The 69091-nt window shown below is 50.9% G+C and overlaps 3 protein-coding genes and 1 non-coding gene across 6 annotated transcripts; 2 read left to right on the top strand and 2 right to left on the bottom strand.

The window, feature by feature from the left end:
• Positions 1-24944: 24944 nt before the first annotated feature.
• On the bottom strand, positions 24945-31753 carry RPL3 (ribosomal protein L3). Its single transcript, XM_015628759.3, has 10 exons — positions 31651-31753; positions 30431-30623; positions 30027-30195; positions 29052-29187; positions 27772-27958; positions 27233-27393; positions 26840-26941; positions 26271-26366; positions 25674-25793; positions 24945-25054 (listed from the first exon to the last, which is right to left on the bottom strand). The coding sequence occupies exons 1-10, from the start codon at positions 31651-31653 to the stop codon at positions 25010-25012; spliced, it is 1212 nt and encodes a 403-aa protein (XP_015484245.1). The 5' UTR covers positions 31654-31753; the 3' UTR covers positions 24945-25009.
• LOC117244505 lies at positions 27562-27654 on the bottom strand. The gene has a single exon (XR_004497716.1). It is a non-coding gene; the product is annotated as a small nucleolar RNA U83B (small nucleolar RNA).
• Positions 31754-34141: 2388 nt separating the features above from the next.
• On the top strand, positions 34142-52960 carry SYNGR1 (synaptogyrin 1). Of its 2 annotated transcripts, none has more exons than XM_015628337.2 (4): positions 34142-34320; positions 44909-45146; positions 45970-46115; positions 48608-52960. In XM_015628337.2, exons 1-4 carry the CDS (start codon positions 34222-34224, stop codon positions 48824-48826), a joined length of 702 nt encoding a protein of 233 aa, XP_015483823.1. In that variant the 5' UTR covers positions 34142-34221; the 3' UTR covers positions 48827-52960. The 2 variants fall into 2 exon arrangements, with proteins under 2 accessions (XP_015483823.1, XP_015483824.1); XM_015628338.2 differs by having other exon boundaries at positions 47358-52960.
• A 5085-nt stretch (positions 52961-58045) lies between these two features.
• On the top strand, positions 58046-66975 carry TAB1 (TGF-beta activated kinase 1 (MAP3K7) binding protein 1). 2 transcript variants are annotated; one of them, XM_015628335.3, is made up of 11 exons: positions 58046-58365; positions 59085-59221; positions 59413-59566; positions 60161-60247; positions 60794-60932; positions 61412-61525; positions 63890-64001; positions 64103-64247; positions 64631-64853; positions 65135-65291; positions 66292-66975. In XM_015628335.3, the coding sequence occupies exons 1-11, from the start codon at positions 58114-58116 to the stop codon at positions 66497-66499; spliced, it is 1728 nt and encodes a 575-aa protein (XP_015483821.1). In that variant the 5' UTR covers positions 58046-58113; the 3' UTR covers positions 66500-66975. The 2 variants fall into 2 exon arrangements, with proteins under 2 accessions (XP_015483821.1, XP_015483822.1); XM_015628336.2 differs by having other exon boundaries at positions 58238-58321.
• The last annotated feature ends 2116 nt before the right edge of the window (positions 66976-69091 follow it).

The following is a 69091-nucleotide window of genomic DNA, read 5'->3' as shown; positions in this document are numbered from 1 at the left end:
TGTTCTCACACCTCATGGAGGTCTGGGCTCCGTGGACGGCTCCTTGTAAAATGCCTTGGCTGCTGTCCATTGGATAACACACAGCAGGGTCATGGAACAGGGTGAGGATGGTGGCACAGGACCAGTTTAAGGTCACAGTGTGGGGACAGGGAACTTGGAGCCGGGTTGGGATCATAACTTGGAAGCAGTGTGGGCACATGAATGTACTTCAGAGACACAGAGATTAAAAAAGACTCCCAGAGGCAGACAGGCATGGGGAGGGGTGCCAAGCCCCACTGTGGAGAGCCAGGGAGTGGGAGGGGGCCTGGGGAAGCCAGTGTTGAGAAGCCACAGGGAGAGAAAAAGGGATGCAGTAATACCCTAAGGTTACTAGAGAAGCAGTGGGGTGCAAAGTCCACAGCCTTCACTGAAGAAGGAGGCGTGGGTCTGGGTCACACACAGCCCAGGACCAGGTTCCACACAGCTCGGGACTCAGGAGAGCTCAGCTCAGGCCAAGCACACCCCCAGCATGGTCCCACAGGTGGTCACCAAGGTGACAACAGGGACAAATTCCAGTCCCAGCCTTGGACTGTCAGCAGCAGCAGGAGACAGGGCTGAAGACAAGGCTGCCCCACGGGTCCAAGGTGCATCCTGGTGACCAAGCTACCACCAGCTGGAGACTGGAGTCCACTTGGAACAACGAGTGAGGAAACCAGGACAGCTGGGGACGAGGCTGGGCACAGATACAATGACAACAGAGCTCAGGCCAGGAGCGGGTACCTGGACCTGAGCTTAAATGGAGCTTACATGGGGTGAGGGAGCCAGGTGAGCCTGCCTGGGGCCATTTAGCCCCTCCAGTGTGCTCATGGCACTGCCAAGCCATCCCCATGGCAGGATATTTCCAGCCTCTTTAGGGTGTGGGACCTGTAAATCTGTCCCTGGTGAGGCTCACCATCTGGGCAGGATGTTGATTACCTAAGCCAGCCAGAGAGAAAAGAGGCTCAAAAGCCAAGATATACCTGAGTAACATGCAGTCAAGCTGAACCTTCCTTGCCTGGCCTCATCCTTCTCTCCCTCACTCTCCCTTACTCTCAGGAATGACAACACAAGATACTGCCCCCATCTCAGAAACCTATGCCAAGAAACTTTTATTTTTAAATTCACAAACAATGACCAAGCAGCTGGTCCAAGGCTTTTTTTTTTTTTTCCCCTTGCTAACAGAGTGGAAATTATATATATATTTAATTAGCTCATCGGAGCTAAATTTCCCTTCCCACCATTCTTCATTAAAGGCAGATGTAAAATGACCCCCGACTCCAATCTCTATTGAAGGGGGTGTGACCCCTCTCCATCTAACAGAAGTTTCCAGAAAGCCAGTTTCTCCCATCCTGCCTCTTTGCTTTGTCCAATTGTTGGTAGAGGGAGCCAAGAGTTTAAAATGCCATTTTGGCTGCCCCTCCATTATCTTGGGCAGACGGAGGGTTGAGATACCTCAGAGAATGGAAAAATCCCGATAAAGGGCTGTGGTACAGATATACCCTCACGTCTCACCAGCTCTTGGACCCAGCTGGGATTCAAAGATGCTTTCTTGCTGTTAAAAAAAACCCCAAACTTATTTTTGTTTTTAAATACCAGCCATCTCAAGCTCTTGGCTGGACTTGAAGTAAAGCCCAGCCTGCAGGTCTTCAGATTCTGCACCCAAATATAAGTCCTTCTCTATGCACTGGCTGTGTGCCATTCCAGGGCAACTCTCCTGACCTCAGAAGAGGGGGCTGCCTGCCACCTTCATGGACACCACGCTGCCACCAGTGCCACCAGTGCCAGGAGAGGACCATGGTCACTGCACGGGGACTAACACAGGTGTGTGCATTCAACCACCTGAGGCACATCAAGGGGACACAGTATTCTCTTCACACCTCTGAAAACTGTGTTGAAACCTGTAAAACCCTGTGTTTTCTTCATGTTCCCCTGAAGGTATTCTCTGAAGGCATTGGTTTTTTTCTCCAGGCCCCTTTTTTGTGGAAAGGTACTGGACTGGCTGACTGTCCTGGTTCCTGAAGTCCGGAAGTGGCAAAAGGAGCACGCGTTCCCTTTTTGCTGCCCTTGCCAACCTGCCCAGATATTTGTGTGAGCAACAGGAGACAGAATTCATGGCACACACATCCTGTACAACCACTGCTCCTCACCTTGAGAAGGGCCTTGTGCTCCAAGGTCCAACACAACCTCCTCCTCCTTTCCACCGAAGTGGCCAACCAGAGATACCTGAAACATGGATTTTGGTACCTTTGCTGTATCTCAGTCTTTCTGCCATCTTTCTTCTCGTTCCTTCCCCTGCAATTATTTATGACCTGGATCTGGACTTGTCTTAACTAAGCAGAAGATAATAGCATGATGGATGCTTCTAGCATGTTTGGGTGCCACAGTGACCTGGACTTGACTTGGAGCCATTGCTGGTGGTTGGCTCTTGCTTGGAGGGGCACCCTCCAGGACTTTGAGGTGATGCATATGCTGTGAGTTAGACCCCTCCAGATGCCCCAGACTCCCCAGTCAATCTGCTTGGCATAGGTTCAGGGCAGGACATGCCAGATGGACTGTTTTGGACCTGGCAGCAAGTCTGGGCTTCTGTGCATGGCTTTGGACCCATACTGGAAATGCCTCAAAGTTTGGGAGTTGTTTGATCATTGTCTTAATCTCCTTCAATGTTTGAGCCACAATAGAAGGTCAAGACAGACGTAAAGGCCGGCTCCTGCTGCTGCTCCGGAGTGACTGCAAATAGGTCAGACTTATCTCAAGAAAACACAGCTTTAGGAATGGCATGGACCCTCTTGTCCACCTGTCTGGCCTCTCCTTCTCCCTCTCCCTCACTCACTCCCTGCAGGACTCTCTGCAGGACTCAGGACCACAGGAATCTCAGCAATGCCGGTCACACAAAGCCCTCTCCACTGACAATAGCTCCTTCCTTCCTTCCTTCCCCCATTCCTACTTCCTTACCCTATTCCTTCTTGCCCCTCTGGAGCTCTCACACATTCCCAAAGCTGCTCCCAGGGGTTTCCAGAAGCTCCTGAGCAAAACACCCTTCCCACCCCCCTCCCCCAGCCATGCATGGCAGCCAAGTGGGTGCTTCTGGGGAGGAGGGGTGTCCCCACGATGCAGCTCCGCTTGGGAACAGACATATTTACATCTCTGTCTGTGACCGAGGGTGTGGTTTCAAAAACTGGCCCAAGTCACTTGGAAAAAAGCTTCTGGAGAAAGCAGCTCTCTTGCCTTCTCCCCACTCCTTCCAGCTGTGCATTCTCTTTTTTTTTCTTTTTCTTTTTTTTTTTTATATATATATATATATATATATATATATATATATATATTTTCTCCCTGGTTCATCCATTTTGCAGGGATTGTTCTCAGCCTGATCAGCTCCAGCTTGCCACCCTGCCACCTGCTCGCTCATGCTGACAGAGGAAGCTGGAGAAGGCATGGCCAGGCTGGAGGAACCAGCCCCTTTGCTGTCAGCAGAAGCTGAGACCAGCAGAAACCAATCCTAAAACCACTCACTGCCAATCCCTCTCTCTTCATACTGGGAAGTATCCGCACAGTTCTGTGGGATATACCTACCGGTGGCTCTGAGCAAAAGATGCTCCACACATCTCCAGAAGGGCACATAAGTGTGTGCAGGAAGATTTTTGCCATATAACTTCTTACATGGGAATGGATGCCATGCCAGTGGCCTGAAGGTTCTCTGTGGACTCGCATGTGCCCCTATATGGGACACTTGCCCTCTGGGATTTTCTGTGTTTCTTATGGGAGCAGCCATACGCAACTTTGCCTTTTCCTTGTCCCCGTGGAGTTTGATGGGCCTGGAGGTGGGAATCAAACCCACACAAGCTGTTTTGTTCTTCTGGGACTCGGCTGAGGGAAGTGAGTCTGGAAGAAGCAGCAGGGTTGCTAGAAGCCTCTCTCTTCTCCCCCTCCTTCTCAGCCTGTTTCCTGACACAGTTCCTATATAGGACAAATTTCTGTTGCAATCAGCTCTTAGGTTAATGAAACCCTGAATTAACCCCCCTTTTCTCCCACCTCTTCAGGGAAACTGCCCAGCAGGCAAAACAAATCCTGGGTATCTCTTCTCTGCTCTGAGAGAGGTACATTCCCAAGGACATGTGTGGGAACTCAGGCTGGAGTGGCCTGCAGGTTGAGGACCAGTTGATAAGGACCTTTAAACCTTTGAACCTCACTGCACATAAGAGCACAGGGACATTTACCACTCTCAAAGAGAATGGTAGGAAGAGGAGGGAGAGGCAGGCTTGTGTAATTGGGATTCCTTCATCAACAGACAGTAACCCCCAGGGCAGCAGCAGATAAGGGGCAGTGAGATCTTTCAGACATTGCCAGGAAGATGTTGGATGACCACAGACACCCTGCTTCACTGGTGGTCTGAAGGGCAACCTGGCTGACTGGCTTGGCATAAAACACTGGGTTTGGAGAGAGGATACACCCTTCCTCCCTGAGCTTTTCTGTCAGGTGCAGGGGGACTCCAGCTCCTGGCTTAGCCAGGGGTGGTGAGCACATTTGGAACTTGCCTAAGCTGGACAGATCAGTCCATTTTTCCAACATGGAGTGTTTCCTCATTTAAAGTTTGCACTGAGGTTCCTGCCTGATTCTACATGTTTCCAGAGCTATTTTTTTTTACCTTTAGCACTGGTGGAAATCACCAATCTAAAGACTTCAGTACATTAATACTATGTATTTCTGCCTCTTCTTCTGGACTGGGAGGTTGCAGTTCAGCTTGTGGTGGGGCTAGCAAAGTCCCTCTGCCTGTGATGTTCATGCAGGACACTGAGGAGCCGGCCTCCCTCTCATTTGCACCTTTACTGCATCCTAGATCTGAGTGATGCTGACCTCCTTCTGCTGAGGGACTGGGCTTGTCAGGAGCGAGGCGTTCTCTGCTCCTGTTTTAGCTCCATGCAGGGATATAGCAATGGGCTCTGAATCATAAAGACCTGTGATTTTTTTGCCGAGAGGTGGTGCTGGGTATAAATGTCAGACTTGGACTGATGTTTCTGTAAAAATGCAGGGAAGCTGGAAGGGGCCTGGGGGAGGGACCATGAGTTATACAGAACAGATCCTTTGGTCCTGCCTGGCACTAGCACTTTTAGCAACAATGGTAATATTCATCATCATCATAGCATTCAGATAGCAATTTCCATCTTGCAATTGCTGTGTGTGCACTGACTCATTTACTTTCCCTGGTGATACAGGGAGGAATTGTTAGCCCATGGCTAAAGATGTGGGGAAACAGACATCCCAAGCCCTGCAGAGAGGGTCAGCAGTGGGGTTTAGTTGATAAAATGGTCTCTGCCTCCTAGCTCCACATCCAAAAACTCTGTGTGAAAAGCACCTACTAAACGCAGCTACACCGTGTAGCCACAAAGAACTCGGTGAATCAAAGCCTTCATCTCTCCCAAGCTACGTGAGACTTTTTTTTCCCCTAACAGAGCTGTTGCGGTGCGTGGGCACATGGGAAGGATTTTGCCACCACTGTAAGCTCCTAAACTCCCGTTACGGGCTTTAACTCCTAGCGCTGGGGCTCTGGCACCTTGCAGTGGGACTAAAGGGGCTAAGAAGCGTATCTAACCGCGGAGCCACCCGAGTGACGCACAGGCCACCGAGCGCCATGGAAGGCGGGCTGGTGGCTGAAGCCTTTTTCCCAGGCCGGCCTCCCCCGCTCCCAGCTGTGCCGGGCAGGACCCTCCTTGCCACCATGGGACCGCTGCGTCTGTGGCTGTGTCATCGCTGGCCAGGCCTGCACGGAGTCAATAGCAGCCATTGTCCCGGGAAAGGTCAGCCGAGCCAGGCACGCAGGCTGCAGCGAGCGTGGAGGCTGTGCTGGAACAACTGAGCACGGGGAAGGGAAACGGGGGCAGAGGGCAGAGGGGGATGAGGGGCTAGAAGGGACAAGGACGTCGGAGAAGGTCTGGGTTGCCTCCTGCTTGGGGGAGGTTTTGTGTCTGCATTCAGCGTGGAACTGGCCGATTTCCACAGGGTTAAGCTTGCATTTATTTGTGTGGGCAGCACCTGGACCCTTGTTGGGAAACATCTGACACCATAAAGCTCAGGGCTTTCCTTGGCAATCTGCTTTTCCCATAGCTGGCTGTGCTTTTCTCTTCTTCCCATCCTGAAGGCAGCGCTTGCAGGGCTTTAATGACTTTAGCACCACACCTACAGCCGGCATCACCTAATCTCCTCTTACACGTCTCCGTCCCCAGACAAGTGCCGTGATTTACTCTGTCTGACCTCCTGCTGTGCCACACAGCGAAGGAATGTCCTCTGCACTGGATCCCATCACCTTTATCACCTTTATCATCCCAATGAAGTGCTACGTGCATAGTGCCAAGGATTTTTTTATGCCTGTTGAGCAAGACCTTCTCTCCCTGGCCTGTTAACATTGGGTCATTTGTGCTTCTTTCTGAAGCTCCACAAAGAAAGCGGGGCTGGAGCCTTTCTGGCAGTCATTTCCTTTCCCCTCATCCCAGCTCTCTGGAAAACACACTGGAATTTCAGTAACAACTATTCCTCCAATTTCACGTTCAGATGTCTGGGTCGTGAGTCCCACCCTGGTTTCTGAAACACAGGGCTCACCAGTCCAGAATGGGTGTCTGCCTCAACAATTCCTGTGAGGATATCCATGAAACCACTCACAAAGTCAAAGCAATTGCCAGCATTTTTTCCTAATCTATTCATAGTTCTGTAGGGTTTTACTCAATGCTCTGGAAGCATATGCCATTGGGTGATCATCTTGCATTTGAACAGCTGCTAATCTCTGCAAATTTGCATTCACCGGGTTTTTTTAGTCTCCTCAGTTAATCTCAAGGCATTTGGTTTTGGGGTTTCTGTAACAAGTATTTTTTAATTTTCGAAAGCAGTTCTCATTATCAGAGGGATCACCCTGGGACAACCATTCTCCAGGGAGAATAGAACGGAGATAAATTAGAGATGCATTTAATTTTAATTCATTTAACATGCCCAGGATGAGCTGGAGGGTGGGCAGGGCAGCAGGCAGGGAGAAAGAAAAGTGAGAGCAGTTTGCCCCTGGGTACCTCTTGAGAGAGCCTGGCTCATTAGGTTATGAGACATCCTCATTTAGGAAAGATCACAGACCTGGGTTTTGCCTCAGACCCTGTGGAACCTCGCTGTGCCCCTGGACATGCCTGCAAATCTCCATGAGGCTCCTCTGCTTTGGGATCCTTCTTCACAAACTTCCCAACACTCTGCATATCCTTCTTCTGCAAGCCAGGGGAATAAAGAATAAGGGGGGGAAGCAGAGCTACTCTTCCAAACTCTGTCTGCAGAAGGAGGTCCACCAAAGCGTGCTGCCAGCAGGAGACCCTGGGAGTGCAGAGTTCTCTGCTTGCACGGAGCTGGTAAAGCCTCCAAAGCCCGACTGCCCCTGGCTGAGCCTGCTTGAACCTGCTCCTGTGCTCTGCCAGGCTTCTCTACATTGGCACCGTCTCCTGCCCAACAAAAAAACAAGGGGACTTTCCCAGACATTCTCCTGTAACGGTACCAAAATGAGGCAGTTCTGAGAGCAGACTGTTCTCAGCTACGAGTTTCCCTCGTGTTTCCCCATTGTCTCCTGCCTTCCCCAGGCCTGGCTCTGCAAGGAGCCCCGGTGGCTGCAGTTGTTGGGGTCAGAGTCGCTCTCTTTGGCTGATACCTTCTTCAGGCTCCAGTTACGATTTCTGATCAATTTGATTCCAAATCAGCATATCAGCCATGGGTGTTTCTAAACTCTCAAGTCCTTCAGACACGTGTTTCTTTGAGACACCTCAGTTACCAAGGAAAGGGCCGATTGCAACATCCAACATGGGAAAACAGTGGAAATATTTGCACTTTCTTTGACTTTGGCTCTATGATGGCTCTATGATTTTCTCCCCCAACCCTGTGCTGAACAGATTCTTTTATTTTGATTGATTTATGACCACTTCATTGGAGGTTTGCCTACCTAAAATCCCCAAGGCGCTGTCAGAAAAGGACAAAAATGAAGCAAAATTAAATATTTTCTTCAGTGTATTCATAATCCTGGGATCCTGTTTCCAAAATGAAGTGGTTTAGAGTCATTTGAGATGTCTTAGAGAATCTGAGACACATGAAGGGGGCTGGCAGATCTGCCATGGAAGTTACTGGAGCCCAAGACCGTCTGGAGTAGCAGCTGGAGGCCAGGCAGGATACACTACCGCATCTAAAACGAAACTGGAAACCAATATTTGGGCAACTGCATCAAACCACAGCTGAGTGAGTTGTGAGTGTATCCCCAGCTCGAGAGAAACAACCTCAGGATGAAGACGAATCTGAGAACTGAATAAATGTGGCACTACCAAGCCTTGCAAGCACCCTGTCTTCTCTGCCAAATCAAATCCGGTTCTTGCACTAACACTGAATCGAGCTGCTTGTCAGATCTGCTACAAAATAATTTCATCCCCGCTCAGGCTGGCCATCTGTTCACTCTTCGGATTCACATGATTTTATGCCACCGCTCTGTAACCTGATGATCAATAGCTTCGCCATTTCTGGCAGCTGGTGTGCTGCGTAAAATCTTTCCCAAGTGCTCTGCTTACAGGGATGGGTGGAAGGGGCCTTGAGATTTCACGATGATGTCAAACAGCACTTTCTCCTGCCTCTGCCAGAATGGAGCGTGGGTCTCCTTCTTGTCTGCCTCTCCCCCGTGAGGTGTCAGGGACTATTTCAGCTCTTCTGCCTGTCCTGAGGACCTCACTGCCACAGAGGCATCCAAGCAAGCCTGCTCCTTCAGCCAGCGAGCCCTGCCAGCTCTGCCTCTGCAGAGGGCTGATTGCTTTGGGTCATGGTGTGGGCACCCTGTGACTCGCTGCAGGGCTGCTAAGAGCCTCAGTGACCTGCTGCTGATCAAGGCTGAGCTGTGTCACAGTCATGCGGCAGGCACTGTCTGCTCTGGCACCTGGGCGAGTGCTGGGAGCACAAGGAAGGCTCAGGCATGGCAGGGAATGTGTGCCTGAGGGTGTCCGGCGAGCCGGGAGCCCCCATCACATCCCCATGGGATGGGAGTAGGGAAGGAGAGGCCCCCTGAGGAACAACGGAGCATTGAGCTGCTGCCCTATCTCTCCAGGGTAAGGGAAGCGGAAAGGTGATAAGAGCCCTCTCAGATGAGGAGTTCCTTCTCACTTTCCCCTTTTTGTTTGCCTTTCATCAGAGATAATGTGGGTCCTGGGCAGCTTACCTGGATGCTGAGCTGCAGCAGAAGGGGCAGCCACAGCCACCCCCGGACCTGCCCCCCGGGCACCCCTGGAGCCACGGCTGACACTTTCTCTGGTGGGTTGCCACAGGAGCAGTCCAGCCATGGCTCCTCTCCTTCCCCAGCGTCTGACCTGTGTCCTTGAGTCCGCTTGCATGACATCCCACCGATTTACATCAGTGGCTGCAACCTGAGGAGCAATTCGGAAAAAGGGAGCAAGATTATGGGCAGTAAAGCCGAGGCTGATAAAGGTGGCAGAATTATTTGGGTAGCATTTCACAGCACAGGCACTAACCTCCTGAGAGGGAGCAGGAAGCATTGGAATACCTGCTCATGCTGTCCCCAGCCTGGGCTGGGCAGGCTTTGTATGGCCAGGCCATGACCTTAATTCTCAGAGGCCCTGAGTCTGTCTGCTGCCCCCACAGATGTGATGGGCTTGAACTGAGCAGAGCTCTGGGAAGAGAGGCACAGGGAAGCAGCACAAGTCCCTTCTGTAACTGTATGAACAATCTCCAGAAGGAGAGGCTGATTCCCAGCTGCCTTTTCTCAACCAAACCACTCTGACTGCTTAATCCAATCCCCTTGTCCTCTGCATGACACAGCCCAGAAAATCTTGCCTGCCAAGCCTTTTCCCCAGCCCATGTTTTTGTGGCTGTGGTGCCTCCAGTGACCAATCCTTGCCATGTGGCACAGTGAGGTACAAGTGTGTTACAGGATCCCTGGGAAGTGGGAGGAAAATGGGAGACTTGCAGGCAGTCAGACCCAGTGTGGCTTGGGCCATTCCCAGTTTTCTGAAGACAGGCTCAGCTGCACAGTGCTTGGGAACCCCAGAGCTAGGTTTGCCTCCTCAGCAGATGTGACTGACAAAGTTTGTCTGGAGATTTGGGCTGTGGTTGTGTCCCAGCTCCACACCTTCCTGCCTGCCCCCCTTGACAAGAGCTGGGACATTGGTCATTGAGTCTGGCAGCTTGAGGTGGGCACAGACATCAAGGCCAGGGTCTACCCATTGGTGTGAAGAAGTAAATGAGAGGGAGAAAAAACAAAGAGAAGAGCCTGGGTGATGGAGAAAGAAGACCAAAGCTTGAATCTGGTGTTTTAACCTTGGCCTGGGCTCAAACATTTCGATCCTTACTCTGTCCAGAGGAAGCTCTGGGAATGTCCCATTGGTGCTGCAAAAGATCACAATTTGAATTTTAGGAAGGGATTTCCTAAGCACAGCTTCCAGTGAGATGGCTTGGAGATTCCTCTGTCCCCTGGATCACCAGTCCTTGTCACTCCGTGATGGGCAAAGTCCCTTGTGGTGCTGTAGCTGGGACACATAGGCTGGGATGCCCAGGGATGGCATTCTGATCCCTCAGCTACCCTGGCCTCTGATTCATTCCTGCTGTTTGTTGCCAGTCCTTGCCAAAGGGAAGGCTGAGGAGAACATGGGAAGAGAGGGTGACTCATCCTTAAAGCCCAGGTGGCCGTCCTAGCTGAGGGACACCTGAGGGCTTCCAGCATCACAGGAAAGCGGTAGGAAGGGCAGTCATTCCCAGAGAATGCAAAATAACGGCAGGAGAACAGGGTTTCCCTGCTGCATTGTGTGCCTGTGCATCTGGGAATCTCATCAAGCCCACGCGGCAGAGTGAGCTCATAGCCAGGGTGGGAAGGCAAAGCCAGAGCCTTTGTCTGCCCTCGAGTCCCGTCCAGCCATTGCTTTGGCTCCCTGTTGTGCTGCCAGTGCTGGTAACTGCTGAGTGGCATCACCCCGACCCACTGGTGCTGGGATGGGGAGGTAGGATGGTCCCCAGGGAGTGCATTCCTGAAAATGCAGGCATTCCCTCACCAGGATCTGTCACCTCCCTGCCACAGCCACGCCTGTGCCAGCACCTGCAGAGACCAAAAGCTCAGGGGAAGAGGGGAGGACACATGACTTGGGAGAGCAGAAAAAAGGGAGGAGGGACAAGGAGGTATGGATGAGGGCAGTGGAGATGGTGGTGCAGCCAAAGGAAGCTGGAGGCAGCCAGGGATAGCTTGGGGCTGGGCTTTGGAGAAGTAGATGAGATGGAGGTGGAACCACTGCTAAGGAATACTGTATTCGACCCGGCAATTGAGATAGATGGTACACAAGATTAGAGGTCATGGAAAGTGTATTACAAGCTCTGAGTTGCTTGTATTCACTGGAGACTGTTGGAAAAACAAGCAGGAAGGCAGCACAATGGGTCCCCCAGCTACCTCAGCACACATTTGAAAGACAATGGAGAAAACTATTAACTCCAAGAGTCCTCTATCCTGTCTCCAGTAAGATGCATTCCTTGTTTGGCCTGGATAGGAACTAGGGATCAAACAGACAAAGACAATTAAAAAAAAAAAAAAATCATAGAAATTTCTTCAGGGGGAAAGAGGGGGTTGGGTAGAGGGGAAGAATGACACAAGCTGCCAGGATTAAGCACAGCCTGAGTAAGGGCCTTCAGCAGATGCTGGCTGGCAAAGGAAGGCAGGTTTGCACATCGCCTGGCGCTGTGGGATCTCTCTATCCTAGATATGGAATACTTTGTTTTGGTCTGGCTGCTGGCTCCCAGCACTCCCAGCCAGGCCTGTAGAGTGATCCCATCCAGCCCCACAGGGGTTCAGGCACTGGGGAGCAGCAAGGAGGGTCCTGGGGACCCACAGCTTCTCTTCTCACTCTGGCACTTGGCCTTGACTGGAAGAACAAGGTCAGAAGCATCCTTGCTTGAGGTCTCCTCAAAGGTGTCTCCAGGGGGGAAATTTGCTTCCTGTCACCTGCCTTAATTAGAGAGATTATCTAATGAAATTGTTCTTCCATCATTATTCCTCTTTCTGATAACAGATGGTGGCTTCCTTTCTCAGGAACCAGGAAAGCTGTGCATCTCTCAAGTTCTGCCACACTCTTAATCATGACCACAGCCCCCTCTCTTTGGATAACCATCTTTTCATTTCACAGGTCTCCACTGTGGATTTTAAGGTTCAAATAGTCCCATTTGTCCAGGGGGTGACCAAAGGGACACTAAGGGGCTGCACCACCTTCCCTGCCTGAGGTGACCTCGGTCCTTCAGCTATAACTTCTCTGCTAGACAGAGGCAGGCCCAGAGGAATGGGCACAGCCCCTCAGGACTTCTGATTGCTGTGCTGGCAGGGCTTCTCCCACTTCCCTGGGAAAGCACTGCTGGGGTCCACAGTTACCTGAGCAAACTCTTGCTCAGATGGGCAGTGGAGCTGGACAGGCTATTGTGCTTGAAGGGCTCAGCATGTTGTTCAGGCTGGCTCCTGCTTCCTCTGCTGCTGTAGCACAAGCCTGTTTGCTCTTCCAAACCCCTAAAACCCATCACATTGTCTCTCTGGCCTCTTGCAGGTCAGCAATCTCATGACCCTGCCATTACACCACCCCCCCGCTTGGGCTTAGAAGGTTTCATTTGCTGCTTCTCATGTTGAAATGGAAAAAAAAGGGGCAGGGGGAAACCAGCACTGTAGTCAGAGGAAGGCCAGGAAAAGTGATGGAGCTGGGAAGGGGTTTGGGGCAACCTCTCCTGCGGCAAGCGACCCTCTCACCCCTGCTCCTCATGGAGCCCTGGGGAGGTACTGTCACATCTTGGCTCTGGAGGAGAGGGGATATCCTTAATATCATTTCTTAAGGTATTTTGGCCAAGCATCCTGTCCCCTCTTCCTCTCCCTGAGTTCCTGTCATCTGCAATGACCAGTGACCTCAGCTTGCACAACAGGTTGTTGAATTCAGAGGTATGAGACCATGAGACCTCCCCACGATTCCTTCTGGGCCTGTGGGCTACTTGGTTCACTTCCTAAGTCTAGAAATAACCTGTTATTTACAAAGATTCATTCCAGCCTTGAAATTAGCATCCTCAAGAGTGCTGTTTTTGTTGTTTTGACTCATATCCCCCCCCTTCCTCCCTCAGCCTAGAAGGTCTCAGACCCTAATTTAACCATGGGTTGATGGGGTGCTGTGAGGTTGCAAAGAACTGGAGAGCCTGCAGTTGAACAGATCGTCCCTGGAGAAAAACAAAGGTTTTGCCATTCCCTGCCTTCCCAGCTTTCCCTCACGTAGCTCAGCAATTGCCCTCTATCCCTCAAGCTTGCTTTTGGGGATACCTCTGTCCTGGGAGGTACTCTGAGCACCTACTCAATAGCCAGCATGGTTGCTGAAAGAGAAGTCTTCCCTGATCCAAAAAGACCCCTGCTCTAACCTCCATTCAGCACGTGCACTTGCTGATCTCCCCTTCCTCTGCACGCCCTTCCATGGGTCCTTTCCCAGCCCTGCTCCTCATGACAGTGCCAGGTTTGTTCTGCAGTAGAATGTGTCTCCATCCCTGCTCTCCAAGACACCCCAGCCCCTGATGACATCCTCCTCTCTGGGAGCACCTTAACTTGATGATTCCCAACCCCCTGAACTCGGCAGACTCACCCCTCCTCCACCATTTGCCCCAGGAAACACTGTTCAATATGAAGAGCAGCAGTGCTGGATCCTGCTTCCAGATCAGCATTTATCTCATGCTGGGCTCCATCCCTCAGAATCCAACACACATCCTTAAACCTTTTGTCTTCTGCATAAACATCTTTGCCCAGGCATTCTAAGGGGCCAGGCAAGAGAGGAAGCAGTAGTCTCCAAAGAGCATGAAGCCTTTGCGTCATGGTCTTACCCCCTCATCCTTCACGGATGCGTAGAAGTCCGGCTGTGCAACACTGCATGAGGCACGGGGAGCAACACGAGGTATGTAGGATTGGAATGCGTGTGAAAGGCCAAGATGTGCCGGTGAGAGATGCAGAGCATCGGTTTCCTACATCCTGAGTCCCCAGTTTCCCACCTGGGTCCCACAGAGCATCCCACTGGACACCCCACACCTGCAGCATCCTCCCTGTAACTGGAAGCTCATGAGCCACCCACTCACCATGGCTTTCCCTGCCTCCCCAGGTGGCCAAGCCCTGCCTGCGGGGCAGAGCTGGGCTTCTGCATTCACATCTGCAGAGTGAATGTGGCCCATCCAGGAGAAAGAGCAGGTGTGGATAAATCTGGAGCATAAGGAGGCGGAAGAGTCCTTGCAGCCTGGAGGAAACCAGCTGCCAGTGCTGGGGTAGCTCAGGGGAGGCAGCAGCAGCAGAGCGCAGGGCAGGATTGCAGGAGCTGGGGGAGACTCAAATGAGGAAGTTAGTGAAAAGCATCTGGAGATTTGAGGTCAGGTAATTCCTCATATAGCAGTTCCTGCACCGCTCTGGGAACGGACAAACAAGGCCTTCCTTCCTCCCAGCTTCCTCCTCCTCAGCAGCTCTCCTTTTCAGGAGAGGCAGGCAGCCAGCCCTCTCCTCCCCCATCGCTGGCTGCATCCCTAGGGGTGACCCACCTGGGCGGTGCTCCAGGGCTCCGCACACCTCCCTGCCCTGCGTGGGACGTGTGAGCTGCGTGGGCACAGGGACGTGTCTGTGGCTCACACAGGGCAGCAAACGGTGCTGTCCCGCCGTGGCACAGGGTGGCCAGCCAGCAGCTGGCACTGCTTTGGGCAAAAGTTGGAAAGCACCTGCTGGCCTGCCAGTGCAGTGAGGTGTGGCTGCTATTTTAGGCTGGGAAAGCACAGGAGAATGGATCTGAAATCTCCCTGCAAAGCTGCGGTGGGCACTCAACCAGGTGTCAGCTCCAGCACTGGCGAGCCCAAGTGGTGGTGCTATTTTAGGAATGTATTCTTTTTCTCTGCTAGGCTATTTTTGGAGGCTGAGTAGGTACCAAAAGGACCCAGAGACGTTGCAGATAAGGGTCTGATGACATTTTGACGCTTATGTTCCAGCCACACACACTGCTCACGGAGGCAGACCCCTGGGGATTGCAGGCACTCCTGGCAATAGCAGCAGCATCCTGGCTGTGCTGCCCTTTCTGCAGGCAGCAGGGTAGGGGTGCTGTAAGCTGTTCCCCAGCAGTGCTGCCCCAAATGGTCCCCAGTGTCCCACAGCATCACTCAGCTTCATGTATCACTGATGGGGGAAATCCTCCTCCCTGGCTCTGGAGCAGGCACATGCCATGGGAATGGGGTTATGGAAGGGAGGGGGGTCTACATCTGATGGAGCTGGAATGAGCTGAAGCCACAGAAGGATCTGAGATGTAAACGCTGCCCCTTGTAACAGAAAATGTGTCTTCATTACTTACAGCTTTGGTACGCATCCTCTTCTTGGAATTCAGGATATGGGAGCTGGATGGGGGGAATTAACCTTAGAATTACAAGTGTGTTGAGGAGAAGGGTGTGTCCACTGTCATCACACTCCACTGCCACATGCAAGGCCAGGACCTAGGGAGCTCCCCAGCCCAGCCTGGCTGAGGCACTTGCAGCCAAATCAGGCCAGCAGCTAGGAGACCCAAGAGCTTTGCTCTCTTCTGGGAGAGTGGATTTCCTGCCCCAGAGCCACATGAAAGATCCCTTGGCTCTTGGGATGCAGCACTCCTGACCTGCACCTTTGAGAGAGAGGAAGCACATGGGGGCTTCCTTAGGACCTGAGAGGTGCCATGGATGGGGATGAGGACAGGGACAGCTTGTGACCCTGCCAAGCAGGGGCTTGCATGCTCCTCCTGGCCCTGGGTGAGATGGATGCCAGGCCCTCTGACCTTTTTACTCAGAGTTTCCTTTTGTGCCTGCAGGACAGAGGGCCTGTTGTGCATGCAAGGCGCAGGGACAGCCCCCTTGGCATTCGGGGGTGCTGGAGGGGAGAGCTTTGAGGCAGCAGTGAGGCTGGCGCCCACGCTGCCATCGAGTGTCGTGCTGTTCCCATGGCCACCCTCACCAGCCAAAGCTTTTGCAGCAGCTGGGGATAGAATAGAGGACATCCCCCAGGTCACCCCTTCCAGGGCTCCTCCATGGCAAGAACATCAGTGTTAGTTGGCAGCTGCCTCCTCTCCTCACTTGGGGACACCCCCGTGGTCTCTCTGCACCCCAGAACTCAGTGCAGGAGGTTGGGCTGGGGGAGATGGAGGAGCAGTGTGCCGGAGGGATGTGACGTGTGCTGTGTGCTGGGACTAAGACTACTTGTCTGGGCTATCTCCAGCACAAGCCCATGTCTAACTCCTTCTGAATGTCTTTGTTCCCCTCAGTGGCGTCAGCAGCTCTTCGCTCCCTCCAGGAGATGATTCTGCTTCCGTCTCTAGAGTTTCCTGTGTTTCTCCCCCCTCACTCCTGTAGAGCCAGGCAACACCAGCACAAAAACAGGATTTGAGTGGCTGGAGAATTATCCTGATAACAATACCAAGGAGACAGTCCTCTGGACGGGACCCTCCCTAGAGTCAGACCTCCAAACAGCTCACACCAGCCTTTGGCACCCCCTTCCTCCCTGCCCCTGCAGCTACTTGTGCACAGGGGAGATTTCAGGCAGGGGAATGAGCTCCCAGAAAGGGGAACTGCTCCATGCCAGCAGGTCCTTCCATCCCCACACCTTGGCCATGGTGGCCAGGCAAAGCAGCTCTGACATGTCCCCAGCTGCTGTCCCCATCACCAGAGCAACAAGGTACCATGCCGTGCTCTCCCTTGCCAGCCCAGCTCCATTTCCCAGGGAACAGAGCATTTTTGGGGAGCAGGCAAGGGTAATTGCAATCTGCCTTCATCCATGAACAGAGCTGAAGGCGGCTCTGCCTTACAGGCAGGACCAAGGAAGCTAATGCCTGCAGACAAGCTCCCATGCAGCAGCAGTACTGTGTGTCCACCTCTCCACCCCAGGCATGCCCAAAGGAGAGCTGGGATTGCTTAGCATCCTACATGGAGATCTGAAATTTAGGGAACTCTCACTCACGGCCCAAAATATTTTCCTGGATCTTCTGAAGGAGGTCCCACCCCCAGCTGCTGGCCACCACTTCCTGACGAGGAGCTGCCGCCCTCCCAGCACGCTCCTGGAGCCACGGGAGAAGCTTTGCCCACTTCATCCAAAGCTGGCCAGCACAGCCGGGCCAAGGGAAGAGGGGCCCGAGCGAGCCTGGCTGATGGTGTCTGGAGCGAGCGAGGAAGCACATGCACAGACTGATCTGCTGGCAGGTCTGGAGGCAGCAACGAGCACTGGGAAGGAGCTGCAGAGCAGTAGCGCAGCTGGAGCCTGGAGAAGGTGCATCTGCAGCCACGCTCCAGCTTGTTGAACAAGCCAGGTCTGTGTCTGCACCACCCTCCCCCTCCCAGGTGCTGAGCTCATCCCTGACCGAGTGCTCCCTTTGCCTTGCAGGGCAGGGACCTGCAGAGTGGGGGACAGCAGACACTGACTGTGTGTGCCTGAGTGACACCCCCCTGCCTTTATGGCCCGGGAACCTTTCCACTGTGCCCTGTTCTGACACAGCACCCGCTTCCCACAGGGGCTCTGGGTAGCTCGGGGGTGGTGCAACCCGAGAGAGGTCCTAGAAATTGAAGAAGTTCTGCCTGCTGCAGCATCCAGCGAACACCAGAGCTGATGGAGGGTGCGAGATGCTGCCTCCAGCCATACTGATTCTTCCAGCCCTACTGAACCTTCCAGCCTCAGCCCTGATCTTGCTGTTCCAAGGGGAGATCGCCACTGCCCTACCTTGTAGATGCCCAGCAGATGTGCTGGGCCTTGGAGCAACTGGTGGGACCGAGGCCAGCTGTAGACAGGAGCTTGTCTAATCAGGGCCAGGGGATTGTGATTCCCTCGTTACCATCAGTGCTGCTGATCCAGAAATTCCTGGCAAGGGAGGAAATCTGATTTTTGGCCAACACAGGAGGTCTCTGACCAACAGAGGCAGGAAATAACTACGGTGAGCGAACAAATAAATGGTGCAACTGTAGCTCTGCCTTACATGGTCTTCACGGGGAGTTTTCCTTTGTTTTTCAGATTGCCTATTTATACCGCAGAGTGTGAAAATGATGTCAGCAAAGCCTCTGCTCCTCGCCACAAAGAAAACCAGCCTTGAGAATTTTTGCTGGGCTGAGAGACCTCCTTGATCAGAAAGGTTCAGAGGCTGTTCACAAGGCTGGTGGACCTGGTAGGAAAACCTAGCTGCTGTGCAGTTCCTGAGGAGTCCCTTCTACTTCCACATGTCCAGCTCAGGGGGGCAGTTGTCCCAAACCCACCTAGAACATGGCTCTGCCCTGTAAACGTCCATCTTGCCTAAAATGTACTCACAACTCCTTCCCGGAACACCTCTAACCCCTCCACAGCCTCCCATTCCTCACTGTCTTTTTGCTCCTTTTTTTTTTCTATCCCACTCTCCATGGCAGCCTTTAAGGGTTTTGGCTCCTGCCTGCTCATCCTGGCAGTGTTGGTCCAAGTCTGCCCTCAAGGACAAGAGAAGAAGGAATAGGGAGTTTTCCTTGTGGGACTCAGCTGCTCCCCTGGGAAATCCCAGGAGATATTTTGGAGAGCCAGACTCCAAGATGGGTCATCCCCATGCTCACAGGAAGCAGGAAAGAACAGACTCAGCCCAGAGGAGGAAAGTCCACCAAGTTCAAGCTGAGCTTGTTCAGCTATGGATGGTGGGCAGCAGTGGCCATGCTTTGGGAAAGGAAAGGAGGAATAAAACTTTCCTTCCCACCATGTCTGTCCCCTGCAATTAGGAGTGGATACAACAAGCCCACACGAGTCGGAGTCGCTCGGTTGCCAGCAAAGCCTCGGTGCTCATGGGCAGGGGCGGCCGGCGGGGTGGGAAGGGAAAAGCCAACATGAGTTCAAGGATTGCCGGTGTACTTGAGACAAGAAAAACTCTTTCTGGTGACACATGCATCAGGTGTTTCCAGACGATAACAAAACCTGCCTGAGGTCATCGATATTTAATTAGCAATGAGCTCGGTTAAACATTATCCCGGGGGCAGGAGGGAGGGGTAGAGGTGCTGAATTGGAGAGAGATTTAACTCTTTGCAGAGAAAGAGAAGGAGGAGGGAAGCTTGCCTGCAGGGAGAAAGGGTCTCCATGGTTGGACCCCATCAGATTCTGACAGGAGGCTGGACCCGGGGGTGGAAAATCCTTGGGGCACGTGTGTCTCTTGGGTCTCCAGGGGAAAGAGGTGCTTTTTACCATGGAAATGAAAAGCTCTAAATTTGGAAGCTCGGTGCTCCTGCACCCCAGTAGCCCTGGGGCAGCCATGCACGGCTGCTGGAGCAAAAGGCTGGTGAGCAGTGAGGCCAGTGGCGTTTCCCCACCGGAGCCCTCCCGGCCTCGGCCGTGCCAGCAGCTGGGGCAGCGCGGCGCTTTCTCTGGGATGGCTGAGTCACAGCCCCGCTACCTGTGCGGGTTCACACCTGGGCCCCTGCCCCGCCGCCGTCTCCACTGTTTCCTGTGGCACACATCCCACGTTCCACACCGCAGAGACCCAGCTCAGCGCCCTGGGGGCAAGAAGGAGGAGCAGGAAGGAATGAGGGGACAGTGCTGAGGGTTTCCTTTCGGGATGAAGGCTTGGGTTGAAGAAGAAGGGATGCCGAAGGCTCAAAGTGGGGGTGACATGCATTTTGGCCCTCCAAGCACAGCCTGAAACCCGGCATGCTCCAGGAGGAGATGCTGTAAAGGTTCCAAAATCTGCCTATGAACAACCACCCTGCTCTATCCTTCCCCAGCCACTCACACATGCTGCTCCCTGCTACCTCCCCCCTCCAAAATCCCCTCTTGGCTGCCCCAAACCTGACACCCATAATTTACCCCTAGATCACAGGGACCTGCTGAAAGATTGAGCATGAGCTATGCTGTGAGGGGGGACATGAAAAGCAGCTGTGTCTCCTGCCCACAGCCAGGCTCCTCTGCCACGCCAGCAGCCCTCAATACTGGGGTCACCTGGGAAGGCTCCTGCTTGGAGATGGGAATGGAAACCTCCCTGGGAGATGGACAGGACAGCACAGCATGGCTTGGGGTATGGTCAGCCACAGCTTCCATCAGCTGGCTGATATCCCTGGGGCCTGCTCCTGCCCAGCAGGAAAACCCCTCTTGGAGGGAGGGCAGGTGAATCTGGGCTGGTATTTGCCAGTGGCTGGGTGCCAGGGGATGATTCCACTCTGCCTCAAACAGAGCCTGGGGGACAGTCAGCCTCTGCCAGTGTTCAGTGTCACCTCCCTAGGGATGCTGCATGCTGTCCCTCCTGCATCTCTGGCCGCAGTGGAGGCAGTGCTGGTGGTCTCCCATTGCTGAGTGCCTGGGAGGGATCCCCAGAACAAAATGGCCTTTGGTGGAAGGGTCTGATGAGATCCCCAACACAGCTGCATGGTGAGAGCCTTGGGCTGGGATGAGGCCAGCAGCAAGAGGTTCCAGCACCAAGGATGTACACCCTGCATCCTCATCATCTGCAATGCAGACAACCTGCCCAGCACAGGTGAACTGTCTTCCTAGAACCTCGTCCTTATCCCCTGCTTGTCACCAGGGCCAGGCATCAAAGAAGAGGATGGATGTGTGGGACAGATACAAACTTCTGCCAGGCACCTTGCCCTTGCCATGGGCAAGCATACTCCTGCTTTCCTACCCTGGCTGCTGTGACATCCATGGGCAAAGCCCACACGTGACCCATCAAACACAGCTGAGGTCCTTCAGAAGTGGGAGAGGGAATGAAGCTGAGGTGGGGAAGGTGCCACAGTCCTAGTCTTGTACCACTCGCCCATAAGCTCTGAAAATGGTGGGGAATGAGGTGGGGGAAATGAGCAAATCCCCATTTTAGGGGCCGAATAAACATCAGCAGCAACCCTCCAGGTCTTCGAGCGAAAGAGGAGGCTGCAGCCCCAGGCAGGGTGGAGCAGGTCGGCAGATGCAAGAATTTCATCTGCAAGGAGCAAGGAAATGTCCCGGAGCTGTTTGATCTTATTGTATGGAGGGAAGCGGGAGTGGGCGTCCAGCCTTGCTGGAACCAAACAAAGATTATAAATACCTCCACCATCAACAGCTCCTCGCCGACCTGGCCTGCCAGAGCCCCGGCTGCTGGCTGATTCCCAAGGGGAATAATGAGCTTTGGTTTCCATCCACCCCTTGAACACAGTGGCAGAGAGGAGCAAGAGTGCACAGCAGACAGCTCCAGCCACAAAGCTGAGGGGGGAATTATCCTGTGGAATGATACATGTGGGGGTAGCTTCTCTCACTGACTGCCTGCACGGCCGTGCCCAGCAGCAACGGCCCCTGTTGGCTTCAATTCAGTCTCTACTGCCACTGGTGTCAATAAAGAAGTTTAAAAACACATTAAAAGCCCTGTGATGTGGCATTTAGGTGTGAAATGATGTCTGAGCCTGGTGGACAGTCTCAGAGAGGTGTCCTTTAGATCTCCAAGCCAGATCTAGGTATATGTCTTTCCCTGATTCAATCCTTGGGTTTGAATTTGATGCCACACACGCTACTAAGAATGCTGCCTGACATCAGAGTGCTTTGGGGCTTGTAGGGAGCTGGGTGGCACCTGGGCATCCAGGGGACCCTGGCACAGGAGCTGTCCCTACCAGGAAGGGAGGACAGTCCCATGCAGTTCTGGGGAAGTTGGGAGCCTGTAGAAGATAAGTTTAGTCTTCCCCCATGCACCCATCGGTGGCCACAGAAACATGTGATTCCCCAGCACCATCCTGGGGGAAGGAATGAAAAGACTTCCCAAAACTCACATATGCTCTCATAAGTCCCGTGCCCAGCCAGGGAGCAGTGCTGCATGTCCATAGCAAGAAGGCCCTGGTGGCCCTGGGAATGCAGAAACTTCAGTTTTGGCTCTGCTTTGGCACAGGGAGCTGCAGTCCTGGAGCAAGGCTGCCTGCCACCCCCTTGCCCCACGCTGGGAGTGCCTCTGTGGGGAACCACTCCCCACCACATCCATGCCCCCAGGTCCCACAGGCACTTCTAAGGGTTGGTGAGAAGCCAGCAAGTTGTCAGGTACAAAAGAAGTCCCACACTGGGGGGGCTGCAAATCAAACGCACGCCGCCCTCGGGACAGCCCGCTGGAGCTGCTCTGGCAGAAAAGCTGCCGCCGTGCATGAACCCGGCTGCGCCTCCCCCGGGGCATCTTCGGCAGCCCTTCTCCCCCATCGAGCATAGCTGAAGCTCCCTGCTTGTCACTGGGATCAAAGGCAGGGGCCGGGGTGGGAAGGCAGGGTGTCAGCTGGGCCACTTGTGAAGCTCACTGCTGGAGCCAAGACCTCCAACTTGAACCCATTTTTTTCACCCCCCCCCAGGCATCCTTACACACTTCTAAGGTCTGCGCTCCAGCATCACAGCTGCATCTCGTTTCATCTTTGGCAAGGAAAAGAGGCAGCAGCGCTGGCTGGGGCCAGATGCTGCTGGAAAAGCCCCCCCAGCCGGGAGAGCGGGGTCCCAGCCCTGCACTGCTGCCAGCTGGGGAGAACTGGGTGCTGGGGGTGAAACCCAGTCCCGCTTCCCAGCCACAGCCCTCCCACCACCAGCTGGGACAGGGCACGTTCCCACGGCTTTCTGTGTTATTTCAGCAGGGTCAGGGCTGTCCCTGTCCTCCTTTGGCTCTCGGGTTGGCCTGAGCATCACCAGGGTGTGGGATCTTTTCTGACTGGACTGGGATGTTGTTGGACATTTTGGAGCAGGGAAGATGCAAGCAGCACCACCACAGCATTCATGGAGCTGTGGGCTATGAGATGACAGGACCAAAAAGAAAAACACAAAGTAATTAAAAATAAATGTAAGTTACCCAAAAAACGTTTGCTCTCAGGAGCTGCTGGACCAATGTGTGATCTGCAACAATTGCTGCCTGTTGCACTGGGGACTGTCCCCATGCTTTGCAGGAGCAGGAAGGCTGGGAGATGAGAGTTGCAGGGTGGACGCAGGTTTTAGGAGTGGGAGGCTTTGTCAAAGGCAGCTTGGCATCCCTTGGCTTCACTCCCCACCCACACAGCTTGGCAGGGACCTTCCAAACCAGGTTCCCAGGAGCTCCCCAGCAAAGCAGCCTAGGCTGCGGCGTTATCCTGGGGCTCCGGGGAGCGCTCAGAGGGGCTGAGAGATCCACAGAGCCCTGTGCCCCCCTAAGCAGGGCTTTTCTCCAGGCCAGTCCCACCAGCCAGCCCTCGGCGACAAGTGTCTAAGAGGAAGGAGCGCCACCTCCTGACGTTGGATGTCCCCAGGATTCCAGGAAACAGCTTTTGTGGGGCTTTTTCCCCCACCATCCGCTGTTTTATCAGTCAGTAACAATCGCTTCAAAAATAAACAAACCCAAGTCTGGCACTGGGTTCCAAGACAAAGTAACTCCTCCTGCCAGACACACGCCGAGCATCTTCAACAATGACATTCTTCCAGGACTGCTTCCACCTACTTAGGTGCCAATTGGACTAAAAATTCCCTCTGCTATCATTGTCACTTCAAAATCAGCAGCATACCAGAGCTCCCACCACAAGCCACGGTAAAATTAAGTGCTTTTAGAGATTTTCATCATGATAGTCCATAGTTTGTCATGGATGCTCACTCCCAGCACATCAATTTATCCTCATAATCGCAGTTCCCTTGGATGCATCTGACTGGTGAGATGGAGGCAGCAGCAGGCAGGGTTGGCTCAGAGCCATGCCTTCCCTAGTCAGCTAGTACATACCAGCCTTAAAAAAGGAAAAGCCCACCTAAGGCTAACAGGTGGGGGAAAAAGCCTCATTGCTCAGAGCTGCCCATAAAACTGCAGGCTCAGGATGGACAGAAGTTGGGAATTCCACTTTTCTACATCAGAGGAATACTAATTTAAGTATTAAATTAAGATGGATCTTCTCCACCTACCTGCCAATTTGAGACTTGTGACAAGGGGAAAAAAAATTAGCAGGTGAGACCTCTCTTATTTCACTTGGCTGAAATCAGCCAGCAGGTTCATGTGTTAAATGAGGCTGACAGTGAGCCAGGCAGCTCTTTCACTCACCCGGTCTGGTTTCTAGGGAAACAAGGTAAATGTTTTTCCTCCTTCTTGCCACCTTTTAACTCTTACAGGGCTCTCATGCACCACCACAGGAAAAAACTCAACATTCCCACCTTTCCGCACTTCAGATAAGAGCAAATAGGGCCAAGCCAGGTCTGTTTCAGGGCCATGCTGCACTTTGGTGTGAAGGTCTGGAGTTATAGGCCCAACTGCGGCCGTGTCTCCAATTATGGTCAGTGAAGGACACACCAAACACCTCCCCGGGAGCCAGCAGGGTATTTTAGGTCGGGCAGTAACACAACACCAGCGGCACTCACAGATCTTCTGCCTCCTCAGAGGGTGGGATACAGATCATCCCCCTCCCCACCCAGGCAGGCCTGCTTCCGGTCACCTTCCAGCAGGGAAACTGCTTGCATTCAGAAAAATCCAGCTGTTCTGAGCCTGGGACATTTCACACCACCTGCTGCTTTTCTGCTGCTCTCAGGGACAGCAACAAACTGCATTTACAAAGTGTGCAGGCGGCAGCCCCTACCACAGACACTGGAAGGTTTCCATGGCAACAACCAGCTACCTATAATTTAGTGCTTTGAAGTGTCTGGTTTATTTCAAAACCCGTTTGACTCAAAGCTCTTTGTCCACCCAGCTGAGGACTGACAGATGGACTGATACCTCAGCAACTGCAATCACATTTAGGGCCCCTGCTGCTTTACTATTTCACACAATCAGAGATGCCTTGCTCTGACCCACAGTCCTTGCTCTGCAAAACCAGCACTATTATAGCAGCTTCATTTTCTCTAGAGCAACACTGCTATAAGGTTAGCTCATGAGCTAAAACTTTATGTGCTTCTTTGGTTTGAGCCACATGTAGAACCTAGAGTCAGAGTACCAGGCCTGACACACTGATGTATACACAAAGAGGCAAAATTAATTTCTTTAAAATATTTATTTTTTGGTCTGAGAGCACACAGGGCACAGGACCATTCCACCTGTTAGGCTGCCTCCTCCTTTGCAATGCGATCCTTCTTGAGTGGTCCCTGAAAAAAAACCACAAAAAACAAGCTATGTAAACACCAATCGGCACAGAAGACACAACATCTCATAAAGAAATATGAAGACTTAAGAGATAAAGAAATCAAGGCAAAAAAAGCTCTCCATGTTGCAACCCACTGGAAACCCCATGTCCCATTCCCAGAGGTTTTGGGGAAAGCTGAAAGTGGCACAGCCACACTGGCAGACTCTGGCTATGTCTGAGCAGCAATGCTGGTGCCACCTGGTGGGGAAGCTGCTGCTCGGCCCCAAGCTCCTGCCAGGGCCTCCCTCACAGCACTCCCAGCTGCCTTCTCCAGCAAGTGACAAACTGGGAATGCCACCACTGTGAGCACCCTCCTCGTGAGCTGCTCTTAGAGGAAATGGAGCAGTGCTTATTTCTGTGCTTCAACAACTTGTGCCCAAACACAGCAAACCCTCCGACACCAAGAGCTGTCCCAGGGGAAGTGGGACCCCAGGCCCTCTGCAGTTATAACCAAGCTGGCAGGAGGAGGCCTCCCAACTGAAGTTTCTGTTTCACAGGAACCTGGGCCACATGACAGCCCAAAAGCCATCAGCTGCCATGAGCTCAAAGAACACAATAAATGTGCCAGGAAGAGCCCTTACCATGAAAGCCTTCTTCTCCTCAGCTGTCTGGAAGCGGCCATGACCAAATTTGGAGGTTGTGTCAATGAACTTCAAGTCAATCTTCTCCAGGGCCCGGCGCTTGGTCTGCACAAGCAGGGACTGAAAAGAGAGATGCCAGGTGAGTATGCAGCAGCAGCAGCCTTTTAGCCTCCAGTACACTGGCTACTTCTTGTCACCTCTGTGGCTAATGCCTCCTTGATCCCTCTGATCTCAGAACTCAGCTGCTACCATGTGCAATCAACACGTGACCATAAGCCATCTATGCTGCACCTCTGTCCTCCCCAGGCTGGAGATTGGTCAGCTCCCTGCAGCACGAGCCCCTCACTGCCAGTGTCCTTCTGGTCACAAGAATTCTCAAGCCTAAACCATCACTACAAAAAGCCTGGACAGAGCTACCTGCAGAAATGACTTTGTGCCAGTCCCAAAGGCATTACTATGAGGGGGGTTTGTGTAGAAGGCTTGATCTTTCTAGCAAGCCACTTGATTCCCCAGAACAGCACACACCATCTGCACCAGAGGCAGCACAGCTCCCTTTGAACTGCTCCAGCCCACGTGACAGCAGGTAGCACTACTCACCTTGCGCAGGGTCAGGACCCTCTTCTTGGTCCCCACAACACAGCCCTTCACCATGATGAAGTCATTGGTCACCTCACCGTAGTGGACAAAGCCTCCCTGAGGCAAGGAGAGAACAGTCAGTGCTCTGTACCCAGCAGGACCACATCTGCCTACAGATCCACACCACTTCTGGGCCTTGGCCATTCCCACATCCACTGAAATCCTGTTTCCAGTATTGCCTTTCACTGGTCAAGTTTCTTGCTGCAGCCATTTAGTTTTTGCTATAGGGCTTTTATTAAGAACAGCAGAAGAGGCTGACAAAAAAGCAAAAGTTCCTCTTGCTAAGTTGTGCTTTGTACAAGTACCATTCAAGGTTTGCAACATCTCTGTCCTACTGCCACGTAACAAATGCAATTTCCATGTTATACAAATCAATACTGAGGATGACTAAACACCACCACCGCCTCCAACAGCAGCTGACTTATTTCAAGAGCTCTTCATTCAATCATTTTGTGACTTAAACCAAGCCCATTTGCCTCTTTAAGATTGCAGGTCACAAGCAGACACTTGGCACAGCTGCAGCAACTCACCAGAGGGTTAATGCTCTTGTCAGACAAGTCATAATCAGTTGATGCATTGTTTTTGATCAGCTTTCCATCCTTGATTTGGTAACCCTGGCCAATCTTGTAAATCTAAAAACAAAGGAAGTCTACTTAGCAAAAGGCAGAAGAGCCTGTCATCAGATAAAATGTACAGAATTTTACATAACCTCAGAGGAAAGAGTCTACTACACTTAGAAAACACATGGCCATGCAAGAATTTTAGTTATCCAACATAAGCAACCATAACCATGACCACTGTCCCTAAGACAACATTCTAACAGACCGGAACAGCCCAAGCAGAGCACCCCACTCTGTTCACTGTCACAGAGCAAGTGACATCAGGCAGCTCTCGTCCTTCCCCAGCAGCTGAGAGACACCAACCTTCTTGTTGATCTCAGTGCGGTGGTGGTAGCCCTTCTGGCCCGCCCGGGCCACGGAGAAGGCCACGCGGGCAGGATGCCAGGCACCAATGCAGGCCACCTTGCGCAGGCCCCGGTGAGTCTTGCGCGGCAGCTTCTTGGTGTGCCAGCGGCTGGTGACACCTGCAAGGGACCAAAGCAGCCTGCTGTCAAGCTGAGATGTCACCAGGGTCTTCAACCAGTTTAAGCTTCTGTGTCTTTTAAGCTGCAGTCCCCTCAGGCAACAAAGGGAAGCACAGGCCCAGGAATTAACATTTCCTGGTGAAGCTTCCTCCCTGGCTGTCCCTGGGCTGTGTTCTCAGAAGGAAGGCAGCATGGAATGACTCCTCATGGATGTCAGGCGCTGTGCCCAGCGCTCATTCCATGGTCTCATCATTGAACTGTGACAGCAGTATGGATTTACCTACCCAGCTCTTGGCACATGCATTTGAGAAAACTCAAGGCCAGGATCTCATTATAAACTGTATCCTATCACAAAGAGAAGGACTTCCATGTGTTTACCTTTATATCCCTTGCCCTTGGTGACTCCAATGACATCTATCATCTCATCCTGGCCAAAGACTGTTGACACAGGCACTTGCTGTTCCAGCTTCTCCCGGGCCCAATCCACTTTCTCAGCAACAGTGCCACCATTGACCTGGATCTCCATCAGGTGAGACTTCTTCTGTCTCAGGGGGAGCAAGCGCATCTAGAACACAGAAAGCATGACATTCAGCTCCTGCTCTTCTCAAATGGACCCTGCATCCTTTTAGCCCTGGCCTAATCTATTTTTCTAGTATCCTTTTCCAAAATGTAAAACTTAAAGAAGTTATAAACCACACACAGGAACACAGAGTTCTGTAAACCCACAGCCATCAGCCAAATTCCACTGAAGAAGAACAAGAGACAAGAGGCGATAGTTTTAAACTCTAAGAGGGTGGATTTAAATCGAATCTAAGGAGGATTATTTTTATTATGAGGGTCGTGAGTCACTGGCACAGGCTGCCCAGAAAAGCTCTGGATGCCCCACCCCTACAAGTGTTCAGTCAGGTTGGACAGGGACCTGGTCTAGGGAAAAGTGTCCCTGCCCATAGCATGGGGGTTGGAACTGGAGGATTCTTAAGGCCCCTTCCAACCCAAACGGTTCTGATCCTTTGATAAAGCCTGCCACACTTAAGGCCACTTTGGGTTGGATCTCATTTACAGATACTTCTGCTTTATTTAGTAGAGGGAAGCAGTAAGAGTATCAATAGAAGCTGCAACACTACCTTTACTGTAGGAAACTAATTCTAGTAAAGTTAGCCATCTTATTGCACTTAGAGCCAACTGAAAATTTAATGCATCTCCCAAGTTAGACAGAACACTGACAGCTGGGGAGACACCACATCACTCAGCAGAACTCCCCCTGCAGCTGAGCAAGAGAAGCCACTGAAGTCTGAGTGCTTGCAATCCCAACAAAATGCAGCCTGAAATGATGCTGAGCACACAAACCCCTGAGTTCAATGTGCAGTCTGGTTTTATTTGTAGCTGAAATAAGAGTCCAAATCTACACAGAATTAGCAAATGACTGAGCCCAGAAAGTTCCTACTACAGCTCAGTCTCTTTCAGACACTCCTTCAAAATGAGCCAGAGGTTGCCAAGGCTCCTCAAATATCCTGTGAGCACAGCTCTGCAGAAAATGAATCTGTAATGTGCTGAATGAACAGCATCAAGCTGCAGGGGACGGCAGAAATCTCTCTACAGAGATGGAGAAGCCTGCTCTCTCAGAGGTTTCCAGAATAAATGAACTCATAGACACTTACCTGAGTGTGAGCCATGACTCTAATAACCTGGCAGTACTTCTTCATGCTATTGAAATCTTTTTCCAGCTGCTTTTTGCCCTCCTCATCTTGCCACTTCTTGCAGTATTTGGTGAAGGCCTTCTTCTTGGACTTGTGCCTTCAGGAGCAGAGCAGAGACAAGGTTTGGCTAAGCCCTTCATCAATCCCCAAGGAAGTGGGGTGAGCGGAAGGAGTTGCCACCTCAGTTGGCTTTGGCTCATTGCCAGCTTCTAATGACTCTTTTCCACTGGCAAGCGGAGCCTGGAGCTCATCAGACAGTGGCAAAATTGCCAAAGCTGAGCGGAGCTGCCATGAATTCCAAAGCACATTAACATTCACACTACAGAAAACAAAAGACTGTAAGAAGATGTCAAACAATAACAGAATAAAAACAGATTTTCAAAGCAATTGTGAGGTGACTGTGATCTGCTTGAAAATAACCTAACTTCCCCCCCTTGTCTGGCCAACAGCAAGGTCGTTACTAAAACACCCTTGAGAACTTTATTGCTCCACTCTGACGTCTTTTCAGCCTGCCAAGTTCATAAACAGGCTGGAAGCTCCAGACACGCTGGAGCCACACTCGGGCAAACGCACCCTTTCAATCACAACAACAGTGCCTGGAACAGCAATCTCAAGTGACACTTGTCTTCCCCTTTCCTGAGAAAACAGGGCTACAGTCAGGACTCGACACTCAACAACAAGCGCCAGAGGCGATTTCCTTATGTCCGCCCGTCGAAGTATCATCACGTGTAGCCTGTTAAGGAGCTCCCAGGCCAAACCCAAAGCCACCACACCCACACCAAGAAGGGCACTACCTAAAGTTACGCTGCCACCCTCACGGAGCCATTTCATCAAACCTAAACACTAACTGCTAAAAAGCTGTGCTAGGATCATTGCAACCCAGCAGTAAAAAATATGAACCACGACCTGAGACCAGTCAAGGCCCTGCTCTCTCACCAGTTCTTGTAGAAGCGGCGCTTGCACTCATCGCTGATGTGCTCAGCAAAGACGGTCTTGAAGCTACGGAGACCACGAGGAGTCTGCACGTATCCCACAATACCCACGATGACCATGGGAGGAGTCTCTATAATAGTGACTGCCTCCACCACCTCCTTCTTGTTCACCTCTGGATGGAAACAGAAATGCAGCACAATTAATTCCAGCAGGAACTCTTCTAACACCACCTGTTTTTTCTCACTCCCAAGTCCTCCATGTGAAAGGTTAAATGACTCAAGTTCTTTTCACAGAGATGATGCAGGGTAAAGCAACCAACTCTGAAGTCATAATTTAATGCCATGCAAAACTTGCCACCATTCCTGACCAAACCCACCTCCTGTTTCAAGGGCAACATTGATACGTACTAGATCCAGGTCTGTCCACCTCCCGGACAATGTGGGTCATGCCAGCTTTGTACCCCAGGAAGGCGGTGAGATGGACAGGCTTGCTGGGGTCATCTTTGGGAAAGCTCTTGACCTTGCCCCTGTGCCTGCTGCTGCGCTTGCGGGGCAGGAAGCCCAGGGAGCCGTGCCTCGGGGCCGAGAACTTGCGGTGAGACTGCGGAGAGAAAACCGACACTTAGGGCTTGCTACAGACTTGCTTAGGCCCACTTGAGGGCCAAAGCCAACTCTGTCCTTGCCTGAGATCATGAATATTACATGTATCCAAGACATTTCATGTTCTAAAAATTCCCATTATCAGTCACGGGGCTTCTGAATTCCATCAGGTTACAGGAATGTAATCCCCATGCAATAACTATGTACTTCTGACTTCTGTAATGCCCCTTCCGAGCTTATTCTAAGATGGCACCAAGTCCCACCCTAGCCAGGGAACCTCAGCTGTGATTTGGCAACAGCGTGCCACCAGAATTTCAGCCCATGAAAAATGGAAATGAAAATGCAGCACAGACAACTTCACATTCTTCAATGAATTGGTACCAAAACAAGCATTACAGAAACAATTTCAGTTTGCAAAACTGCAGTAAAGCAGCACCTCAACATCCACCTCTGAGTCAATCATTCAGTATTTCTTCCGAAGACATTTTGGTATTTTTTCCACTATCTTTTCCAGTTATTTGTTCTCCTCGAGGACCACCCTTGCAACCTTCCCTCTGCAACCATGTAAAGACAGGGTTCCATCCGGAGAACTCTCAGCCCAAAGAAAGATTTACCCATCCAATCTCACACGCAAATTAAAGAAAAATACCGTGCAGCTATACACGGAACTAAAAGGATATGTGGTTTTATTTAAAACAAAAATACTTGTCACGAGCTACCCTAAGCGAAGTTTAAAGCCCTAAAAAGGCCATAACCACAGGAGCTCTCCAGACACAAAAGCTGCCCCCCTTCCCACAAAAACGATCCCCAAATGCCCCCACAACCGCCCGCTCCACCCGAACCCCGCCCGGCACCGCACGAACCCGCCCGGCCTCCCCGCGCAGCGCCTCGCCCGCGCCCCGAAATGAGCCCCGCACGGCGTCCCGCAGGTGCCGGGGGCGGCGGGCGCGGGGCCGCGCGGCGGCCGAGGCCGGGATGGCGGCGATGCCCGCGGGATGCGCGGCAAGGCCCGAGACCTCCGTACCCACCATCTTGTCCACGCGCCGGGCCGGAAGGGCCGCCCGCGCCGCGCGCAGCCTTTATAAGGGCTCCGCACCCCGGTCTCGCGAGAGGGCGGGCGGTGCGGCGGCGCGCGCGGCGCTACGGGAAGCGAGCGCGGCCATAAAGGTGCGCGGGGAGCGATGCGCGGAAAAACAAGTCCATACAAACCATCTGTCAGGGCTTGTGGGGAACTTCAGTGCGCATCGTGACCCGTCATATAAGATAATACTTATTTCACTTCATTCCACTCCATTTCATTCAATGAGATTTCATTAAATGAGAGAAATTTTGACATTTCATTTCTTGTCATGGAATTTTGACATTGTTTAATTGTTTATTATTGAATTGTTAACGTTTAATTTCATCAAGATTTCATCGTTTCATTTTATTTCATTCAATTAAATTTTATTTCACTATGCTAGTTTCATTTCATGAAATTTCAAAATTTCACTCAGTTTCATGAAAGTTTGAAATTTCATTACATTAATTTTCATTTCATTTCCTTTCTTGAAATGGAGTTTCAAAATTTCATTTAATTTCGTGAAATTTCATCTTGTTGTTATAATGAACACGGGCTTTATCCACCATTGCTTGTGGTATGGAAGGGGATGCAAACCCAAGGCAATGGTGTCAGTGGAACCCAGAGCCGGTGCTCTGGAGCCTCCTGCACATGGGGCACCCAGAGTTTTCCCTCAGGATCTCCGAGGGCTCATGGATAAGGATGTGTTTGACACAACATCACGGGGACATTCCTGCACCCAGAATGAACTGAAGAGCTAAGGATCCAGCTGTGCTGGCACTGCAGCTCATCTTCCTAAAACAGGGATGCTCCACTCCTGGAAAGATCCAAGGTCAGGCTGGACAGGGCTCTGAGCAGGCTGATCTAGTTGAAGATGTCCCTGCTCATTGCAGGGAGGTTTGGACAAGATAACCCTTAAGGTCTCTTCCAGCCCAAAACATCCTAGGATTGTGTGGCTGGCTGTGATGGAGGAATGACCATCTTCTCCTCAAAAGGAGCCCCACAGAAGGTGAGGAATGGCTGCTCACTTTTTGGAACTCCCTATGGGAGCCCATGGGTTGGCTTTAAATGCTCTTCCATCTCCTTCATACATTCACCTTTAGCTCTTGTACATTTTTGGCTTCCACTGCTGAGCTTAGGGAACTGTGTCACAACCCAAGGGCTTGCTTTCCATTTCAGTCCTGATAAAACAGATTATCAGGGACTCTGCAAAAGCCAGCAGATCACTGGGATGCAGCTGCTCTGAGCAACAGGCACGGGCCAAGGAGCTGGAATTGTCCCTAAAGCTGGAAGGCTTCTCCTCACACATCCCTTCCTGGCTGTGCCAGGTGGTGGCCATGGTGGTAATGCGGGCAATGGAGAAGCCCAAGTTACTGTCAAGGCTGCAGCCTCTGGAGTGCAAGGTGTGCATCTTGCAGTCTCTGCCTCCTAAAGTCACGGGATCTCTCCAAAATCTGGACTCCCCATTTTCACAGAGGACCTTTTCCCACTCCTCCCAGGGACACAGTGCGGGTAGTGTGGCAGATGCTGGAAATGAGAGTCCCAGGCTTTGCTGTAGAGTGATTTTAAAGTTCACCGAGCATCTTTGTCCAGGGCAGGCACCTGGTGAAGGATAATAGGTTGTGCCCAAGAGCCCAGCTTTAGTCCTCTATGGGGGCTTCTGTGGGGTAGCATCCCAGAATGACAGAATTGCTGGGGTTGGAAGTGAGCTCTGGAGATCACCTAGTCCTTTGGCAGGGACACCTAGCACAGGTGACATGGGAAGGTACCCAGGTGTCTCGGGAGACTCCATGATACCCCTGTTCCAGGAACTGTTCCAGTTCCTCTGCCACCTTGAACGTAAAGAAGTTCTTCCTCACGTTCAAGTGAAATTTCTCTTGTTTTAGTTTATTGCTCTGCCGGGCACCACTGAGAAGCGTCTGGCACCATCCACCCACCTTTGAGATATTTATATGCATTAATGAGATCCCCTCTCAGTCTTCTGTTCTCCAGACTAAACAGGCCCAGCTCCCTCAGTCTCTCCTCCTAAGAGATGCTCCGGACCCCAAACCATCTTTGTGGCCTCTGCGGGACCCTCTCGGGTAGCTCTCGCTCTCGTACTTGGGAGCCCGGGACCGGACACGGCCCCACACGCGGCCTCACTCACTAGCGCCGAGCAGGGGGCCGGCCCCGCCGGGCCCCACAGAAACCAGGAGCAGCATCGCCCCCATCCCTTCCCCGGGGGTCTGCAGTGGCCCGCCTTAGTGCCGGGAGGCGTTCCCACCCCCACAGCGCCCGCACTCGGGGCACCGCACGGCCCCGGCCCGCCTGGCCCCACGTTTGTCCCCGCCATGTGCCGCGGGCGGCGGCGCGGGGGGAAGGGGTGGGTGCGCGCTCCCGGCGCGGCGCGTCCCCGTGGGCGGGCGCGCGCGGCTCGTCGCCGCCGGGCTGCCAGGCACGGCTCGGCTCGGCGCGGCTCGGCGCAGCCCGGCTCGGCTCGGCGCAGCCCGGCACCGCCCGCCGAGCCCCCCGCCTGCCTCCCGCCCACCCCCGCGCCGCCATGGACGGGGGCGCCTTCGGAGCGGGGAAAGCCGGCGGCGCCTTCGACCCGCAGGCCTTCATCCGGCAGCCGCAGACCATCCTGCGGTTCGTCTCCTGGGTAAGGCCCCGCCGCCCCCGCGGGCGGCACCGACACCGACACCGACACCGGCACCGGGGCGGGGGGCGACCCGCCGGGCTGCGGGGGGCGCGGGGTTCCCTCCGGAGCGCACACCTGACCTTCCTGCACACCTGCATACCCACACACACACACACACACACACACACACACACGTATAAAACCATTGCGCTGTATGTTATATCCCATTACATGTTATTATATGTAATCATCGTATGCTGTTATGTATTACATATTTATTATTATATGCTTTATATATGCATGTGTATGCGTATGTATCCACGTATATAATATGCATGTATCCATCAGTAGGTCTCTGCACAGCCTAGATCTGTACACAGAGATATGTACGTATATGCTTCCATAGCATTTATGGCTGTGTCTCTTATATGTATCTGCAGGTATGTTTGGATATAGGGATCTGTCTCTGGGTTTATATGTCTCTGTATGTATAAATCTCCAGGTATACATGCACACAGACGTACAGCTGTATGTACGTCTGTGTGTGGATGTAGGCCCATATAGGGTGAGAACAGGCTGGTGTGGGGTTTGTTCTGCGGGGAGGGAAAGGGTGAGTCAGGCTGGACCGTGACCACTGGTGGTTTCCAGGGTGGGATGTCTTCTCACTCTTCCATCTCTGTGTTTATGGTGGATGCAGGGAGACAGCAGGATGTGGGGTGACAGGGGGAACCCGGGAGGGGGGGATGCTGCAGTCCTGGAATTGCTTTCCTAGGGGTCAGAGAGTGCTGGGGTGAGTTGAGGGGGGCTGTGAGGGCTGGATGTTGCTCTGTGTTTTACCCTTAGCCTCTCAGCCCCCCAACCTGCTTTCCCTGTAATGTTTTCCTCTTTGTAATTCGTGGGGAAGGGGGCAGGGGGAAAGAGGAGCCTGACTGGGGTGTCTTGGGAAGGTTTCTCCCTCTTCTCGTGACGCTGATCCCATGGCTGCCCATGGGGCTGGCGCGTTTGTTCAAGAAGGTCATTGGGATTAAGGGAGCGAGAGCTGCAGCAGCGAGCTGGCGGGGGAGAGATTGAGGTCTCAGCCGGGAGCGGAGAAGGGAGGGCAGGCAGGGAGAGAACGCAGGGGAGACACATGCGCAGGGGAGCTGGGAGGCAAAGCAGCAGGCTGGCTTTGGGGAAATAAAATAAAAGCAGTGCCAGGTGGAAACAAGGAGGAGAAGGGAAGGTGGCCTGGCTTGCTGGTGGTGGTGGGGAAGCAGCCCTTGTCCTCCCAGCCGGGTGGGTGCGTGATATCCCCTCCGGGTGACTCGGAGGGGTGGCTGTAGAGCCCCAGGACAGCTGAGGACTTGATTAATGCGGGCATTCTGTCTGTCTGTCCATCTGCCTGAGCTTGTTTACAGTACAGCACATGACGCTGGGAGCGGGTTGGCTGCGTCGGGGCTGCTGCTGGGCGCCGGGAGAGAGGGTACGCATGCCCCCCGCCCCTGGGAGGCTGGAGTGGAGCCAGCCTGTGTGCCCAGGGATGATGGACGTGATATGACCTACAAAGGCTCTCCCGTTGCTAATCTCTGTGGCAGAATTTTATCTTTATCTGCCTCTCAGTCTGGTGGGGTTTTTTTTCCCCCCTTCATCCAAGCACTGCAGGATTTTGGCTTCCCAGAGGCGCCAGGTGAGGGAGAGAGAATGAGAAATATGTTTGTTTTTTAATTAGGTACCTAATCTGCTTCAGAGTATCCCAGACATTGTTGGCTTGCTTGCTGAGCTCATTTCTGTGCCCTGCAAGGTCTCCTCTGGCAAGAAGCACTTTCTGGAGAGTGGCATTTCCTTGGGACCCCATGCTATTTCTCCCTGCCCATCTGACCTTGACAGAGGACAAGATGGGATTTACCCCAGGCACTTCGCTTGGCTCTGGAAATTAAAGTTCTTTTGCAGAGGCTGGAGGTGCTCCAGGCCAGCAGTTCAGCAAGGGAGGGTGCATCATGACTATCATGGTGCAAGGCTATGCCTTCCTTCCTCAGCTTTTCCACTGTTTTGGTCTTGTGTGTTCTCCTGAGCATCTCTCCTTTAACAAAGCAGAGGAACCAAAAGCTGACCCCGAATATAAAAATTTAGACGTAGTTTTGGTCTTCTCTTTAAACTTGAGACCAAGAGGGGTCCTTGTGGGCAGTGAAATCCTCTCTCAGGCTGTCACAAGCATCAGACCCTCTATGGCCCCTTCCATAAATTGGAGGAACTTTGCTGAGAAAAGACTAGTTTGTGGTTTTCTTCCCTTCTCACTTCCTCTGAGAGAGGGTTCCACTGTTAATCTGTTTAGTATCCATTTACTTTTGTGATCTTTTGCCCCTCAATTTAAATGGTGCTTTTCCATCCCTGGTGTTTTCCCCTGGGTATTTATAAATTGTGATTGCACCCATACTTAGACTTTCTAGTGCCAGGTTCTATGAGCCAAACTCTTCTGGTGGCCAAGGGCTCTCCCTTCTCGTGGTCTCTCTGAGAATGCTTTTGCACACACTGAAAGTATTTTGCCTGCCATCTCCTGAGATCTCATTTGCCTTTATCCTGCTCATGGCATGAATGGTCCATTGTCCCTCCAGGGCAAGCTGGAGGCTCCTTTTGGCCTGTTTCACGTGATGAGCCTTCACTGAAAGCAGAAATTCCCATGATTGCTTCCTCAGGCACTGACCTTGTGCTTGGGTCATGCTGCCTTTTAGCAGACTTCATGATGGCACAGAGGTGCATGTGGCTTTTTACCAACAGGCACCAAAAGTGGTTCCTGCCCAGGGAGTTCGCAGCCCAATTGAGGTGGCAGCAAATCTCCAGGGAGAACTGCAGGATGAGGAACAGATGGGATGACCGAAGATTATTTATGTTGCTCCTTGCTGAAGAGGAGATAGGATAAATTTGACAAGGAGAATGCTAAACTATGGAAAGAGTTTAGCAATTCTGGAACATCAGTCCACCACAACAGCGTTGTGAGGCAGCTCAGGTTTCGTGGGTGCTTTGGAGGTCAGCAGGCACAGCAGAGTGTCTCCCTACAGAAAGGTTGCCTGGTGTGTGTGCTGGTGATCAGTGGTGGCTCTGTGGGGTTGCCAGTCAGGTTTGGATGTTTAGGTGACCCAGAAGCTGTAGCTATTGTTGCTACAGCTGGAGCTCGTGGTGTTGGGTGACCCACACTGAGCTAGGGCTGCACAGCTCCAGGATTGTTCTTGAAATAAAGCAGGCGAGTGTGAGCACATCCCTACCTATTCCCATTGTGCCCTGACCCACAGGGCAGTGCAGCAGTGCTCTCCACAGCCGGTGCAGGGGAGCTGGGTGGCTCCTCTGCAACTGACAGGCATTGGATATAGCACTGGCACCATAAATAAGTAAAATGCTAATCGAAACAGGTTGTTCCAGGTGCTCCTGCCTGCTTGGAAACCTGCTGGCTGGAGAAACTGAAGTGCTGCTTGATGTAAAAGCCTAACAAGGCAAAAGTAACTCAGTTTTTGGAAGCAGGCCCAGCTTGCTTTGATGTGAACTTGAGTAAGAGTATTTCTAACCAGAGCTGCACAGACAAAGCAGCCCATTAAAATTTGTCACACAGGCTGAGGTGCCAAGTCCCCCTCCAACACCAAGGTCACTGCCTCTCCAAAGGGAGGTTTGGTGAGGGGAGGCACTCAGTCTCCCTTTCCATCACTTGCTGCTATTGCCACCATGTCCTCTGGCTGATAGGAGCATCCAGGAGATTTGAAGTGGTACAGAAGGGCTGGCCCCTGTGTTTACACCCCCAGCACATCCCAAGCAGCTCCAGCTGAGCAGACACTGCAGGTGAAGGACAGAAATCACATTCCTGGCTTCCCCGTGGGAGGTTGGCACCTGAAAGCTGGAGGATGGGAACTAGCCACAGCATGGCAGAGAGCCCCATCCCCTGCCTTGCCAGCAGATCCCTGGCCTGCCACACTCATGTTTGGCTTACAACACCACTTGTCTCTTCCCAAGGACACGTAGGATGGGTTTGCAGTGGTGGTTAAACAGAGCCTTAGAGCCTGGAGGCCTTGTTAGTCTAAAAGCAGCTGCAACTGGGCTCCCACCTTCTTTCTCTCCCCAGTTAATTTAGCATTGCCCATGTTCCTGACCCATAGCTCCTGCTTTTCTGCCTCTGCTCCTCCACCCCATTTTTGCTGCAGCCACCACACTCGCTGGCTGTGTGCTTGTGAGGTAAATTGGTGCAGATGAAAGGAACACAGTGGTTCAAAGCACGTGCTTTCAGTCAAGCCCTAGGGACAGTTCTTCATGGGATGCCCTTGCCTAGGTCAGCTTCAAAAGGATTTTTGGAGCTTTGCTGTCACTGAGATTGGGTGAAAGGCTGTGTCAGAAGATGAACAACAGATATGCACAGTTGCACACCGATTCAGGGTGGATACAGCAGGTTGTGTTGTTTCCAGCATAGCATTTCCAGGAAGGATCTGGAGCAGAAAAAAATCTCTCTTTTATGATATTTCCAGATAAAAGTCTGAGAAGTAGCAATAGGGACCAAAGACAGTCAGAAACATGAGCAAAAAATAAGACAAGCGTATGTAATCTGCTGTTTCAAAACATGAGAGGCATACAGGGGAGAGAAGCAGAGGAACTGCGTGGTGATGGGACATGGTTGAGGGAAATCTTTGTGTCAGAACAAGGCAGCAGAGTGGACCTGCATGGCTGCAAGAGGAGCAGGCACTGCAGGTGGCACGGGGTGCAGTTCTCTGCCTATGCTGGCACAGCCAAGCCAAGGAGGGCGAGATGTGTTGCTAGAAAGAAAACTGAACTTTTCATCTAGGAGAAAGATGCAACTTTTGGGTGGTCACTTCGCTGACCAGTGGCACAGCAATGTAGGGACCATCTAGAAAGCACAGAGGAACCTGGATACCACCATGGACATGTAATTGTGGAAGGTTGTCACCAGCAGTGGTGGGACAGAAGATGCTGTTCAACCATGGGAAGTGCATGAGACCTGAGCACAGGTCTGGTGGGAGGTAGAAGGGTTAATGGCCAGGCAGTCAGCTGCCAAACCATGTGTGAAAAAAAAGCTGGCTGGCCAGGAAAGTGTGTCCCAGATCCCATGGCAGGAATTAGGGATGCGGAGCCTTTCTCCCTTCAGTCACCTGCTCCGGCTCAGCCTTGGCCAGGGAGCTGGTGCCACGTGGCTGATGGCCAGGGAGGGTGAGCTGGGAGGGAGGTGCAGGTATACCTGTGCTTTTCCCCCTGTCCCACGTTCAGGGAAAGGGGGTCCAGGGAGACTGGCCTCCTCCAGCACCTGCACAAGGCTCAGACTGTCGAGACTGTGGGCTGGAGACTGCCTGCATGGTGCTGGCTGGGAGGAATAAATAGAGGCCGCCTGTTTCCAAGCTGCCAGTCCCATGCATCTCAAAACCTGCATGTGTTTTCTTCAAAATGAACTAAATACAAGTAGATTTAATGAAAATAACAATATCAACAACAACAACAATAATAATAACAACAACAATAATAACAGTAATAATAATAATAATATTCCATGTCTGTGCAGGGCACTCCAAAGCTTTCTAGAGACTCCATTTGCAAGTGGCTGAATGAAAATGAAAGCCAGATCATCTCTGCCAGTTTATCATTTGCACCATCTCCTGCTCTTGCTTTCTTTTTAAACAGATTTATTCCTGGTCATTACCAGATCAAACTCGGAAGAGGTTATGGCTTCGTTCTGCCTGAGGGGGATTTGATTTGAAGTCCCACGAGGAATATTATGTCATCAAACTATTTCCTCTCTATAACAGAATAAAAAGCGGGGTGTGTGAGAGGAAGAGGCAGCACGCAGTGCGACAGAGGCTGTGACTGGAGGGCATCGCAGCGAGCCCAAGTAGGCAGCTCAGCAGAAACCCTCTTCAGTCTCATCCCCACCACAGCCATCAGGGGGATCTTGGGGATGAAGTCATGAAGGCAGCATGACAAAGTCCTGGGATGAGGTGCAGGAAAAACCTAGTGCACTGCCAGAGGCTGGCTGTGCTTTGCATCTGTCACATGATGCTCAGGAGCATCTGATGCACAGCTGGGGATGGGCAGCATGGTGGAAAGCGCTTCACATGATGCTCAGGAGATTTTGCCTGGCTTTCTGCAGGGCTGAGCCTGCAATGGGGAGGGACTGGAGAGCCTCTCTTCCCATCTCTCACTTTAGCTTTTGGCAAAATCATATCACCTAGTTTACCAAAGGGGGGGTTAAAAAGGGTATTTTATGTCAAGATGCAGAATTTTGCCTAGTTTGCACTTTTCTCACTGTAATGAGCTTTTATGTGCCTGTAATGGTCAGCATGAGTCTCTTGAGAAACGAGGAGAGGAGAACTCTCATCTTCTCTGTCTCCTCCCCGCAGTGCTAAGCATTAAGTTCATTTTGCTGCATCTTTTGGCACTTTGCTCTGCCTGTCAGCTTTGCAATGCACCTGGCTCTGGGCTGCACTTGGTTTCTTCGAAGCTCTTAGATGAAAACAAGAATTGAAGAAAATGATTGCAACAACCTATGTTGATGTGGTGTTTAAGGAGCAGTGAAGTGGAGCAAAGCCAGGTCCCAGCAGCAGGGCTGAGTTGGTCAGATCTTTTCCAAGTGCTCTTTTCTGTCCTTTTTTGAGTGTAGTCAAATATATTACTGCTTATTAAATGTGTACCTCCAGACAGGCTGCACACCTGCCCAATTGATTTTGCTCTTGGAGGCTTAAAGAAACCCTCTCAACCTAAAAATCTAGTTAGTTCAAGTCTGTTAACTGACTGAAGCAGCCTTGCTGAAGAAATGAGGCAGCTTAAGTGCACAAAGCTGGGGATGGCTGGCTGGTTTTTGTTAACAGGCATAAGAAAGTGGCCAGTGATCTCCCTCTGCTGAGTGGAAGGATGGGCTGCATTTGGGAGCCTCAGAAGGCCTCCTGTTAGTCTGCAGACAAGCCACTTGCCTGCATCTCATTGCTTAGTCAGGAGAAGACTCCTGCCATCTTCTCCTTCCCTCCTCTTTGCAGCTGGATGTGTATTTTGGGCCACTTTGTTAGTGGCCATAGGCAAGGCTTTATGCAGCAAGTGCCAAATGGCAGGAGAAGACACAAGCAGCAGTAACACAGAGCAGAGGAAGCTTGTCCCAGTGCTGGTGGTCACTGGCATTTCCTTACAAGTGCTGCAGATGTGATGGGGACAGGAACATAAACACTTAATCCTTGAAAACTTGGTGCTTTGTTTATAATCTAGGCAGTCATTCATTCTGCATCTGTTGCTTGGATCATCTTGCAGGGCATGGATTGTGAAATCAAGGAAACAAAATATATTTGCTCTTTCTAAGATGAGTTGCCACATCAGGTGGTGCTCCCTTACCAACAAGGAATAGTTGCAATGGATGAAGTGTGCAACTGTTTCTCCTAAAGACTGCAAGATCTAAGCTCTCATAACTATGATTTTTTTTTTCAGAAAATTGTTTGTCACAGCAATTTCCATGTACGGACGTCATGGGAATGAAACAGGTGATGTTGCCTGTCAGCAGCAGCAGCAATTGCTTCTTTTGCTGTCCAGCTCTGCCTGGAATCTCTGGTTTGAGCCTGCCCATTCTTGCCTAGTCAGTGTAACCCAGCCCAGCTCAAGGCTTCTGTGCACAGTGGGTCCTCACAGCGTTCTGCTGTGCCATCAGGGTGGTGACAGGCTGGCAAAGGGAGCATGCCCCCTCTTTTGTCCTCTCTGCAGTACCAGGGAGTGGAGCATGGATCAGAGCTGATACCAATGGTGAGGAAAACACAGAGAGAAGGAGACATCTCTTAAGCTACTGTGCTTTGGTCCATAGAAAACTTTCCTAAGGACAAAGAGTACTCTGGGATGGCTGTTTCAGGACAGAGAAGATAAGCATCCACAGTGTCTTACTCTGCTCACAAGTGAGAACACGCTTAGTGGAATCTCCACAGAAAACTCCATCTGAAATCAGATGCTTGCCTGTAAATAACACCTTGGGCACCTCCAGGCTGTGAAACAGGTTTCTCTTCCTAGGAGAGAAGTCTGGCATCTTGGCTGTCTGCAGATGGAGAAAGGAAGCTTAGGAATGCCACCTCTGCTTAGAAATTAGGGAGAGGGAGATGTTCCTCTAGTCTTGTGACTCTGAGCTGTGCCTTTATGATGTGCCAGCATAAAAAGGTATGAAAGAGCAAATGCAAAAAGAAATTACTCTGCCCAGCCCAGCAGCAAACCCAAAGGTAAAAGCAGAGAGAAGATGTGTATCAGGATGTATCTCCACAGATGTGTCTCTGGAGAGGGACCATTACAGAAGTTCATTCATCCCAAATGAGTAAGCAGAGACTCACAATACAGCTCATTGCAAGGGTTTGTCTGACTCAGGGAATCAACATTTTACCAGTTTTGAGTCCTAAACCAAAACTGAACACCAGACTATGCTACTTTAGAGGCTGTTCCTCATCTTCCTAAAAGAAGATAAGCTTTCTGTCTAATGCTGCAGAAAACAGGGCACCCATTTTGTGAGCTCAGTATATGGAGTTTGGTACTTCAGGTGTCAGCATCAGTGCTGGTCACAGCTTCACACTGGGATGTCACTTCAGGAGTCTGTCAGCCCTTCCTCGGCTCAGAGGAGCAGGGTGTTATTGCCAATGACCCTAAGCAGACCTGTCAGCCCAGCCTGTTGTGAAGGTGTGTGAGACATCCCACTGAAAGAGCCTGGCTGTAATTGTCAGTTGTAATTGTAATTTTGCTGCTTTCCAAACTATTCAGGCTAAAATTTTGAGGATGAAATTTTTGCTTCTAGCAGAAGACCTTCTTATTTAATCTAAACAGGCAATTTCTGCAAAATATGATCCATCTAGATTTGCAAGAAGAAGGATGAGGAGGAGGACAAATTGGTTATTTTACTTCTAAACTTAAAAAGCTCTTGTGATTTTCAGAGAACCCATACAGCTCCTACGCTTGGGAACACCAGCTTCCAGCTTTTTTTAGTTTGCTCTAGCGTGATACACCCAATTTCAACAACACAAGTGTGACCCAATTATGAGACTTGAGGTGAAAAAATAATATTGGTGTCAATGGATATTTGTTAGAGTTTGGCAGGTGAAATGTGGTTGATGTTGAGTATCTGCTCAAGGGCTGCTGGGGGACTGTGAGTAAGGCTTTTTCTCTGGTTCTTGATGTCACAGGCCAAGCATCAGAGGTCTGTGCTTTGGATCTCAGGTATCCAGCCTCACTGATGATAGGTGGTGTATTGGGTTGGCATTAATCAACCATTTTACCTGCACTCACAAAGCTCCTTCTCTGCTTTCTGGGTTGTCTTCTGGTGCTTGGTTAAGTGGAACTGGGGTCCTAAGCAGGCAAAGACTCAGACCTAGCTCCACTTCCTGTAGAAGACTTGGCCTCCTCATCTTCTTACATGCTGCTTTTCCTTGGGGATGGGTTGCTGGTTCCAAGCGTGCCAGGTCTTGTGCAGACATTTCCCAGGCTGGCAGAGTACCCTGGTGATATCCTAGTGCACTTCATATGTAATTTCATCCCATGCTTGAAGTCCCATTCCAATTTTCCTAAGGCTCTTGCAGGCAGCATCTAGTCGTCTGTTCCTAGTGAGGTTCTCCAGATGCCCTGCAAAGAAAAATCTGTACATGCTGCCTTAATATTCCCCTCTTTCTTCTGTGGGGAAGGGAAAGCTTTTTAATTTGAGATGCAAGGTGCAGGACTGGGGCTGCTGTAAATAGCTCTCTGCTTTGGTGAACCTGCTGTGTCAAAGAGGGACAGCCTTGTGGCAGGCCACAAAGGCTAAGCCCATGAGCAAAGATTAGACCAGCAACTGCGGATTAGGGCATTTCTACCTGGACTCATCCTTAATTCTGCCTGATTTAAAATAACATGCAGTGGCAGTGACAGGTAGGGAGGACTCACAATGGCCCTGAAAAGTGGACCTGGAGTAGGATCCTGGAGTAGAGTTTTGGCCTCTGTAATCTGTGGGGAAGGTTGGAGGCACCTATATGTTGGACAGAAGGATAGGTACTGTCATGAAGTGGGCTGATGGAAAACTGGTGGAAAGAGGTGTGTGGCATGGGGAGATGGGGAGAATGGAAGCCCAGCAGAATGGAGCTGCAGGGCAAGCAGGGCTGTGGATTGTGGGAAGGTGGATGGGGAAAAGAACGTAGTAGCTTGATAGATAAAATCAGTGAACAAATGCATGGTAGAAACAATTAATCTCTTGAAGGGAAAGGAATGAGTGGGAGAGTAAGTGCAGACTAAGAGGATTTCCACTACTTGAAGCCGTTGTATGCAGGCACCCGCACCAAAACCATATCCCAATTTATACTCCATGTCACCTCCCTCTGTGTGTCTGTGGGAAGCCACCCTTACTCCAGACTGCAGCTGCTCTGCATCGCTTTAGGTCAGATGGATAAGAAGGTTCAATCTAAAAATGTCCTATTTTAAGTTAATCCTCAGAAATAAAATGAGACCATGTCAAATTCCCTGTGGCTACAACCCAGGCAAGACAGCAGGGCAGGAGCTCAGCAGAGCAGAAAGGTGCTGGTGAAGGGTGTCTGTCCCCTGTAGAACTCTGCTCCTTTCTGCCAGTCCAGAGAGATGGTGCTTGCCCTGATGTGTCTCCGGCCTCCCTCCCCACCAGGTGTTCTCTATCGTGGTGTTCGGCTCCATTGTCAATGAAGGGTACGTGAACCGCATGGATGAGTTAGAAGAGCACTGCATTTTCAACCGCAATCACAATGCCTGCAACTATGGCATTACCGTGGGTGTCCTCGCCTTCCTCAGCTGCCTTCTTTACCTGGCTCTGGATGCCTACTTCCCGCAGATCAGCAGCGTCAAGGACCGCAAGAAGGCAGTGCTCTCGGACATCGGAGTCTCGGGTGAGCTTCCTCCTGGCTTATTCCAGCCATTCAGGCAAACTGCTCCATGTCAGGCTCTCCCTGGAGTATGTCAAAGGGGCCAGGAATGGAGTCAGAGCAGGATTAGGTGAAGCACCTGAATTTGCAAAGGACTTCAGGCTTGCAAGTTCTTTCACAGTTAGCCCTTTGCCTAGCAATCCTATGTACAGCTGACAAGACAAGGGGAAGGATTGTGCCCTGTTTTTCTGTTGCTTTGGGACGCCCATTTCTCTCACTGTGCTTGGCAGAGGGTCAGTACCTTCTACCTTCACCCCTTTCCTGGGGACACAACATGTTAGTGATCTTTCAGCACCTTTCCTTGATGTGAGTCCCTGAGCTCTTCTGTCCTGAGTACAGGCTGGTCTCTGTGTAACTGCAGACCAGCTGCTTCCCACTCTTTTGCAGCTCCTGTGGAAGGAGTTGCTCTTTGCTTGTCCTTGCAGGACAGGATTGTGAAGCAGTGGCTGTTTCATAGAGCCCAGGTGATCTCTCTAGTACTGGAAGCCCTTCAGGCTCCCTCCCAAGGCCAAATGCAAGTCCTGTGATCAATCCAAACAGGAGCAAATGAACTCTCCTGAGGTGCTTTCTGCAGCCACCTCTTGGTCACCTTGACAATTTGCTGTCAGGGAGCCTGCCAGCTCACTTGGGCTCAGACTGGCTGAGCAGTCAGTTTGGCTCAGTCTGCAACATTGTGGTGGGTCTCAGAGGATTCAAATTTCCAGAGAAATGTAATACCTCTATGTTATGCTCACACATATCTTGTCTTTGTCCTTCCCTTTGGTATGCCGGTGGTGGTCCATCCCAGCCTTTTGGGCATTCCTCTGGTTTGTTGGCTTCTGCTTTCTAACCAACCAGTGGCAAGCTTCAAAACCAGAGGACAACCCACTGAATGAGGGAGGAGATGCAGCCCGAGCAGCCATCACATTCTCATTCTTCTCCATCTTTACCTGGGTGAGTACAGTAGCCATGATGTTGGATCAAATGTCCTCTGTGCTGTATTATCTTGTGGGGAATGAAAGGTGACTGGCTAAGAGTGGTTCCCTCTGGGATCTCAGTTCACGTGGCTTCTGAGAAAGAAAAGCAGGAGAGGACGTGGTTGGGAACTAAATTTGGGAAACGGGGACTCAAAAACTTACGTGGAAGAAGGTTTTTTAATATGGCCTTGGACAAGCCAGCTCCCCAACCACCATTGTCATAGAATCATACAATAATTTGGGTTGGAAGGGACTTTAAAAAGGCATCTAGTCCAACCCCCCTGCAAAGAGCAACTAGATCAAGGTGTCTCAGAGCTCAGTTCAATCTGACTTTGAATGTTTCCAGGGATGGGGCATCTACCACCTCTCTGGACAACCTGTTACTGTTTTCCCTGTGTGTCAGAGGACTTCAACAGCATTTTCACCATACAGACACTAAACAGAGAAGGGACCTGCAGGCCAGGGGTTGCACCCATCTCCCTTCCACCTTTGCTCCCATCATGCAAGATGTCATCGTTGTTCTTCTGGATTCTTTGCCCACCACTGGACTGCCACCTCTCTGGGTCACCTTTTAGGAAGGTGATGGTGCTGTCTTAAGACTGCCCTTTGCCCAGCAGTTCTTTATTGCTAGTTTCCTAGAAAAACTGTTGGGTGCAATATGAATATCTCTGATGACTCCCTCCTGCCTCTGAGACCACCAAGCACAAGTGATTTTTTTTGTCAAGTGACAGGATAGTGCCAAGCAAGAAAGCATTTTAACCTTGTCTCCACGCATAAGCCCTTGGGGCTTTATCTTCTCTTCTTCCTACAGGCCCTATCTGCAGGGGCCAGATAGGAAAGGTCAGAGCTGTCAAAGAGGAAGGGGGGCTGCAAAGGGTTGTGCTGTCAGCACCCTCACCATGGTGACACCGAGCAAGATTGAGGAACAGCAGTGTGTGTTCCCTTCATGAGCTGTGTGTTGCACTCGAGTGCTGCCAAAAGCCCCTTGAAAGCTCCAGCAGAAAGTGAGACAAGGAGCAGGGTTTTTGCAAGGGATCCCTCAGGACACTTTGGGAGGTGCCATCACCTGCAGTGATCCTTTCCCATGCACAGGCTTGCAAGTGGCCAAAGAGGCATCCTCTTCCCCTGGTTCCTTGGGGTTTGTTTTTATTTTAGTCAAACACTCTGGTTTGATCTACCTTACTGATTCTCCTTCCTACACCACTCTCTCTCCTCACAGGGCTTCCTGGCATTTCTGGCTTTCCGGAGACTCAGAGACATTAATTTTCAGGAGGAATACAATACCCTGTTCCCTAACTCCCCATCCTTGCTGCCTTAGTGCCCTTTGCTGATGGGAGAATTTGGGGGAAGGGGTGGAGGGATGCAGCTGGAGGAGGTCACTGAGCAGAGCTGGTTCCAATGCCCTGACTATCAGTGTGTGGTCACTGCAGGGCATGGGATGGGAAGATATGGACCATTGAATTGGTGTGGGGCTGTCCATTGAACAGGGCATCTCCCTTTGGAAGGTTGGAACTGGCAATTTCTTCTCCTCTTCTGCTCCCTTCTCTCCCTCACCCGTACCTTAACTAATGCTACATAACACCACTGTGCCTTTATTTGATGACTGCTCGGACTTAATACTTCAGCCAGGAGATGCCCTCTGCTCCCATCGTTTTCTCTTCCATTTCTTCCCAAACCTCATTCCCCAAAAATCTCTCCCTCATCACCTGCTAGACTGCTCACCTCTCAGGGATGCTCTGGGACAATGAGCCACGCCTGCTGAACCCTGTGCCACCCTGCTCCCCCAGTCCACCAAAAGGTGCCCTGCCTGCAGTGCCTGAGGCAGGAGACAGCAGTTTACTTGCGAACTGTCCCCTGGTTTGGGAAGCAGCTGCCTTGCTTCCTGCTGCTCCTTCCTAAGGTCTGTGCTACATCTTGTGGATATTGACTGATGAAAGTGTTTCAGGGGGTGACCTCTACCTCAGTACTTGGTGTCAAATCCTGCTCTCCTTACTGGCCTTTACAAGTTAAATGGCCTGGTATGCGCAGCCCAGCAGCTGAGCCCTCTGGTGTTGCTGAGGCAGATTGCCTTCCCACAGCCAGGAGGGGCTGACTGGGATAACCACGTGCCAACTGTGCCTCCGCGACCTGTGCGATGTTGGTGAAACGCCACCGGCAGACAGGAGGTGCCCTGAACATCCCAGAGAAAGCAGGGAGCCTTGGCAGGCTGCACACAGTCAGCTGGTCTTGCAGCCATCCTTGTCCAGTCCTCCTCTCTCCCTGTGGGCTCGTGCTTTCTGTGGGAGAGTGTGGACTTCCATGCTCTTGGGGCATTTCACCGGCAATCTGCCAGATGGGCCTTGCACACTAATCCATAACCACTACTAACACCACTTTTGTTTGTTTCTCTTTTCCGGTACGTTCCTCCTCTCTTTCCTCTTTCCTCCCCTCTGTGCTTCCCATCTCCTCCCTTCACCTCCTCCCTTAAAGGTGGGCCAGGCATTCCTGGCGTATCAGCGTTTCCAGCTGGGTGCCGATTCGGCCCTCTTCTCCCAGGACTACATGGACCCAAGCCAGGACTCCGGCATGCCTTATGCTCCCTACACGAACGAGGAGGATGCTACAGATGCGGTGGGGACATACCAGCAGCCCCCTCCAGCAGATGCTTTCGACACCGAGACACAGGGGTACCAAACGCAGAACTACTGAGCCACCGATGCCCCTTTCCCTTCCCCTTTCCCTTCTGCCCCTGCTCCCACTGCCGGCAGAAAGCCGAGGCACAAACAAGACACGTGCATAGTGGTACAAGAGGTGGCTCTCAGCTATGCTCCAGCCTTCTGGGTCATCTATTTTTATTTATTGTTTTTAAAAAAGGCAAAAAAAAAAAAGGAAAAAAGGTTTCCCCATCACCTATTCCTTCTCTCCCACCAAGCTACCTGCCAGAATCAATTTTTTCCAAAATCTGCATTTTGATAGGAAGGTCCCTCCTTTCCTCCTCTCCCTCCTGTCTTGTTACAGAGGGCAGAGTCTGTCTTGTGGACAGGAGAGGATCTATGGCACTGGCAGGGCAGGGGAAAGGGTGTTGGAGGCAGAACAGAAGAAATGAGAGGGACTGGGGACCTTCCTAGAAGAGATGGTATCACTAAAGGTTGGAGTAGATGTGGGAGCATCCAAACTGGTCTGGAGCACCTGGTGGCTCAGGGAGGAGAATGGTGTTGGAGTCAGCATTGAAGAGTGTGAGGAGGGGCCTGGATCAATGTCCTCCATGTAAAGACAGGGGGGCTTTTCCCTGCCACATGCTAGTGAGGGAGGGGTGCTTTATTTTTAGAGGGTTTGGGAGAAATGGTATTGGGGATAGGGAGGAGCACAAGGAGAGAAAATGGGAAGGGAAAACAGAAGATTTGCAGGTACAATCAGAAATCACAGGCCCGTCTGTAGGTTACAGCAAGAGACTTAGCAGAGTGGAGGGGGAGTGCTGTGAGATTCACTCTTTCCTCAGCCCCCGTGGATTGAGGTGGAGGTGATTCCCCTCACCTGTACATCCTGCTAGTCACTGCTTTTCCCAGACCAGTGTTTGATGAGGCAGGAGGGGAGCCATACACAGTCTCTGGGCCCAGATACAGTGCCTGTGGGAGGCAGGATGGAGGAGGTGGGCTTCTAGAGGGCCCTGAGAGCCTTCAACCCCAGCTGGGCTGGTTCAAGGGGGAGAGGGCAGCTTTGTCATTTCACCCAGGGCTGGAGGAGGAGAAAGATAGTTTTGCTCCTCAGGTCCTGCTGAACCTTCCTCTATTCCTCTGTTCCTTTACAATAGTAAAAAGCCTCTTGCTGACACCATCTCTGTAGCACGCAGGAATGGAGCAGGACCCCACTTAGAAAGAAGTACTGCTGCTGGGATGGCCAGCAGGTGTCTGGCTCTTGCAGAGGGGTGCAGGGAAGGGTGCAAGCTGGGAAGGGTCCTACCCTGTACGGCTGCGCTTTGCCTCCCACTCAGATAGGGAGGAGGTCTTGGTGTGCAGAGAATTGTTTTGGGCCAGACTGAGTTGTCTGAAAACTGGACTTTCTGTACTTGCCATAGACCTTAGTCTATGATCTTAGTGCTCTTCTGCAACATCTCAGATCCTGGCTGACTTAAAAGCCTCGACTAGGTGGCAGCAGTGACTCTTAGATAGAGCTTCTATGCTCTACATTCCACACTGCTCATGATTTTGCTCTAAGTAAAGACACAACTGTGGAAGCCCACTCTCTGTTTCAAGTTAGAAGTTAGGTCTGTGTGTGAAGACAGATTCCCATATTTCCCCTACATGGAAATAAATCAGCAATAGCTACCTAGACAATTCTGCCAGGCACAGACATATCTCAGAGCACAAGAAGCAGGCTTTACCTTGCAGCAGTGAGGAGGTCCATCCCCCAGGCAGTCACCCTGCTTGATGCAACACTAGTCTCAGTGGCAGAGATCAGGAACAGATCCAAAATCTGCTGGTGCCCACAATGAACCTTCAGCCTATTCCTCATATTCCCCCTAGGAGTGGGGAGAATGGGACATAGGTCTGGCTTGTGGCTGTGAACATCTCATTTGGAGGACACCAAGGTTACCAGTTCTTCCCTCCTCCCAGCGCCCCACAAAGATAGGGAAGGGGTAGAAACTGTAGAGCAGCAGGCCCCCAGAGGGAAGTGGAGCAGTGTTCTCCTCTCTACACAGGCACTGTTGCTCCCTGCTCCTACCAGCACACTTGTGCTGCCAGTGGCTGTCCCCATGGCTTGTCCTCCACAGGCTTGCCCTGCCTTGGTGGTGGTGACCCACTGCTGAGGACAGGAGCAGGGGATGAGGTAGCCCTAGGGACACAGCAGGAATGACTGGGCACAGGCACACATCCTTTGCTCTGTGGCTATAAGTGAATGCAATACTGTAAATAGGAGAGGTGCTTTTTGGAAGGAAGCCCCTTGAGCTTCAGTTTCTGTGGGTTCAGCCTAATATTTAGGCTTGGGACGGGTTTACTTTATTGAGAGAGGTTTGTTGTGACTGGATGTGGGGGGACACCCTCCTGTCTGTCTCCCACCAGGGGAGAAGAATGATTGAATGACAAGGTGGAGGAGGAGAGAAATTAGTTGTACTCACCCAGACTCATCTGCGTCATGCTTTCCTTTGGGGTGTGGGGAGGGAACCAAGAGGAGGTGGAGGCTTTAAGTAGCCATCCCTCAGCACAAAAATGTGTTGTACCTTCTGGGAGATCCCTCTCTCTGAGTGACTAGGCACATAAGGAGAGGTATGGGAGTATGTGGGGGATCTGTTGTGGGGTGTGGTGCAGGAGCAGCTTGCATGCCCCTCCTCCCATCAGAGTTATGTAGGTGTCTAAACACCATTTGGGGCTGACTAATGAGCAAGCTTTTCTTTATCCTCTTGGGCTTGCTTCCCTCATGTAACCAGCTGATGGGCTCAGGTGGGCTTGAGGCAGGAATGAGCCTCCCCCTCTGAGCACCACTTCAGTGAGACATGAGCCAGGTGACTTCATCTTGGGTTACCTCCCATCTCGCTCTTCTCCTTGCTTTGTGTCATAAGAAAAGCATTAATGTGACAGGGCACTCTACAACATTAGATACTTGGACAACTTGTTTTGCTCATGGGAGAAGACATACTCTGCTTGGGTTCATGTGCTTTCAGCCTTTGCAGTGGAGGGTTGGTGGTGACTGACCTGGGAGTGGGATTCTGCTTGTTTGCATGTAGCCCTTTAAAATGCAAAGTGCAATTTCCATTGGCATTTGGCTGGTTCTGTAGCTGATGAGACATACAGACCTACCTAAAGGGCTGGTTATCTTATCTTAGGTGCTTCTGATAAGGCACTGCCTTATTTCTGGTGATCATAGGCAAGACCTGAGCAGCTGACTGGGACATGTCCCTTTTACATTCTAAGTGTGGGTGAGATCAGCCCTACTCTAGAGATTAGGAGATCAGAGGGGAGGCTGTATAAGCAAAATGATAAGGTGGCTTTCTTCCCCCTCTGCCATTTGTTCCAATTAGAGATCCACATTATAGGATTACACATCCCTTATTGAGAGCAATGGCCCCTTGATGTCTTCTTATCTTACGAAGCCCACAAGTAAGGGACTGTTTTGTGGAAGCAGAGGCTGTGAAGGGCAAAGAGATGATGAAACCTTGCCCCAGTTCTGTCTCCTCAGTACAGCCTCCTGATGTGTCCCCATCCCTGGATCACCCGTATCCCCATCACCCTGTTCATCACCTCATTACATGCCCTTCCTCTCTGCGTTATTCCTGGCAGTTCCCACAGGGGAGGAGGTGTCTTTGTCCCTGTACCCTTGCAAGCACTTGGGAGGACCCAGGAAGGCAGCATTGCAGGGTGGTTCCCACAGGAGTCTCAGCTCCCATCCCCAGAGCAGGTACAAGGTAAGGAACCCAGTGAGGCCACCTCATGCAGCAAGTTCAAACCATCCATCCAGACAACTCCCTGCTGCCTGTGTGGCATTTGTAACACCACCTGGGCTGCTCTGCCCTTTCCCCTGCCACATTACTGCCTGTGTATAGTATATATATTATATATATATATATTTAAAAAGATGTATAATATAAAGCTATACATATATGCGTATATATGATGACTCATGGATGGCCTGCCGCATACAGGATCCTCTGAGTGGTCTTGTCTAAGCCCGAGTGTCCCTTCACCCCTCCTCCCCCTCCCCCTGCCCCTCTCCGTTCCAAAATTCAACTACAGCAAACCCCGCCACCTCGGCACCTGTGTTTACAATGTCCTATATATTTGTGGTTAACAAAGTGAAGGTGGTAACTACTGGTGTCTCAATAAAATTATGACGTTCAAAATAACCATACTATATGGAAAAAAAAAAAAATGGTCTGGATTTTTTTCTTTGGGGAGGGATGCAGTTTTTAGTTTGGTTTGCTACAAGACCATTGGCTCCTGTGCTCCTGCATGGCCAAGCTGGCAAGTTTAGTAACAATCAGTGGCTTGGATGGAAGAAAGAAACCTAAAGAATTGCCCTTATTGGTATGTTTCAGTGGAAGCTAATGGTCACATGTTTTACTTGGCCTAAGTTTCAAATCACAACATCAAGTGTCTCTCAAGTAGGAAAACTTGAGGAACCTGACATGCCATGTTAGAAGTGAACTCTCACTGTGAAAAGGCTGTTGCAATAGGGGGTGTGGATGGGGGACTTAGAGGAATATAGGATAAAAATCCATATGAAAATAAACACCTGTATTTCCACACCCAGGGAAGCAGATCTGTTTAGTCCTTTGATGTGTCTATCTCTGTTCATCTATGTGTGACCATTGCTCGGGTGTCTGGTGTACTGCAGGTTTTCAAAACATAATCAAATCCTGGGAAATGAACTCTCAGGGCCACAGTGGGTGTCAGTGATTGGTGGCCCACCACTAAAAAGGATCTTGTTTCAACAGGCTTTGCAATAAAAATGAAATTCAAAATCCCATCCTGTGCTGATGCTTAGCTAAAGCTTCCTTCTCATCCCTTTTTAATGAGTCTGTCACCCGAGTACCTGAGTATCACATTTCCCAGCCTTTGTGAGGTTTGAGGACAGTAAACAGAGGCACATGATGGTGAGCAGGCTCTAGCCATCCTCCAAACTGTCTCCCCTCTTGGGGCCACTATTGAGCACACACTGCAGCTGCACATCACATTATATATGTTGGTGGACCGACCCATCTGTTTCATGATTAATCTTTGTTTGGATAAAGACCCTTCCTACAGTCACAGCTTTTGGGGTGGATGTTTTGTGGAGATACCAAGCCCACAGAAAGGCAAATGTCTGTGTGGGCAATAATTGGAATTAAGAACTGGTGAGACAAGATGTTGCCAAAAACAAGCATTTTAGATGAGTAGGACTCCAACATTACTAGTTTGTTTGTGTTTTCTAATAGTTTGAAATCTCTTTAATTTTGCTCTCTGGTATTTCACATGCTTATGAGTCATGTTTTGAAGCTTCTCCCTGCAGCCATGACATCTAGAAACAATTCTGTCATAAAGCTGTTTTCTTTTTTTTTAAAGTTCACATAATCCCAGGACTCAAGGAGATGAAACTCTGTTTAGTGTATCGAGGAGTTCATTAAAATCATATGAAACAACCCATTTCCCTCCCTCAAAAATCCATCTGGCCTAAAACTGTACAAACTATGTTGCAGAGGTCTTGACTCTCTCTTGGGGGGATCAGGACTCTCATCATTTCCCCTTTCTCTGGCAGTAGGTCTCCACATTGGCTCACACACTCTAAGAGGGTGCTGGCGGAAGGAATCTATTGTTTCCAGCTTTCCTTCCTTAACACTTGTTCTTTTTATTGCCCCATCTTACTTTCCAGCATGCCTGGAAACAGTGGCCTGCAAAGAAGTGAGGAACATTAGCGCACCTGTACCTGTGGGAAGCATCAGGCTGAAGCTGGTAGATGAGGTGACCTCGGGGTGGAGCTGTGTGAGGACTCACAGCGCCACGCCCTCACCATACCTTTCTGCCTGCCGTAGGAGCAGAGCAAGTATGGCAAGCTGGCTCTGTCAGAGACACCTTTCCTTTTTTCCACGTCACCTCCTGCAAGCTTTGCCAAAAATCATAGCTTTCCTTTCCAGCCCCAGCTTCTGTTAACATCAAAACAGAAAAAAAAAAATATCTCCCTAAACATATCTCCCACATGATCAGTAGAGAGAAATTAAATGATGTGATGGCAATCTGGCAAATGGTTCCTGGTTTCTGAGCGCCTACAAGAGCACAGTGCAGGGGCTGCCCCAAGCTCCCTGCTCCCCGTGGCACGTTGCTCAGTCATGCTGTTCATCTTTCATCCAGCAGCCGAGGAGTGGCCATGCGTCTTCCTTTCCTGCAGAGAAAACTTCCATAAAAACAGGAAGGCAGCAGTACAGCTTGTCACCAGGAACACTGTGTGTATAATCCCTAGCTCTGGGGACAGAGAAAGTGGGAGATTACAAAAAGAGAGAGAGAGGAACGAGAAATGTGGGAATTTAACATAAGAGGGGGAGCTGTGTATCTGGTAGCCACTGAATCATATAATTCATTTACTTGTGCATGGATGGTGAGGTTCAGTGACCAATGTCCTGCATTCCTGGGGAGATCTTGGCTGCATGGGAATACAGCACAGCAATTTCTGAGAGGATTTGCAGAAAGTAAGAAGCATAAACAGAGGTTAAAATAAGTTTGATCAATACAGCCAGCAGAAACTCGGTGCACTATTTAATCTTTCAAGTGCTGCATAAAGCTTTCAATGACCAGACATTAATGGAGCAGCTTTCCAGCTTCTGTAGCACTTTCCTTTGGAGGACTGTGAAATGCTGGATAAACACATATTTAATGCTGCAAATGGCCTCATTTGCTAAAATCTACTATTTACTTTTTTCCTAAGTCAAGTAGCTAATTGACTTGCTCAAGGTTAAGGCAGAAGCTCAGTGACAGAACCACAGGAATATCCAGGCAGAATCTGGCACAAATATTTTCACCAAGAAAAAAATGCTTTGCAGCAGGTCTGCATTCCAGAGCAAACTGGCAGGAAAAAGATAAACCCAAATGACAAAGATCAGTGAGTACGAGCTGAAGCCAGATATTTAAATTAGGAACTGGGCACATTCTTAACTGCAAGGGGTGACAAAGCCATTGTACAAACAAGGGAAGTGGCACATTTTCTATCTTGTATCTTTAGGAATGTTGTTTTGCTCTCTCATTGACTTCACATTCTGCCTTATCACACTCTCACACAGACTCTGCTCTTGTTAGTCTCCAAAGAACTCACTTATGGATAGAAGACAGAAATGACTCCTGAATTCCCAGTCCTGCAATGCAATACGTACTGACAGTCTCTGGGCACACCCAAAGCCTTGCTGATTTCAGTGTCGCTCTGAGCAAGGACAGAGTCTGACTGTGCTCATCAAGGTGCATGACTGCAACCTTCAATGGCATTAAATAACCATAAGCTGCTGCTGCAATGCTGAAAAAGTGTCATCCTGTTTTAAAGCAAAGACACTTGCCTGTAGCTTTTTAATGACAAGGACAATGCTGTGCTATGCGTTTTTCTGCAGCACTGGGAATTCTTCTTTTGATACGGGCAAGAAAACAAATTTTTGTCAGTACTAAATCTGTCCGTCTTACTTCTAATACAGACTTCAGATCTACTCCTATAATTATTTGTACCTATTCACAGCTTTACTCACAGGAATACTCTGAATGACATCACTGAGACTGAGCTTATACAGAAGCCTAAACCTGAGGAAAATATTTGTAGACCCAGGTTCTAAATATAGCATTTTCTTCTATCTTTGCGTAATATAAGCTTTTATAAAAGTAATTCTGCCAGTGTACCTATTTCTGCTTGAATGTCTGTATATTTGTGAGCCTTGCATGAAGGGGAAGGATCTGTAATCTTTGTATATTTTGAAGAAAGAAATGTAAGAAAACAACAGACAAAGGATTTACAGGAAAGGAAGCTGGGAATCCTCTGGCAGAAACCCCTGCAGCAAAAGCCATCATTCCATAGAATGAGGTTAATTAACTGGCAATTATTTCTGAAGTGCATCTGAATCTAATATATCTGCTCCAAAGATGTCATTAGAAGTGTATCAAGCCACTGCTGAAAGTCAAGACTATTTAACACTCCCACCCTCACCACAGCTGCACTGCTACCCATGACTGAAACTGCACGTCTCTCATGTTGGAGCCCCTGCAGCCACAATACACACAGGGAACACACAGGGCTCTTCCCCAAGCCCTTGCTGCCACAGCCTGACTACTGGCCATCACTCACATTAAGAAACGCCATTCACGCTCCTGGAGGGCTCTTCTGCTGACTTAGAATATTGAGAAAGCAGTGAGATTGAATCTTGTGTCTTCCCTCCTCCCCCAGCTGAGCTGATTCAATGGAAACAGCCTGTGTCTGCCAAGGATGGATCTTAAATAAGAGCAAAATCAGTGGTCTCTGCTTTTGTCTGTATTGCTCAGGCAGGCACACAAGTGATTTTTACTGTTGTGCCTGGCTCAGGACTACCAAGAACTGCTCCAAACTGCGCTGAGGATTGAGAACCGCTTGTCATCTGTCCTAGACACCTTCCTACTGCTTCCCTGAGGACATGGTCCAACTACATTTTTGTTATGGCCTGCAAAAGAGGGAGCTGAAGTGCAGGACACAGACTTGACAAGCTGAGACACATGGATGCCTTGGATGCAGTGCCCATGGAACAGGGTGCAGCTGAGAGCTGGTACCTGGGCTGAGTCTTCCCTAGAGGTTGCTTGAAACATGATGCACTACTAAGAAAACCATTTCAACACCAGGCTACCTCAGGGCTCTCTGGCACTCAGGGTGAGCCCATTTCACAGGATCCAGGATTCACATTATCAATTGCACCTCAAGGACTGTGTTTTCAGCCCCTCACTTTAAAAAGGTCATTGAGATGCTGAAGCAGGTCCAGCAAAAGGCAACAAGGCTTGTGAAAGATCTACAAAACACATCTTATGTGGAGCAGCTGAGGGACCTGGGTCTTTTTTTAGTCTAAAGAGGAGGCTAAGGAAGGACCTCATTGCTCTCTAAAACACGTGAAAAGAGGTTGTAGTGAGGTGAGGGCTGGTCTCTTCTACTGTGCCTGCAGTAAGAGAACTCGAGGAAATGGCCTTGAGACAGGGGAGATTCAGATTAGATATTAGACATTTTTTTCCCCACTGTTTTGGTGGAATAGGCTGGAATTCTGTTCAGCCATTGGAACAGGCTGCCCACGGAGGTGATGGAGTCACCATCCCTGGGGGTGTTTAAGCAGCATGTGATGCGGTTTAGGGCTTACAGTGGCAGTGCTGGGTGGACAGTCGGACTGGACGATGTCAAACGCCTCTCCCAACCCCGAAGATCCCATGGTTGTGTATGATCCTCACAACCCTGCCCCTCTTTCCCCCACCTCCACACACACACCCGCTGGCAGCGGCGGCCAACAGGTGCTTCTTTCTCACACACTTGAAGGTCACGGGTAAGAAATGGAGCTGCCTGCACCCCGCCTAGAGCAGAAGGAAGCTGTAAGGACAGGTAAACTTCCAAGCGCTCCAGCTCCGAGCGCTCTCCTCAGGCCCTGCCCGGCGCCGCCTCACGCGGGGGCGGGGCCTGAGCGGGCCCGAGCTGTGGCGGGCGGGAGGCGGCCGCTCCCGCTCCAAGATGGCGGCACAGAGGAGGAGTCTGCTGCAGAGTGTGAGTGGCATCTTCCCCCCCTCCGTGCACACGCACCCCCCAAGGTGGGTGCGAGGGAGTCCCCGGGCCTCCTCCTCACCCGCCCCCCGCGTTGCCGTGTGGGAAGGGGGAGGTCCCCCCGCCGTGGGGCGGTGGGGTGCTGCTCTGCCGCCCGCTGTGCCGTCTGAGGGCAGGGGGTCCCGGGCGGCGGAGGTCCGTGCGTGGTCAGCGGTCCGCACGCTGGGCTGACCGGCCGCTCTGCAGCGCACGGTGGGCGACAGGTGGCTGCGGGGGCCGTGCCAGTGCTGCGGGCGTCGGGGTGCCTGCGGGTGTCAGGGGGCAGCTGGCTCGGCTTTGCAGGCCGAGCGGGAGATGGCGGGCCCGGGGATGTTTGTCTAATTGCTGGCTGCAGCAGCAGGCCCCAGTCCCTTGTCCTGCTTGAGTAGTCCTGGGAGAATCCAGAGCTTTCCCTGCACTCCCGTGCCAGGGGTGCCTGAGGATCTGATTCACCATCGGAATAGCTAAGCTAATGCTGTGGAGTGCAAAACTTGCACACAGATTTCGTGTCTGGTTTCTGTTAAGAAGAGCCGAAGTGCAGACAGAACTTAGCTTCAGAGGGAAGGGATGTGGTAAGCGATGCTGTTCTCCAGCGGGGAAATGCGGAGTTATTGGCAGTGCTACTAGTTAGCAAAGTAGGGGTGGACTGGTAATCTGTACAGGACTATGATCCTCACTTCATGATGCTTGGGGTTTACATGGTCTCTTTCCTCTTCCTCTCTGCCAGGAACAGCAGCCCAGTTGGACAGATGACTTACCATCCTGCCATCTCTCTGGGGTGGGTTCAGCTCCAAACCGTTCCTACAGTGCAGATGGCAAGGGGACAGAGGGTCACCCCTTGGAAGATAACTGGTTAAAATTCAGGTAAGTGGGTTGCACCTGGGACACCAACTCCTGCTGGCACAAGAGCAGGTAAAAGAGGTATTTAGTTTGTCACACAGGACATGGAAAAAGAGGGTGGGGCCTGAACACGCAAGAGGTGTCTACGGGAACTTGTTACTGGTATCTGTGTCTTGCAGTGATCTGTGACCTCTTTGCTTCTACCCTCTTGGCAGGAGCGAGAACAACTGCTACCTCTATGGTGTCTTCAATGGTTATGATGGCAACCGAGTCACCAACTTTGTGGGTCAGAGGCTCTCTGCAGAACTGCTGCTGGGCCAGCTCCACGCAGATCACAGCGATGCTGATGTGCGTCGAGTTCTGCTGCAGGTAAAGAAGCTTTGAGTGGGAGCAGCTCCTGCTTCTTCCACTACCCACCTCCTCTTTGCCATCAGGGGAGCAGCATCTGATTTCTGTGGGGGTTGGAAACATCTGGTGGTTGCAGTTGCACTCATCCTGAGCATCTGTAGTGCTTTGTTTCACTCTTGCCTCATCCCATCTGTCCCCTGGCTCCACCAGCACAGTGCTGAGAGCTCTCCAGGAAGCTGCAGCCAGTCTTCCCTGGATGTGTAGGAACAAGTTAGCCTATGAAGGAGATGACAGTGAGTGAAGGAGAGAACTTAATGTGTGGGGAGATGGATTTGTGAGTGTGCTTTCTTGAGTGACAGGATCAACACACAAGATCAGATAGGTCTCTGACATTGCTGTGAATGTTATTTTTATGGTGTTTTGAGTTGTTGCAGATTGTTCTTACAAGCTGTTAACTACTTGTGCTGAAACAATTGTGTTTCAATGTGCTGTAGTGGTCCTTGAAAATCTGTATGTACAGTGATTATGAGCTGGTCTTAGAGAGGTGAGGATGGGTTGCCCCAAAGTCTGTAGGCATTGGATAAGAGGTTAGCTTCTCTTCATGGACTTTTTTAGGCTTTTGATGTGGTGGAAAGAAGTTTCCTGGAGTCCATTGATGATGCCTTGGCAGAGAAGGCCAGCCTGCAGTCTCAGCTACCAGAGGTAATGTACCCTTAAGAGTAGAGCTTGCTGGAGGTCCCACCTTCCAGCTTGCTGGATGAGGTTTGGGCATATTAGTCAGTTTGATCCAAAGGAGGCTGTAAGTGAAAGTTACATGGTTCTCTTCTGGAATCTTGCATGAAGTGAAGTTAGTGCCTTGGTCCATTTCCCAGATTTCCCCCTGTTCATACTGGCACTAGACCTGACATTGTTTATCTGAGTACAGAACTGAGTGTATGACAGAGAGGAGTTCAGCCTGTACGTGTGGCTCTTCCAGGACAAAGCCATGCAGATGAGAGGAAAGGCCTCAAATTTGCACAGCATCTGGGCAAATATGGGCTCCATTCTTCAAGTGTAATGGGCTGTCAAGAATGACATCAAAGCTGTGTCATTTGCTAGGATTGAACAGGAAATTTTATGTCTTGTACAGGCATGACAGAAGGCTAAGATTTGTCAAGATGAGTCCCCTCCCTACAGAATTTTTATTTCAGTTGTGATCTCTGTGTTGTGGACTGTGCGTTTAAGCTTCCCCCTCATTTTGGCTTCCAGGGCGTCCCTCACCACCAGCTCCCTCCTCAGTACCAGAAGATTGTGGAGAGACTGAAAGTTGTAGAGCAGGAGATCTCTGGAGGAGCCATGGCTATTGTGGCTGTTGTTCTCAACAACAAGCTCTACATCGCCAACGTGGGTGAGTTGTTTTTTGTCAGTTGCTCAGTCTCAGAATTCCTGAGGACGGCAGGGGTTCTAGGAAGTAAAAGAAATTTGAGTGTGGGGGAGAGTGTCTTTGGTCTGTGGCCAAGCAGCAATATACTTGCTACTTACACAAGCACTTGAAATCAGCCTGGCTCTTCATCCCTGCAGATGTTGGCTGATGTGGTGCATGTGGCTAAAGAACAGAGGGGAAAGGGGTTGAGAGGAGTAGTGCAGGTTCACTGACAAATAGGGAACTTTCTCGGGAAGTAGCGGCTCAGGTCTGGATGGAGAGCTGCCTAGCAGGCCCACTATGCTGCTTGCAAGGCTGCCTTTTGGAGACCATGATGAGACAGTACATGAGCCTTTCTCTTCTTTTCTGTCTTTATTCCCATCTCTGTTCCTTTTCCCTTTGGATATGTTCTCCCTGTAAAAGGCAGGGCTATCTGGTGCCTCATCTCGCTGCTCCCACTGCAGGTACCAATCGGGCACTGCTGTGCAAGTCCACGGTGGATGGGCTGCAGGTGACCCAGCTCAACGTGGACCATACGACAGAGAATGAAGACGAACTTTTTCGCTTCTCTCAGCTGGGTGAGTATTTGGGTTTCGTGTTCTTAGCTGAGAACATTGCATGACTGTTTATCTGGGACCAAGAATGACTTAAGCCACGGGAACAATAAATAACCATAAAAAGAAGCTTACTGTGTTTCCAGATGATAAGTTTGGTGCTTTCTTTTTGTGCCTTTTTAGCCATTCTGGGGCTACAGGGTAAGTAAGCTCATCTCACCGACCCAGCAGAAAACTACACTTTTGTTTCAAGTTTTGAGTGTTAGTTTTGTGTCCAGCTGCCAAAGTGGCATTGATTTGCCCTCCAGCTGTTACTGTAGTCGATAGGAAGGCAGGAGTGGAAGCACAGAGCCAGAGGGTAGAAGTGAAGTAGACAATGTATGACGGCTCCTGTGGAGGCAAACCACAGTTATGCTGCTTTAAGTTCTGTGTGATGCCTCACCCTCAGGATGGTACATTTCAATTTGCCTTTGTACGAGCTGCTGCTGAAAAAAAGCAGCTTCACTTCAGACAGAGCCAGGCCAAGCATTGGCATTTACTCCTCTCACATCAGTAACTACTGAACTCTTAATGCTGACATTTTGCTTTAGGCAATTTCCCTTTTCCTTTACAGTGGTTGACATGTTTGCTTTCGTGGTCTAGAGCTAACCCAGACCCACTTGTGTGATTGCTGGTAACCAAATTCTTCTTGTTGAGATATTTGGGTCCTGTACTTTCATTTAGGCAGACCTAAGGTGGCATTCTTCATTAGATTCACCTGGCAGATGTATTCTTATTGGGTGAGTCTGGTAATGTGTAATTTCTGCTGCTAGGTCTTGTTATATTCTATTTCTCTTTCATTCTCACTCCTACTCCTGCACTTAGGGTTACGTGTTGTGAAACAGAACACTGAATACAAGAATCCAGGGAATTACTACCAAAAATGCAGAATTCATCTGCAGTCCATGGGAAAACAGGGATCTGTTAGATGTACCAACCTTAACTTGGTGCAGCACTGGTGCTCCTGCCTACAGTCCCAGCAGAAGGAAGATCCTGTGGAACCAGACAGCGTGCACAAGCTGTTTTGGGGGCCCAAGGGAGGTTGTTTTTGGGCTAGCTTGAAGCACAGTGGTAAGAGGTAGTGGGGATAGCATCTGTCATGATGGTGCCTGTGCCACCCCTGTCTTGGGGGAAGGATGGGAGAGCTCTTGTGCTTTGTGGTTCTTCAGCCAGCACATCACAGCTTGTTCAGTGCCCTGGGAGAGTTGCTGTGATTTAGACATGACCTCTCTGGCATCCTGTGGGCCTCCCTGTGTTTGTGTCTGTTGATGGCATGTACCTCCCCTGCCAGAGCTGGCAAATGAGCCAGGCTGTGTTGATGAGTCAGTTGTGGTCTGCAGCAGATGGAGGACTTGTGTCTTACTGCTGGGGTAGGTGTGGAGCCATCTGTGCAGAGAGGTTTGCTTTGGCTCAAAGGGAGAGTTTCAGCTGGACCCCTGCCTTCACCTTGTACTGAGGACAGTCATCCTTAGATAAAATCCTGGTGTTTTGGCTGATTGCTCTAGGTATAATGAGGAAGGGGGGTTGCCAGAACAGACCAGGTAAGTGGGTCAACTGCTCCAAGTCCTGCCTCAAGTAGCAGCAGCACTCAGATGGTCCCTGTTGGAACCTTCCTCTAGATGGGATTACTTCCTAGGCCCTTCCAGAGCTATATCACCATAAGTTTATTTAAATAAATACTTGTTTGATCATTGTTCTTATTTTGGGAGTAGCCCACATCAATTTGAGCACTTGAGCAAATTCAGTGCCTTTTGTAGATAGTTCTCCTTTTCTCAGAATCACAACATGGGTAAGGTTGGAAGGGGCCACCATGGGTCATCTGGTCCAAGCTCCTGCTCAAGGAGGGTCTTCCCTGAGCACATTGTTATTCAAGATACTCAGTTCAGTTTCTTGTTAGTGAAATTGCCATGTGGAGCTTAGGAACAGGGGTTAGTTACAGGTGATAGAAGAAGCAGAATCCTTCACATATGTTTTCCTGATTCCTGCCTTCTCCTCCCATCACACAGTCCAGAGCTGACAGGCGCAGATGTTCCGCTGCCTTTTCGGCAAATGCCTGTGCAGCCAGGCCAGCTGCTGCTGGTGGCTTTGGACCAGGATGTGGGCTTTGTCTCAGGGCCAACTGTTGCACTCAAAGTATGCCTGCTGGGTTGTGTGTGTCTCCTTCCCAGCTTGGAACTAATGAAAAGGTGTCCCTTGGAACATAGCTATTTCTTTTCTCCCTCTTTAGCTCCTGATGATTCTTCGGTGTCTCATTTTGTCTTACAGTTCTGTGTAACTGTTTCTTTTCTCAGAGGAAGTTCTGCAACTTTCACAAAGTTAATGAAGCATTTTTGGTTTTCAATTTGGCAGGCTTGGATGCAGGGAAAATAAAACAAGTGGGAACTATTCGTGGGCAGGAAAGCACTCGGCGCATTGGAGATTACAAAGTCAAATACGGTTATACGGATATTGAACTCCTCAGGTCAGAAAAACTCAGCTGTGGGGTTTTAAGCCTTCCTTCATCATCACTCCATTCTCATCTACTACATCACCATTAAATGCTAAATTACTGTCTCTTTCCAGTGCTGCTAAATCTAAGCCCATCATAGCAGAGCCTGAAATCCACGGAGGGCACTCGCTGGATGGGGTAACGGGCTTCTTGGTGCTCATGTCGGAAGGGCTCTACAAAGCACTGGAGGCAGCTCATGGGCCTGGGCAGGCCAACCAGGTGAGCCTACTCACAAGGGAGACGTTCTCGTTTCTATTGACTCACTCCAGCAGTGTCAGCTGCTCTCATACAGGCTCCTCCTCATCTGTGCTGTCAGTGCTGGCCAGGCTGAATGCCTGTGCCACCCCATTCCAGGCTAATGATATGGGAGCTGCTTTGCCAAGCCAGTTCTTCTAGGCAGCTGCCTGTCCCTTAGGAGTAGTAGCCCACTAAAGGGAGTGGGATGACTCAAGGCACAAAAGCACAATATCAGCAGGTAAGCATCACAGTCAGATGAGTTGCCATAAAAACTCTTAGATCAGATGGCAGGAAAAGGTTTCCTCCAGAATCTCCTAGAAATCTTTCCTCTGGTGACTTTTTTTTTTTTCCCTTTCTGTGCCCAGGAAATTGCAGCCATGATAGCCACAGAGTTTGCCAAACAGACGTCACTGGATGCTGTGGCACAAGCAGTGGTGGACCGAGTTAAGCGCATTCACTGTGACACTTTTGCCAGTGGTGGGGAGCGGTCCAAGTTCTGTCCCCGTCACGAAGACATGACACTCCTTGTGAGGAATTTTGGGTACCCCCTGGGTGAGATGAGCCAGCCCACGCTGACACCAACGCAAGGTGTGTTGGGGAGAGAATGAAACGTAATGGGGTGAGGAAGATAAGATCTCTTTATTGATCCAGCACTCACCTCACATTGGGACAGGAGGTGGTTGGTGTAGAAGGAATTTTCTTATTAAACAGATTATTTTGAGATGTGGAATCTGTGACAATTTGACAGGATACAGTACAGCATCAAGGGCACTTCGATACAAATTTTTGGGGTTTTTTGCTGCTGTGCTGCACCCTCAGTTACTCATGTGTGAACTGCATTTTATAGTTTCTGTTTTCTCCCTTCTCAGGAGGCCGTGTCTACCCAGTCTCTGTGCCATATTCCAGCTCCCAAAGCACGAGCAAGACAAGTGTCACGCTGTCTCTTGTCATGCCTTCTCAAGGCCAGATGGTCAATGGTGCCCACAGCAGCTCAACTCTGGATGAAGCCACCCCCACCCTCACTAAGTAAAGTCCTGCTCTCTTGCTTCCCACAGTTTTCCCTGCACCTCATGCTGTATGAAGTGGTTGAAAAGCAGAGACAGCTGTTAGTTACCTGTCAGTCAGTCCCTTATCTGGAGCGTGCTCCCCCCCACACTACAGTATTGACAGTCAGCATAATGTGTTAGCTGGAAAGCGATGGTGTGAGGAGTGGGAATGAGTGAAGCAGCAGCTCTGAAGCCAGCTCTGGCGACATGCCTTGGGAGCAGCATCTGCTGCTGTTGGTGGAGGGCAGTGAGCAGCCCTTCTCTTTGGATCTCGTGTGCCAAGCGTGTTGGGTGCTGTGCACAGAGAGGGAGTGTGGGTGCCCTTCATTTCAGCAAGGAGGAGGGATTATGCAGGTCACCTGTAAGGCTCTTGGAGAGGCTGCGCTGCTGAAGGTGATTTGCTTACAGGCACAGCCAAGGAAAGAAAAGTGGGTAATGCTTAAAATTGGGTCCACTCTGCAGGGTCATACTAGTTAGTGGCTGTGGTTTAGGTTGGGCCCTTGGCACTGGACAGTGTGTACACACTGCACAGTGAAGAAGCTCTGTGGGTATTGTGCTGTGTAGCTCCAGCAACAATGAGGCTGACACACTAGAGCTGCTTTGGCTGCAGCACAGGTCATGCAAGAATAGCTTTCCTCACTGCCAGACTCTTCCCGTAAAGCTCATACTGTTCTGGGTATGGGGAGGCCAGCAGAGTGCATGCCTGGCTTTTTACTGCTTCCTCTCTGTTCCTCAGATGCCTGGTTGTACTTAAGGCCTTCCAGTTAATGTGAATCAGATACCTTTGGTGGAGAACCAAATTCCAATCAGTTCTCGACACTTTTAGTGCTCTCATAGAGCACATGACTGCAACTTTTTACCTGTCGGCTAGGATAGCTTGATCTGTGAAGAAACTGGTGCTTGTTCTGGTGCTTTTCCTGTCCAGTGCCTCAGGTGGAGTAGAATAAAGATGTTTATGTTCTCTCTTTTTCCCTCCTTAGCCAAAGCCCAACTGTGACGCTGCAGTCGACCAATACTCACACGCAGAGCAGCAGCTCGAGTTCAGATGGAGGTCTCTTCCGCTCCCGACCCACCCACTCGCTCCAGCCAGATGAGGATGGGCGTGTGGAGCCCTACGTGGATTTTGCAGAGTTTTACCGGCTTTGGAACATGGACCATGGCGAGCAGGGAGCACTGACTGTGTCCTAACGTGTATCTGCCTCCTGCAGACACCTCGTGCTCGTCTGTGTGAGCAAAGACTGAGGCAAGAGTGAGAGTGTTGCACTGAGGGCTGCGTTTGCCCAGAGCTGGCTCCTAGCCAGGATGTGCTGCACACTGAGCAAGGGATCTCGTGCACTACACACGTGTTGCCGTGCTCCCAATCCTGCCCAGCCCTGGGACACCCTGGGAACAGGGGAAGGGGTCTTGAATGCAGCCCTCACTGCAGGTTTTTGCGAATAAAGGTGTGGAGAGGGCTCCTTGTGGATCAGGCAGGAGTCGGGCCCGTACGAAGGCTGCGTGTGTGCGCGTGTGTAGGTGTACACGTGTGTACCTGCGTGTGTGTGTGTGTATGCTGTCATAATGTTTCCACAACTCAATTCATAATGCTGTGATTCCAGTGTTCAACTCCATAGAAGATACCTCTATTTTGCAGAATAAATAACTTATAGCTACAGTCACTGGCACCCATGTGGCTTGCTCTCTTCCTTATAATGTTGTGTGTGGGTGTGACAGCTCCTCCTGGTGAAACCTTCTATTCCTCCTGAACAGAGGCTTGCACCTTGCAGGAGGAAAGCTTCTGCTGAAAATGTGGCCTGAAGGCCTTGCAGGTGACTTACAAGCATAAGCTCTTTGTCTACTTATTTCCTGAGCTTTGGCAGAGAATTATGGCTTAGAGTCAAACCATAAATACGGGTTATTGTTTTTCATAGGTAAAATGCACGTTTTTTTCCCTTAATGTAGGCCATCTGGAAAGGTGTAGAGGGCAGGTGGAGTTTGTAATGAAGTTTGCCTGTACAAGTACCTGGTGCTGCGCAGCTGGAAGTCACAACTCTGTCGTGGTGCCTTGAAGATGCAGATGGGCACCCTCGCATCAGAGCGGGGAGGTGTGCAGCGACGAGAGGAGTGTCCTGCTGGCTGCACACAGGAGCCCATCTCGCCTGGATTTGCTGGCCGAGGCGTCGGGATCACGGCAATCCTCCTCTTCAGTTCAGGTTTCTGACGGCAGGCGGCAAGCGAGGCTCTTCCCTCCCGGCTCCAGCCATCCCCTGAGCCTGCCTCGCTCCCTGCGAGCCTTTCCCCGGCAAACACGGGAGGCCTCGGGGGCGACCCGCAGCACCTGGGACCTCTGGGGCGTTGCGATGAGGCACCAGGCAAAGCCAGGAGAGGGCTAGAGGGGATTAGAGGAGCAGGGGGAAGAGGAAGAACTGGCCGGGGTTCTTTCCTGCCTTTATATTTGCATCCAGGCTTGTCACTTTAGGAAGAAGGGGGATGAGAGGGGATTAGGGTGATGTAGCAGGGAATGCTGTAATTAAGGCCTCTGTGTAGCCGAGCCCTGATGTGTGGTGTGCAGGTTTGATGCACTTGTGTGGCATGGCAGCCTGGAAAGTAGGAGAGGAGGATTTATCCCTTTGGGTAAATGAAGTAGCACTGAGTGCCCAGAGGTAAGACCTGAGCTCACTGAGGAGTGTGTGGGCAGGATCAGAGCGGCGAGGAATGCCAGTTTCCTGGGAAGGCACAGCAGGAATCCCTTGTGGGTGGCTCTTTGCCGGTGCCCCCTCCGGGTCCCGCTGGCACAGCTTTGCCCTGCGGGATTCTGTGTGCTGCCGGACTGCCTGCAGAAGCTTCTGTTTCCCCCTGTAGCTCCCAGGGAGGCTGGGTGTGCTGAACGTGCCAGCACAGGCACCTCCTGTCGAGACCCTTCCAGCCCTGCCAGGGAGGTGATGCTCAGTGGCGTGGAGGCAAAGGCAGCAGAGTTGCAGGAGGTTTGGTGCTTTGTCCTCAAGGCTGAACATGGCAGGGGCTGACAGCCTCTCAACCCTGTCTTCTGCCCTTGCCTCTGCCCTGCAAGGAGCAGAGAGTTCAGATATCTGAACCCAGCCTGGCCTTGCCATCCAGGGCTGCTCCAAAATGTCATTTGACCTGGGGGTCGTATCCTCCAGATTGTTGTGTGACTATTTAACAGGATAGTCTGATCCTGGTGTGGACTGAAATGGAGTTGAAAAGGTTTTGTCCTATTCTATGTTCCCTAACCTGGCACAGGTCTCAATAGCTGTATAAACAAGTTCTTCTTGCTTTTTCCCCCATCCCATTTATCTCTGGTATTTGTGAACTTATACTAAGAACTGTTCCAATGGGAAATATTCCAGCAAGTGGATGCTCCAGATAAAAGTTTAAGAGTTGCCAACACACTTATATAAAGCAGATCACGCAAAACAAACTGATCTTTAGGCATCATTACCAGTTTAGGAAGTACAAAAAAATAAAGTGGGTAGGAGCGGGTGGATCACACTAAGCTGTGCCTGTACAGCCACTGGGAAAAAGATGAGGAAAATAGGTTTTCTGTGCATGCTCTGTAAGCCATGGCTTAGGAGTCCAGGTCAAAGGAACAGACTGAACATTGTGTACAGGGGCAGGAGGCTCATGAGCCAATATTGGTATTTAACATTGTCCTCGGGGAGCGAGGGGAAGATGCAGGTTGTAACAAATGTGGAAAAACCTCCTTTCTCCTGCCCCTTTAAAATGAAGGAGTGGCTGGAAGAGGACAGAACCAGAGCAAACTCTAGAGACAAAAGCAGGGGC

Source organism: Parus major, chromosome 1A, assembly GCF_001522545.3.
Source record: "Parus major isolate Abel chromosome 1A, Parus_major1.1, whole genome shotgun sequence".
Taxonomy (NCBI): Eukaryota; Metazoa; Chordata; class Aves; order Passeriformes; family Paridae; genus Parus; species Parus major.
The sequence above is the reverse complement of the archived record's forward strand: the minus strand, read 5'-3'. Positions and strand labels throughout refer to the sequence as shown.

Coding starts and splice junctions, on each gene's coding strand:
- RPL3 (XM_015628759.3), bottom strand. Junction 30,196..30,430: donor GGTGGACAGACCTGGATCTA/GTACGTATCAAT, acceptor GTTTCCATCCAG/AGGTGAACAAGAAGGAGGTG. Junction 25,055..25,673: donor AGGAGAAGAAGGCTTTCATG/GTAAGGGCTCTT, acceptor GTTTTTTTTCAG/GGACCACTCAAGAAGGATCG.
- SYNGR1 (XM_015628337.2), top strand. CDS start 34,222: ATGGACGGGGGCGCCTTCGGAGCGGGGAAAGCCGGCGGCGCCTTCGAC. Junction 34,321..44,908: donor TCCTGCGGTTCGTCTCCTGG/GTAAGGCCCCGC, acceptor CCTCCCCACCAG/GTGTTCTCTATCGTGGTGTT. Junction 46,116..48,607: donor TCTTCTCCATCTTTACCTGG/GTGAGTACAGTA, acceptor CCTCCCTTAAAG/GTGGGCCAGGCATTCCTGGC.
- TAB1 (XM_015628335.3), top strand. CDS start 58,114: ATGGAGCTGCCTGCACCCCGCCTAGAGCAGAAGGAAGCTGTAAGGACA. Junction 58,366..59,084: donor GTGCACACGCACCCCCCAAG/GTGGGTGCGAGG, acceptor CCTCTCTGCCAG/GAACAGCAGCCCAGTTGGAC. Junction 60,248..60,793: donor TGCAGTCTCAGCTACCAGAG/GTAATGTACCCT, acceptor TTTGGCTTCCAG/GGCGTCCCTCACCACCAGCT.